The sequence below is a fragment of the Calliopsis andreniformis genome, unplaced genomic scaffold (assembly GCF_051401765.1).
Source record: "Calliopsis andreniformis isolate RMS-2024a unplaced genomic scaffold, iyCalAndr_principal scaffold0007, whole genome shotgun sequence".
NCBI classification, from domain to species: domain Eukaryota; kingdom Metazoa; phylum Arthropoda; class Insecta; order Hymenoptera; family Andrenidae; genus Calliopsis; species Calliopsis andreniformis.
Window position 1 is genome coordinate 2,643,787 of NW_027480425.1, and position 72,089 is coordinate 2,715,875.

A 72,089-nucleotide genomic window follows, 5' to 3' on the forward strand; every position below is an offset into this window, starting at 1 on the left:
TATACGATGGAAAAACTGTTGCATTTTTATTGAATTTTATCCTTCTAGCGTTGACTTCTAAGGCCGTAGCTATTCGATGTGGTGGAGCAACGACCTAGAGTGAAGCCTAGGTCGTCCGGAACGTAGAAATGACCATTACTTTCACACTGTTTGCTATTATTCATTTTATACGATGGAAAAGGTGTTGTATTTATATTGTATTTTATGCTTCTGGCGTTGACTTCTAAGACCGTAGCTATCAGATGTGGTGGAGTAACGCCCTAGAGTGACGCCTAGGTTGCCCGGAACGTAGAAATGACCATTACTTTCACACTGGTTGCAATTATTCCTGTTATACGATGGCAAAACTGCTGCATCTTTGTTGTATTTTATGCTTCTGGCGTTGACTTCTAAGTCCCTAACTATTCGATCTGGTGGAGCAACGCCCTAGAGTGAAGCCTAGGTTGCCCGGAACGTAGAAATGACCATCACTTTCACACTGGTTGCAATTATTCCTGTTATACGATGGAAAAGCTCTTGCATATTTAATGTATTTTATGCTTCGGGCGTTGACTTCTAAGGCCGTAGCTATTCGATGTGGTGGAGCAACACCCTACAGTGACGCCTAGGTTGCCTGGAACGTAGAAATGACCATTACTTTCACAATGTTCCCAATTATTCATTTTATACGATGGAAAAACTGTTGTACTTATATTGTATTTTATTCTTATGGCGTTGAAATCAAAGTCCCCAGCTATGCGATCTGGTGGAGCATCGCCCTAGAGTGAAACCTAGGTTGCCCGGAACGTAGAAATTACCATAACTTTCACACCGGTAGCAATTATTCGTTTTATGCGAAAGAAAAACTGTTGTATTAATATTGCATTTTATGCTTCTGGCTTCGACTTCTAAGGTCCTAGCTATTCGATCTGGTGGGCCAACGTCCAAGAGTGAAGCCTATGTTGCCCGGAACGTAGAAATGACCATAACTTTCACACTGGTTGCAATTACTCTTTTTATACAATGGAAAAACTGTTGTACTCATATTGTATTTTATTCTTATGGCGTTGAATTCTAAGTCCCATGCTATGCGATCTGGTGGGGCAACGCCCTAGAGTGAAACCCAGGTTGCGCGGAAAGTAGAAATGACCATAACTTTCATACTTGTTGCAGTTATTCGTTTTATACGATGGAAAAACTGTTGTATTTATATAGTCTTTTATGCTTCTGGCGCTGACTTCTAGGGCACTAACAATCCGATCTGATGGAGCAGCGCCCTAGGGTGAAGCCTATGTTGCCCGGAACGTAGAATTGACCATAACTTTCACACTGGTTGCTATTATTCGTTCTATACGATGGAAAAACTGTTATATTTATATTGTATCTTATGCTTCTGGCGTTGACTTCTTAGGCCCTAACAATTCGATCTGGTGGAACAACGACCTAGAGTGAGGCCTAGGTAGCCCGGAACGTAGAAATGACCATCACTTCCATACTGGTAGCAATTAATCCTTTTATACGATGGAAAAGCAGTTGTATTTTTATTGCATTTTATGCTTCCGGCGTTGACTTCTAAGGCCCTAACTATTCAATCTGTTGGAGCAATGCCCTAGGGTGTAGCCTAGGTTGCCCGTAAAGTAGAACTGACCATAGCTTTCATACTGTTTGCAATTATTCGTTTTATACGATGGAAAAACTGTTATATTTATATTGTATTTTATGCTTCTGGCGTTGACTTCTTAGGCCCTAACTTTTCGATCTGGTGGAACAACGCCCTAGAGTTAAGTCTAGGATGCCCGTAACGTCGAAATGATCGTTACTTTCGCACTGGTTGCAATTAGTCATGCTATACAATGGAAAAGCTGTTGTATTTATACTGTATTTTATGCTTCTGGCGTTGACTTCTAAGGCCGTAGCTATTCGATGTGGTTGGAGCAACGCCGTAGAGTGAAGCCCAGGTTGCCCGGAACGTAGAAATGCCCATAACTTTCACACTGATAGCAATTATTAGTTTTATACGATGGAACAACTGTTCTATTTATTTTCTGTTTCGTGCTTCGGGCGTTGACTTCTTATGCCCTAACTATTCAATATGGTGGAACAACGCCCTAGGGTGAAGCCTAGGTTGCCCGGAACGTAGAAATGACCATAACTATCACTCTGGTTGCAATTATTCGTTCTATACGATGGAAAAACTGTTATATTTATATTGTATCTTATGCTTCTGGCGGTGACTTCTTAGGCCCTAACAATTCGATCTGGTGGAAAAACGACCTAGAGTGAGGCCTAGGTTGCCCGGAACGTAGAACTGACCATAACTTTTACACTGGTAGCAATTATTCGTTTTATACAATGGAAAAACTGTTCTATTTATTTTGTACTTTATGCTTCGGGCGTTGACTTCTAATGCCCTATCTGTTTGATCTGGTGGAGCATCGCCGTAGAGTGAAGCCTAGGTAGCCCGGAACGTAGAAATGTCCATAGCTTTCACACTGTTTGCAATTATTCATTTTATACGATGGCAAAGCTGTTGTATTTATATTGTATTTTATGCTTCTGGCGTTGACTGCTTAGGCCCTAACTATTCGATCAGGTGGAGCGATGCCTCAGAGTTAAGTCTAGGATGCCCGAAACGCCGAAATGATCATTACTTTCACGCTTGTTGCAATTATTCCTGTTATAGGATGGAAAGATTGTTGTATTTTTATTGTATTTTATACTTCAGGCGTTGACTACTTAGGCCCTAACTATTCGATCTTGTGGAGCAACGCCCTAGAGTGAAGCCTAGGTTGCCCGGAACGTAGAAATGACCATTACTTTCACACTGTTTGCAATTATTCATTTTATACGATGGAACAGCTGTTGTATTTATTTTGTATTTTATGCTTCGGGAGTTGACTTCTAAGGCCCTAGCTATTCAATCTGTTGGAGCAAAGCCCTAGGGTGAAGCCTAGGTTGCTCGGAAAGTAGAAATGACCATAACTTTTACACTGGTAGCAATTATTCGTTTTATACAAAGGAAAAACTGTTCTACTTATTTTGTTTTTAGTGCTTCGGGCGTTGCCATCTAAGGCCCGAACTGTTTGATCTGGTGTAGCAACGCCCTAGAGTGAAGCCTAGGTTGCCTGGAACGTAGAAATGACCATCACTTTCACACGGGTTGCAATTATTCCTGTTATAGGATAGAAAGACTGTTGTATTTTTATTGTATTTTATACTTCAGGCGTTGACTTCTGAGGCCGTAGCTATTCGATGTGGTGGAAGAACGCCATACAGTGAAGCCTAGGTTGCCCGGAACGTAGAAATGACCATAACTTTCACACTGGTTGCAATTATTTGTTTTATACGATGGAAAAGCTGTTGTATTTATATCGTATTTTATGCTTCGGGCGCTGACTTCTAAGGCCCTAACTGTTTGATCTGGTGGAGCAACGCCCTAGAGTGAAGCCTAGGTTGCCCGCAACGTAGAAATCACCATAACTTTCACACTGGTTGCTATTATTCGTTTTATACGATGGAAAAGCCGTTATATTTATATTGTATTTTATGCCTCTGGCGTTGACTTCTGAGGCCGTTGCTATTCGATGTGGTGGAAGAACGCCATAGAGTGAAGCCTAGGTAGCCCGGAACGTAGAAATGTCCATATCTTTCACACAGTTTGCAATTAGTCATTTTATACGATGGCAAAGCTGTTTTATTTATATTGTATTTTATGCTTCTGGCGTTGACTTCTTAGGCCCTAACTATTCGATCAGGTGGAGCGATGCCTCAGGGTTAAGTCTAGGATGCCCGAAACGCCGAAATGATCATTACTTTCACGCTTGTTGCAATTATTCCTGTTATAGGATGGAAAGACTGTTGTATTTTTATTGTATTTTATACTTCAGGCGTTGACTTCTGAGGCCGTAGCTATTCGATGTGGTGGAAGAACGCCATACAGTGAAGCCTGGGTTGCCCGGAACGTAGAAATGACCATAACTTTCACACTGGTTGCTATTATTCGTTTTATACGATGGAAAAACTGTTTTATTTATATCGTATTTTATGCTTCTGGCGTTCACTTCTTAGGCCCTAACTATTCGATCTGGTGGTGCAACGCCCTAGGGTGAAGCCTAGGTTGCCCGAAACGTAGAAATGACCATAACTTTTATACTGGCAGCAATTATTCGTTTTATACAATGGAAAAACCGTACTATTTATTTTGTATTTTATGCTTCGGGCGTTGACTTCTAATGCCCTATCTGTTTGATCTGGTGGAGCATCGCCGTAGAGTGAAGCCTAGGTTGCCCGGAACGTAGAAATGACCATAACTTTCACACTGGTTGCTATCATTCGTTTTATACGATGGAAAAGCTGTTGCATTTATATCGTATATTATGCTTCTGGCGTTTACTTCTTAGGCCGTTGCTATTCGCTGTGGTGGAAGAACGCCATAGAGTGAAGCCTAGGTAGCCCGGAACGTAGAAATGTCCATATCTTTCACACTGTTTGCAATTATTCATTTTATACGATGGCAAAGCTGTTGTATTTATATTGTATTTTATGCTTCTGGCGTTGACTTCTTAGGCCCTAACTATTCGATCAGGTGGAGCGATGCCTCAGAGTTAAGTCTAGGATGCCCGAAACGCCGAAATGATCATTACTTTCAGGCCTGTTGCAATTATTCCTGTTATAGGATGGAAAGACTGTTGTATTTTTATTGTATTTTATACTTCAGGCGTTGACTTCTGAGGCCGTAGCTATTCGATGTGGTGGAAGAACGCCATACAGTGAAGCCTAGGTTGCCCGGAACATAGAAATGACCATTACTTTCATACTGTTTGCAATTATTCCTTTTATACGATGGAAAAGCTGTTGTATTTATATCGTATTTTATGTTTCTGGCGTTGACTTCTAAGGACCCAACTATTCGGTCTGGTGGAGCAACGCCCTAGAGTGAAGCCTAGGTTGCTCGGAATGTAGAAATGACCATAACTTTCACACTGATTGCAATTATTCGTTTTATACGATGGAAATGCTGTTTTATTTATATCGTATTTTATGCTTCTGGCGTTCACTTCTTAGGCCCTAACTATTCGATCTGGTGGTACAACGCCCTAGGGTGAAGCCCAGGTTGCCCGGAACGTAGAAATGACCATAACTTTTACACTGGCAGCAATTATTCGTTTTATACAATGGAAAAACCGTTCTATTTATTTTGTATTTTATGCTTCGGGCGTTGACTTCTAATGCCCTATCTGTTTGATCTGGTGGAGCATCGCCGTAGAGTGAAGCCTAGGTAGCCCGGAACGTAGAAATGTCCATAGCTTTCACACTGTTTGCAATTATTCATTTTATACGATGGCAAAGCTGTTGTATTTATATTGTATTTTATGCTTCTGGCGTTGACTTCTTAGGCCCTAACTATTCGATCAGGTGGAGCAACGCCCTAGAGTGAAGCCTAGGTTGCCCGGAACGTAGAAATGACCATTACTTTCACACTGTTTGCAATTATTCATTTTATACGATGGAACAGCTGTTGTATTTATTTTGTATTTTATGCTTCGGGAGTTGACTTCTAAGGCCCTAGCTATTCAATCTGTTGGAGCAAAGCCCTAGGGTGAAGCCTAGGTTGCTCGGAAAGTAGAAATGACCATAAGTTTCATACTGGTTGCAACTATTCGTTTTATACGATGGAAAAACTGTTGTATTTATATTGTATTTTATGCTTCTGGCGTTGACTTCTCAGGCCCTAATTATTCGATCTGGTGGAGCAATGCCTCAGAGTTAAGTCTAGGATACCCGAAACGCCGAAATGATCATTACTTTCACGCTTGTTGCAATTATTCCTGTTATGCGATGAAAAGACTGTTGTATTTTTATTGTATTTTATGCTTCAGGCATGGACATCTGAGGCCGTAGCTATTCGATGTGGTGGAGGAACGCCGTACAGTGAAGCCTAGGTTGCTCGGAATGTAGAAATGACCATAACTTTCACACTGGTTGCAATTATTCGTTTTATACCATGGAAAAACTGTTGCATCTTTATCGTATTTTGTGCGTCTGGCGTTGACTTCTTAGGGCGTAACTATTCGATCTGGTGGAGCAAGGCCCTGGAGTGAAACCTAGGTTGCCCGGAACGTAGAAATGACCACTACTATCACACTGGTTGCAAATTATTCCTGCTATACGATGGAAAAACTGTTGTATTTTTATTGCATTTTATGCTTCGGGCATTGACTTCTAAGGCCCAAACTATTCAATCTATTGGAGCAACGCCCTAGGGTGAAGCCTAGGTTGCCCGGAACGTAGAAATGACCATAACTTTCACACTGGTTGCAATTATTCGTTTTATACGATGGAAAAGCTGTTTTATTTATATCGTATTTTATGCTTCTGGCGTTCACTTCTTAGGCCCTAACTATTCGATCTGGTGGTGCAACGCCCTAGGGTGAAGCCTAGGTTGCCCGAAACGTAGAAATGACCATAACTTTTACACTGGCAGCAATTATTCGTTTTATACAATGGAAAAGCCGTACTATTTATTTTGTATTTTATGCTTCGGGCGTTGACTTCTAATGCCCTATCTGTTTGATCTGGTGGAGCATCGCCGTAGAGTGAAGCCTAGGTTGCCCGGAACGTAGAAATGACCATCACTTTCACACGGGTTGCAATTATTCCTGTTATAGGATAGAAAGACTGTTGTATTTTTATTGTATTTTATACTCAGGCGTTGACTTCTGAGGCCGTAGCTATTCGATGTGGTGGAAGAACGCCATACAGTGAAGCCTAGGTTGCCCGGAACGTAGAAATGACCATAACTTTCACACTGGTTGCAATTATTTGTTTTATACGATGGAAAAGCTGTTGTATTTATATCGTATTTTATGCTTCTGGCGTTCACTTCTTAGGCCCTAACTATTCGATCTGGTGGTGCAACGCCCTAGGGTGAAGCCTAGGTTGCCCGAAACGTAGAAATGACCATAACTTTTACACTGGCAGCAATTATTCGTTTTATACAATGGAAAAGCCGTACTATTTATTTTGTATTTTATGCTTCGGGCGTTGACTTCTAATGCCCTATCTGTTTGATCTGGTGGAGCATCGCCGTAGAGTGAAGCCTAGGTTGCCCGGAACGTAGAAATGACCATCACTTTCACACGGGTTGCAATTATTCCTGTTATAGGATAGAAAGACTGTTGTATTTTTATTGTATTTTATACTCAGGCGTTGACTTCTGAGGCCGTAGCTATTCGATGTGGTGGAAGAACGCCATACAGTGAAGCCTAGGTTGCCCGGAACGTAGAAATGACCATAACTTTCACACTGGTTGCAATTATTTGTTTTATACGATGGAAAAGCTGTTGTATTTATATCGTATTTTATGCTTCGGGCGCTGACTTCTAAGGCCCTAACTGTTTGATCTGGTGGAGCAACGCCCTAGAGTGAAGCCTAGGTTGCCCGGAACGTAGAAATCACCATAACTTTCACACTGGTTGCTATTATTCGTTTTATACGATGGAAAAGCCGTTACCTTTATATTGTATTTTATGCTTCTGGCGTTGACTTCTGAGGCCGTTGCTATTCGATGTGGTGGAAGAACGCCATAGAGTGAAGCCTAGGTAGCCCGGAACGTAGAAATGTCCATATCTTTCACACTGTTTGCAATTAGTCATTTTATACGATGGCAAAGCTGTTGTATTTATATTGTATTTTATGCTTCTGGCGTTGACTTCTTAGGCCCTAACTATTCGATCAGGTGGAGCGATGCCTCAGGGTTAAGTCTAGGATGCCCGAAACGCCGAAATGATCATTACTTTCACGCTTGTTGCAATTATTCCTGTTATAGGATGGAAAGACTGTTGTATTTTTATTGCATTTTATACTTCAGGCGTTGACTTCTGAGGCCGTAGCTATTCGATGTGGTGGAAGAACGCCATACAGTGAAGCCTAGGTTGCCCGGAACGTAGAAATGACCTTAACTTTCACACTGGTTGCTATTATTCGTTTTATACGATGGAAAAGCAGTTTTATTTATATCGCATTTTATGCTTCTGGCGTTCACTTCTTAGGCCCTAACTATTCGATCTGGTGGTACAACGCCCTAGGGTGAAGTCCAGGTTGCCCGGAACGTAGAAATGACCATAACTTTTACACTGGCAGCAATTGTTCGTTTTATACAATGGAAGAACCGTTCTATTTATTTTGTATTTTATGCTTCGGGCGTTGACTTCTAATGCCCTATCTGTTTGATCTGGTGGAGCATCGCCGTAGAGTGAAGCCTAGGTTGCCCGGAACGTAGAAATGACCATAACTTTCAAACTGGTTGCTATTATTCGTTTTATACGATGGAAAAACTGTTATATTTATATCGTATTTAAGCTTCTGGCGTTGACTTCTGAGGCCGTTGCTATTCGATGTGGTGGAAGAACGCCATAGAGTGAAGCCTAGGTAGCCCGGATCGTAGAAATGTCCATATCTTTCACACTGTTTGCAAGTTTTCGTTTTGTACGATTAAAAAACTGTTTTATTTATTTTGTATTTTATGCTTCGGGCGTTGACTTCTAAGGCCCTAACTATTCGATCTGGTGGAGCATCGCCGTAGAGTGAAGCCTAGGTTGCCCGGAACGTAGAAATGACCATAACTTTCACACTGGTTGCTATTATTCGTTTTATACGATGGAAAAACTATTATATTTATATTGTATTTAAGCTTCTGGCGTTGACTTCTGAGGCCGTTGCTATTCGATGTGGTGGAAGAACGCCATAGAGTGAAGCCTAGGCAGCCCGGATCGTAGAAATGTCCATATCTTTCACACTGTTTGCAATTTTTCGTTTTGTACGATTAAGAAACTGTTTTATTTATTTTGTATTTTATGCTTCGGGCGTTGACTTCTAAGGCCCTGACTATTCGATCTGGTGGAGCAACGCCCTAGAGTGCAGCCTAGATTGCACGGAACGTAGAAATGACCATAACTTTCACACTGGTTGCTATCATTCGTTTTAAATGATGGAAAAGCTGTTGTATTTATATCGTATTTTATGATTCTGGCGTTGACTTCTTAGGCCCTAACTATTCGATCTGGTGGTACAACGCCCTAGGGTGAAGCCTAGGTTGCCCGGAACGTAGAAATGACCATAACTTTTACGCTGGCAGCAATTATTCGTTTTATACAATGGAAAAACCGTTCTATTTATTTTGTATTTTATGCTTCGGGCGTTGACTTCTAATGCCCTATCTGTTTGATCTGGTGGAGCATCGCCGTAGAGTGAAGACTAGGTTGCTCGGAACGTAGAAATGACCTTAACTTTCACACTGGTTGCTATTATTCGTTCTATACGATGGAAAAACTGTTATATTTATATTGTATTTAAGCTTCTGGCGTTGACTTCTGAGGCCGTTGCTATTCGATGTGGTGGAAGAACGCCATAGAGTGAAGCCTAGGTAGCCCGGATCGTTGAAATGTCCATATCTTTCACACTGTTTGCAATTTTTCGTTTTGTACGATTAAAAAACTGTTTTGTTTATTTTGTATTTTATGCTTCGGGCGTTGACTTCTAAGGCCCTAACTATTCGATCTGGTGGAGCAACGCCCTAGAGTGCAGCCTAGATTGCGCGGATCGTAGAAATGACCATAACTTTCACACTGGTTGCTATCATTCGTTTTATACGATGGAAAAGCTGTTGTATGTATATCGTGTTTTATGCTTCTGGCGTTGGCTTCTTAGGCCCTAACTATATTCCATCTGGTGGAACAACGCCCTAGAGTAAAGCCCAGGTTGCGCGGAACGTAGAAATGACCATAACTTTCACACTGGTAGCAATTATTCGTTTGATACAATGGAAAAACTGTTCTATTTATTTTGTATTTAATGCTTCGGGCGTTGACTTCTAAGGCCCTAACTATTCGATCAGGAGGAGCCACGCGCTAGAGTGAAGCCTAGGTTGCTCGAAATGTAGAACTGACCATAACTTTTACACTGGTAGCAATTATTGGTTTGATACAATGGAAAAACTGTTCTATTTATTTTGTATTTAATGCTTCGGGCGTTGACTTCTAAGGCCCCAACTGTTTGATCTGGTGGAGCAACGCCCTAGAGTGAAGCCTAGGTTGCCTGGAACGTAGAAATGACCATCACTTTCACATGGGTTGCAATTATTCCTGTTACAGGATAGAAAGACCGTTGTATTTTTATTGTATTTTATACTTCAGGCGTTGACTTCTGAGGCCGTAGCTATTCGATGTGGTGGAAGAACGCCATACAGTGAAGCCTAGGTTGCCCGGAACGTAGAAATGACCATAACTTTCACACTGGTTGCAAGTATTTGTTTTATACGATGGAAATGCTGTTGTATTTATATCGTATTTTATGCTTCTGGCGTTGACTTCTTGGGCCCTAACTATTCCATCTGGTGGAACAACGCCCTAGAGTAGAGCCCAGGTTGCGCGGAACGTAGAAATGACCATAACTTTCACACTGGTAGCAATTATTCGTTTGATACAATGGAAAAACTGTTCTATTTATTTTGTATTTAATGCTTCGGGCGTTGACTTCTAAGGCCCTAACTATTCGATCTGGAGGAGCAACGGCCTAGGGTGAAGCCTAGGTTGCCCGGAACGTAGAAATGACCATAACTATCATACTGGTTGCAATTATTCGTTTTATATGGTGGAAAAACTGTTGTATTTATATTGTATTTTATGCTTCTGGCGTTGACTTCTAAGGCCCTAACGATTCGATCAGGTGGTGCAACGCCCTAGAGTGAAGTCTAGGTTGCTCGAAATGTAGAAATGACCATAACTTTCACACTGGTTGCAATTATTCGTTTTATACGATGGAAAAGCTGTTGTATTTATATCGTATTTTATGCTTCTAGCGTTGACTTCTTAGGCCCTAACTATTCCATCTGGTGGAACAACGCCCTAGGGTGAAGCCTAGGTTGCCCGGAACGTAGAAATGACCATAACTTTCACACTGGTTGCTATTATTCGTTTTATACGATGGAAAAGCTGTTATATTTATATTGTATTTATGCTTCTGGCGTTGGCTTCTGAGGCCGTAGCTATTCGATGTGGTGGAAGAACGCCATACAGTGAAGCCTAGGTTGCCCGGAACGTAGAAATGTCCATATCTTTCACACTGTTTGCAATTTTTCGTTTTATACGATGGAAAAACTCTTTTATTTATTTTGTATTTTATGCTTCAGGCGTTGACTTCTAAGGCCCTAACTATTCGATCTAGTGGAGGAACGCCCTAGAGTGCAGCCTAGGTTGCCCGGAACGTAGAAATGACCATAACTTTTACACAGGTAGCAATTATTCGTTTTATACAATGGAAAAACTGTTCTATTTATTTTGTATTTAATGCTTCGGGCGTTGACTTCTAAGACCCTAACTGTTTGATCTGGTGGAGCAACGCCCTAGAGTGAAGCCTAGGTTGCCTGGAACGTAGAAATGACCATCACTTTCACACGGGTTGCAATTATTCCTGTTATAGGATGGAAAGACTGTTGTATTTTTATTGTATTTTATACTTCAGGCGTTGACTTCTGAGGCCGTATCTATCCGATGTGGTGGAAGAACGCCATACAGTGAAGCCTAGGTTGCCCGGAACGTAGAAATGACCATAACTTTCAGACTGGTTGCAATTATTTGTTTTATACGATGGAAAAGCTGTTGTATTTATAACGTATTTTATGCTTCGGGCGCTGACTTCTAAGGCCTTAACTGTTTGATATGGTGGAGCAACGCACTAGAGTGAAGCCTAGGTTGCCCGGAACGTAGAAATGACCATAACTTTCACACTGGTTGCTATTATTCGTTTTATACGATGGAAAAGCCGTTATATTTATATTGTATTTTATGCTTCTGGCGTTGACTTCTGAGGCCGTTGCTATTCGATGTGGTGGAAGAACGCCATAGAGTGAAGCCTAGGTAGCCCGGAACGTAGAAATGTCCATATCTTTCACACTGTTTGCAATTATTCATTTTATACGATGGCAAAGCTGTTGTATTTATATTGTATTTTATGCTTCTGGCGTTGACTTCTTAGGCCCTAACTATTCGATCAGGTGGAGCGATGCCTCAGAGTTAAGTCTAGGATGCCCGAAAAGCCGAAATGATCATTACTTTCACGCCTGTTGCAATTATTCCTGTTATAGGATGGAAAGACTGTTGTATTTTTATTGTATTTTATACTTCAGGCGTTGACTTCTGAGGCCGTAGCTATTCGATGTGGTGGAAGAACGCCATACAGTGAAGCCTAGGTTGCCCGGAACATAGAAATGACCATTACTTTCATACTGTTTGCAATTATTCCTTTTATACGATGGAAAAGCTGTTGTATTTATATCGTATTTTATGCTTCTGGCGTTGACTCCTAAGGACCCAACTATTCGGTCTGGTGGAGCAACGCCCTAGAATGAAGCCTAGGTTGCTCGGAATGTAGAAATGACCATAACTTTCACACTGGTTGCAATTATTCGTTTTATACCATGGAAAAACTGTTGCATCTTTATCGTATTTTGTTCTTCTGGCGTTGACTTCTTAGGCCGTAACTATTCGATCTGGTGGAGCACCGCCCTGGAGTGAAACCTAGGTTGCCCGGAACGTAGAAATGACCACTACTATCACACTGGTTGCAAATTATTCCTGCTATACGATGGAAAAACTGTTGTATTTTTATTGCATTTTATGCTTCGGGCATTGACTTCTAAGGCCCTAACTATTCAATCTGTTGGAGCAACGCCCTAGGGTGAAGCCTAGGTTGCCCGGAACGTAGAAATGACCATAACTTTCACACTGGTTGCAAATATTCGTTTTATACGATGGAAAAGCTGTTTTACTTATATCGTATTTTATGCTTCTGGCGTTCACTTCTTAGGCCCTAACTATTCGATCTGGTGGTGCAACGCCCTAGGGTGAAGCCTAGGTTGCCCGAAACGTAGAAATGACCATAACTTTTACACTGGCAGCAATTATTCGTTTTATACAATGGAAAAACCGTTCTATTTATTTTGTATTTTATGCTTCGGGCGTTGACTTCTAATGCCCTATCTGTTTGATCTGGTGGAGCATCGCCGTAGAGTGAAGCCTAGGTTGCCCGGAACGTAGAAATGACCATAACTTTCAAACTGGTTTCTATTATTCGTTTTATACGATGGAAAAACTGTTATATTTATATCGTATTTAAGCTTCTGGCGTTGACTTCTGAGGCCGTTGCTATTCGATGTGGTGGAAGAACGCCATAGAGTGAAGCCTAGGTAGCCCGGATCGTAGAAATGTCCATATCTTTCACACTGTTTGCAAGTTTTCCTTTTGTGCGATTAAAAAACTGTTTTATTTATTTTGTATTTTATGCTTCGGGCGTTGACTTCTAAGGCCCTAACTATTCGATCTGGTGGAGCAACGCCCTAGAGTGCAGCCTAGATTGCCCGGAACGTAGAAATGACCATAACTTTCACACTGGTTGCAATTATTCGTTTTATACGATGGAAAAGCTGTTGTATTTATATCGTATTTTATGCTTCTGGCGTTCACTTCTTAGGCCCAAACTGTTCGATCTGGTGGTACAACGCCCTAGGGTGAAGCCTAGGTTGCCCGGAACGTAGAAATGACCATAACTTTTACACTGGCAGCAATTATTCGTTTTATAAAATGGAAAAACCATTCTATTTATTTTGTATTTTATGCTTCGGGCGTTGACTTCTAATGCCCTATCTGTTTGATCTGGTGGAGCATCGCCGTAGAGTGAAGCCTAGGTTGCCCGGAACGTAGAAATGACCATAACTTTCACACTGGTTGCTATTATTCGTTTTATACGATGGAAAAACTGTTATATTTATATTGTATTTAAGCTTCTGGCGTTGACTTCTGAGGCCGTTGCTATTCGATGTGGTGGAAGAACGCCATAGAATGAAGCCTAGGTAGCCCGGATCGTAGAAATGTCCATATCTTTCACACTGTTTGCAATTTTTCGTTTTGTACGATTAAAAAACTGTTTTATTTATTTTGTATTTTATGCTTCGGGCGTTGACTTCTAAGGCCCTAACTATTCGATCTGGTGGAGCAACGCCCTAGAGTGCAGCCTAGATTGCCCGGAACGTAGAAATGACCATAACTTTCACACTGGTTGCTATCATTCGTTTTATACGATGGAAAAGCTGTTGTATTTATATCGTATTTTATGCTTCTGGCGTTGACTTCTTAGGCCCTAACTATTCCATCTGGTGGAACAACGCCCTACAGTAAAGCCCAGGTTGCGCGGATCGTAGAAATGACCTTAACTTTCACACTGGTAGCAATTATTCGTTTGATACAATGGAAAAACTGTTCTATTTATTTTGTATTTAATGCTTCGGGCGTTGACTTCTAAGGCCCTAACTATTCGATCAGGTGGAGCAACTCGCTAGAGTGAAGCCTAGGTTGCTCGAAATGTATAAATGACCATAACTTTCATACTGGTTGCAATTATTCGTTTTATACGATGGAAAAACTCTTTTATTTATTTTGTATTTTATGCTTCAGGCGTTGACTTCTAAGGCCCTAACTATTCGATCTAGTGGAGGAACGCCCTAGAGTGCAGCCTAGGTTGCCCGGAACGTAGAAATGACCATAACTTTTACACAGGTAGCAATTATTCGTTTTATACAATGGAAAAACTGTTCTATTTATTTTGTATTTAATGCTTCGGGCGTTGACTTCTAAGACCCTAACTGTTTGATCTGGTGGAGCAACGCCCTAGAGTGAAGCCTAGGTTGCCTGGAACGTAGAAATGACCATCACTTTCACACGGGTTGCAATTATTCCTGTTATAGGATGGAAAGACTGTTGTATTTTTATTGTATTTTATACTTCAGGCGTTGACTTCTGAGGCCGTATCTATCCGATGTGGTGGAAGAACGCCATACAGTGAAGCCTAGGTTGCCCGGAACGTAGAAATGACCATAACTTTCAGACTGGTTGCAATTATTTGTTTTATACGATGGAAAAGCTGTTGTATTTATAACGTATTTTATGCTTCGGGCGCTGACTTCTAAGGCCTTAACTGTTTGATATGGTGGAGCAACGCACTAGAGTGAAGCCTAGGTTGCCCGGAACGTAGAAATGACCATAACTTTCACACTGGTTGCTATTATTCGTTTTATACGATGGAAAAGCCGTTATATTTATATTGTATTTTATGCTTCTGGCGTTGACTTCTGATGCCGTTGCTATTCGATGTGGTGGAAGAACGCCATAGAGTGAAGCCTAGGTAGCCCGGAACGTAGAAATGTCCATATCTTTCACACTGTTTGCAATTATTCATTTTATACGATGGCAAAGCTGTTGTATTTATATTGTATTTTATGCTTCTGGCGTTGACTTCTTAGGCCCTAACTATTCGATCAGGTGGAGCGATGCCTCAGAGTTAAGTCTAGGATGCCCGAAAAGCCGAAATGATCATTACTTTCACGCCTGTTGCAATTATTCCTGTTATAGGATGGAAAGACTGTTGTATTTTTATTGTATTTTATACTTCAGGCGTTGACTTCTGAGGCCGTAGCTATTCGATGTGGTGGAAGAACGCCATACAGTGAAGCCTAGGTTGCCCGGAACATAGAAATGACCATTACTTTCATACTGTTTGCAATTATTCCTTTTATACGATGGAAAAGCTGTTGTATTTATATCGTATTTTATGCTTCTGGCGTTGACTCCTAAGGACCCAACTATTCGGTCTGGTGGAGCAACGCCCTAGAATGAAGCCTAGGTTGCTCGGAATGTAGAAATGACCATAACTTTCACACTGGTTGCAATTATTCGTTTTATACCATGGAAAAACTGTTGCATCTTTATCGTATTTTGTTCTTCTGGCGTTGACTTCTTAGGCCGTAACTATTCGATCTGGTGGAGCACCGCCCTGGAGTGAAACCTAGGTTGCCCGGAACGTAGAAATGACCACTACTATCACACTGGTTGCAAATTATTCCTGCTATACGATGGAAAAACTGTTGTATTTTTATTGCATTTTATGCTTCGGGCATTGACTTCTAAGGCCCTAACTATTCAATCTGTTGGAGCAACGCCCTAGGGTGAAGCCTAGGTTGCCCGGAACGTAGAAATGACCATAACTTTCACACTGGTTGCAAATATTCGTTTTATACGATGGAAAAGCTGTTTTACTTATATCGTATTTTATGCTTCTGGCGTTCACTTCTTAGGCCCTAACTATTCGATCTGGTGGTGCAACGCCCTAGGGTGAAGCCTAGGTTGCCCGAAACGTAGAAATGACCATAACTTTTACACTGGCAGCAATTATTCGTTTTATACAATGGAAAAACCGTTCTATTTATTTTGTATTTTATGCTTCGGGCGTTGACTTCTAATGCCCTATCTGTTTGATCTGGTGGAGCATCGCCGTAGAGTGAAGCCTAGGTTGCCCGGAACGTAGAAATGACCATAACTTTCAAACTGGTTTCTATTATTCGTTTTATACGATGGAAAAACTGTTATATTTATATCGTATTTAAGCTTCTGGCGTTGACTTCTGAGGCCGTTGCTATTCGATGTGGTGGAAGAACGCCATAGAGTGAAGCCTAGGTAGCCCGGATCGTAGAAATGTCCATATCTTTCACACTGTTTGCAAGTTTTCCTTTTGTGCGATTAAAAAACTGTTTTATTTATTTTGTATTTTATGCTTCGGGCGCTGACTTCTAAGGCCCTAACTATTCGATCTGGTGGAGCAACGCCCTAGAGTGCAGCCTAGATTGCCCGGAACGTAGAAATGACCATAACTTTCACACTGGTTGCAATTATTCGTTTTATACGATGGAAAAGCTGTTGTATTTATATCGTATTTTATGCTTCTGGCGTTCACTTCTTAGGCCCAAACTGTTCGATCTGGTGGTACAACGCCCTAGGGTGAAGCCTAGGTTGCCCGGAACGTAGAAATGACCATAACTTTTACACTGGCAGCAATTATTCGTTTTATAAAATGGAAAAACCATTCTATTTATTTTGTATTTTATGCTTCGGGCGTTGACTTCTAATGCCCTATCTGTTTGATCTGGTGGAGCATCGCCGTAGAGTGAAGCCTAGGTTGCCCGGAACGTAGAAATGACCATAACTTTCACACTGGTTGCTATTATTCGTTTTATACGATGGAAAAACTGTTATATTTATATTGTATTTAAGCTTCTGGCGTTGACTTCTGAGGCCGTTGCTATTCGATGTGGTGGAAGAACGCCATAGAATGAAGCCTAGGTAGCCCGGATCGTAGAAATGTCCATATCTTTCACACTGTTTGCAATTTTTCGTTTTGTACGATTAAAAAACTGTTTTATTTATTTTGTATTTTATGCTTCGGGCGTTGACTTCTAAGGCCCTAACTATTCGATCTGGTGGAGCAACGCCCTAGAGTGCAGCCTAGATTGCCCGGAACGTAGAAATGACCATAACTTTCACACTGGTTGCTATCATTCGTTTTATACGATGGAAAAGCTGTTGTATTTATATCGTATTTTATGCTTCTGGCGTTGACTTCTTAGGCCCTAACTATTCCATCTGGTGGAACAACGCCCTACAGTAAAGCCCAGGTTGCGCGGATCGTAGAAATGACCTTAACTTTCACACTGGTAGCAATTATTCGTTTGATACAATGGAAAAACTGTTCTATTTATTTTGTATTTAATGCTTCGGGCGTTGACTTCTAAGGCCCTAACTATTCGATCAGGTGGAGCAACTCGCTAGAGTGAAGCCTAGGTTGCTCGAAATGTATAAATGACCATAACTTTCATACTGGTTGCAATTATTCGTTTTATATGATGGAAAAACTGTTGTATTTATATTGTATTTTATGCTTCTGGCGTTCACTTCTTAGGCCCTAACTATTCGATCTGGTGGAACAACGGCCTAGGGTGAAGCCTAGGTTGCCCAGAACGTAGAAATGACCATAACTTTTACACTGGTAGCAATTATTCGTTTTATACAATGGAAAAACTGTTTTATTTATTTTGTATTTAATGCTTCGGGCGTTGACTTCTAAGGCCCCAACTGTTTGATCTGGTGGAGCAACGCCCTAGAGTGAAGCCTAGGTTGCCTGGAACGTAGAAATGACCATCACTTTCACACGGGTTGCAATTATTCCTGTTATAGGATAGAAAGACTGTTGTATTTATATTGTATTTTATACTTCAGGCGTTGACTTCTGAGGCCGTAGCTATTCGATGTGGTGGAAGAACGCCATACAGTGAAGCCTAGGTTGCCCGGAACGTAGAAATGACCATAACTTTCACACTGGTTGCTATTATTCGTTTTATACGATGGAAAAACTGTTATATTTATATTGTATTTAAGCTTCTGGCGTTGACTTCTGAGGCCGTTGCTATTCGATGTGGTGGAAGAACGCCATAGAATGAAGCCTAGGTAGCCCGGATCGCAGAAATGTCCATATCTTTCACACTGTTTGCAATTTTTCGTTTTGTACGATTAAAAAACTGTTTTATTTATTTTGTATTTTATGCTTCGGGCGTTGACTTCTAAGGCCCTAACTATTCGATCTGGTGGAGCAACGCCCTAGAGTGCAGCCTAGATTGCCCGGAACGTAGAAATGACCATAACTTTCACACTGGTTGCTATCATTCGTTTTATACGATGGAAAAGCTGTTGTATTTATATCGTATTTTATGCTTCTGGCGTTGACTTCTTAGGCCCTAACTATTCGATCTGGTGGAACAACGCCCTAGAGTGAAGCCTAGGTTGCCTGGAACGTAGAAATGACCATCACTTTCACACGGGTTGCAATTATTCCTGTTATAGGATGGAAAGACTGTTGTATTTTTATTGTATTTTATACTTCAGGCGTTGACTTCTGAGGCCGTATCTATCCGATGTGGTGGAAGAACGCCATACAGTGAAGCCTAGGTTGCCCGGAACGTAGAAATGACCATAACTTTCAGACTGGTTGCAATTATTTGTTTTATACGATGGAAAAGCTGTTGTATTTATAACGTATTTTATGCTTCGGGCGCTGACTTCTAAGGCCTTAACTGTTTGATATGGTGGAGCAACGCCCTAGAGTGAAGCCTAGGTTGCCCGGAACGTAGAAATGACCATAACTTTCACACTGGTTGCTATTATTCGTTTTATACGATGGAAAAGCCGTTATATTTATATTGTATTTTATGCTTCTGGCGTTGACTTCTGAGGCCGTTGCTATTCGATGTGGTGGAAGAACGCCATAGAGTGAAGCCTAGGTAGCCCGGAACGTAGAAATGTCCATATCTTTCACACTGTTTGCAATTATTCATTTTATACGATGGCAAAGCTGTTGTATTTATATTGTATTTTATGCTTCTGGCGTTGACTTCTTAGGCCCTAACTATTCGATCAGGTGGAGCGATGCCTCAGAGTTAAGTCTAGGATGCCCGAAAAGCCGAAATGATCATTACTTTCACGCCTGTTGCAATTATTCCTGTTATAGGATGGAAAGACTGTTGTATTTTTATTGTATTTTACACTTCAGGCGGTGACTTCTGAGGCCGTAGCTATTCGATGTGGTGGAAGAACGCCATACAGTGAAGCCTAGGTTGCCCGGAACATAGAAATGACCATTACTTTCATACTGTTTGCAATTATTCCTTTTATACGATGGAAAAGCTGTTGTATTTATATCGTATTTTATGCTTCTGGCGTTGACTCCTAAGGACCCAACTATTCGGTCTGGTGGAGCAACGCCCTAGAATGAAGCCTAGGTTGCTCGGAATGTAGAAATGACCATAACTTTCACACTGGTTGCAATTATTCGTTTTATACCATGGAAAAACTGTTGCATCTTTATCGTATTTTGTTCTTCTGGCGTTGACTTCTTAGGCCGTAACTATTCGATCTGGTGGAGCACCGCCCTGGAGTGAAACCTAGGTTGCCCGGAACGTAGAAATGACCACTACTATCACACTGGTTGCAAATTATTCCTGCTATACGATGGAAAAACTGTTGTATTTTTATTGCATTTTATGCTTCGGGCATTGACTTCTAAGGCCCTAACTATTCAATCTGTTGGAGCAACGCCCTAGGGTGAAGCCTAGGTTGCCCGGAACGTAGAAATGACCATAACTTTCACACTGGTTGCAAATATTCGTTTTATACGATGGAAAAGCTGTTTTACTTATATCGTATTTTATGCTTCTGGCGTTCACTTCTTAGGCCCTAACTATTCGATCTGGTGGTGCAACGCCCTAGGGTGAAGCCTAGGTTGCCCCAAACGTAGAAATGACCATAACTTTTACACTGGCAGCAATTATTCGTTTTATACAATGGAAAAACCGTTCTATTTATTTTGTATTTTATGCTTCGGGCGTTGACTTCTAATGCCCTATCTGTTTGATCTGGTGGAGCATCGCCGTAGAGTGAAGCCTAGGTTGCCCGGAACGTAGAAATGACCATAACTTTCAAACTGGTTGCTATTATTCGTTTTATACGATGGAAAAACTGTTATATTTATATCGTATTTAAGCTTCTGGCGTTGACTTCTGAGGCCGTTGCTATTCGATGTGGTGGAAGAACGCCATAGAGTGAAGCCTAGGTAGCCCGGATCGTAGAAATGTCCATATCTTTCACACTGTTTGCAAGTTTTCCTTTTGTGCGATTAAAAAACTGTTTTATTTATTTTGTATTTTATGCTTCGGGCGTTGACTTCTAAGGCCCTAACTATTCGATCTGGTGGAGCAATGCCCTAGAGTGCAGTCTAGATTGCCCGGAACGTAGAAATGACCATAACTTTCACACTGGTTGCAATTATTCGTTTTATACGATGGAAAAGCTGTTGTATTTATATCGTATTTTATGCTTCTGGCGTTCACTTCTTAGGCCCAAACTGTTCGATCTGGTGGTACAACGCCCTAGGGTGAAGCCTAGGTTGCCCGGAACGTAGAAATGACCATAACTTTTACACTGGCAGCAATTATTCGTTTTATAAAATGGAAAAACCATTCTATTTATTTTGTATTTTATGCTTCGGGCGTTGAATTCTAATGCCCTATCTGTTTGATCTGGTGGAGCATCGCCGTAGAGTGAAGCCTAGGTTGCCCGGAACGTAGAAATGACCATAACTTTCACACGGGTTGCAATTATTCCTGTTATAGGATGGAAAGACTGTTGTATTTTTTTGTATTTTATACTTCAGGCGTTGACTTCTGAGGCCGTAGCTATCCGATGTGGTGGAAGAACGCCATACAGTGAAGCCTAGGTTGCCCGGAACGTAGAAATGACCATAACTTTCACACTGGTTGCAATTATTCGTTTTATATGATGGAAAAACTGTTGTATTTATATTGTATTTTATGCTTCTGGCGTTCACTTCTTAGGCCCTAACTATTCGATCTGGTGGAACAACGGCCTAGGGTGAAGCCTAGGTTGCCCAGAACGTAGAAATGACCATAACTTTTACACTGGTAGCAATTATTCGTTTTATACAATGGAAAAACTGTTTTATTTATTTTGTATTTAATGCTTCGGGCGTTGACTTCTAAGGCCCCAACTGTTTGATCTGGTGGAGCAACGCCCTAGAGTGAAGCCTAGGTTGCCTGGAACGTAGAAATGACCATCACTTTCACACGGGTTGCAATTATTCCTGTTATAGGATAGAAAGACTGTTGTATTTATATTGTATTTTATACTTCAGGCGTTGACTTCTGAGGCCGTAGCTATTCGATGTGGTGGAAGAACGCCATACAGTGAAGCCTAGGTTGCCCGGAACGTAGAAATGACCATAACTTTCACACTGGTTGCTATTATTCGTTTTATACGATGGAAAAACTGTTATATTTATATTGTATTTAAGCTTCTGGCGTTGACTTCTGAGGCCGTTGCTATTCGATGTGGTGGAAGAACGCCATAGAATGAAGCCTAGGTAGCCCGGATCGCAGAAATGTCCATATCTTTCACACTGTTTGCAATTTTTCGTTTTGTACGATTAAAAAACTGTTTTATTTATTTTGTATTTTATGCTTCGGGCGTTGACTTCTAAGGCCCTAACTATTCGATCTGGTGGAGCAACGCCCTAGAGTGCAGCCTAGATTGCCCGGAACGTAGAAATGACCATAACTTTCACACTGGTTGCTATCATTCGTTTTATACGATGGAAAAGCTGTTGTATTTATATCGTATTTTATGCTTCTGGCGTTGACTTCTTAGGCCCTAACTATTCGATCTGGTGGAACAACGCCCTAGAGTGAAGCCTAGGTTGCCTGGAACGTAGAAATGACCATCACTTTCACACGGGTTGCAATTATTCCTGTTATAGGATGGAAAGACTGTTGTATTTTTATTGTATTTTATACTTCAGGCGTTGACTTCTGAGGCCGTATCTATCCGATGTGGTGGAAGAACGCCATACAGTGAAGCCTAGGTTGCCCGGAACGTAGAAATGACCATAACTTTCAGACTGGTTGCAATTATTTGTTTTATACGATGGAAAAGCTGTTGTATTTATAACGTATTTTATGCTTCGGGCGCTGACTTCTAAGGCCTTAACTGTTTGATATGGTGGAGCAACGCCCTAGAGTGAAGCCTAGGTTGCCCGGAACGTAGAAATGACCATAACTTTCACACTGGTTGCTATTATTCGTTTTATACGATGGAAAAGCCGTTATATTTATATTGTATTTTATGCTTCTGGCGTTGACTTCTGAGGCCGTTGCTATTCGATGTGGTGGAAGAACGCCATAGAGTGAAGCCTAGGTAGCCCGGAACGTAGAAATGTCCATATCTTTCACACTGTTTGCAATTATTCATTTTATACGATGGCAAAGCTGTTGTATTTATATTGTATTTTATGCTTCTGGCGTTGACTTCTTAGGCCCTAACTATTCGATCAGGTGGAGCGATGCCTCAGAGTTAAGTCTAGGATGCCCGAAAAGCCGAAATGATCATTACTTTCACGCCTGTTGCAATTATTCCTGTTATAGGATGGAAAGACTGTTGTATTTTTATTGTATTTTACACTTCAGGCGGTGACTTCTGAGGCCGTAGCTATTCGATGTGGTGGAAGAACGCCATACAGTGAAGCCTAGGTTGCCCGGAACATAGAAATGACCATTACTTTCATACTGTTTGCAATTATTCCTTTTATACGATGGAAAAGCTGTTGTATTTATATCGTATTTTATGCTTCTGGCGTTGACTCCTAAGGACCCAACTATTCGGTCTGGTGGAGCAACGCCCTAGAATGAAGCCTAGGTTGCTCGGAATGTAGAAATGACCATAACTTTCACACTGGTTGCAATTATTCGTTTTATACCATGGAAAAACTGTTGCATCTTTATCGTATTTTGTTCTTCTGGCGTTGACTTCTTAGGCCGTAACTATTCGATCTGGTGGAGCACCGCCCTGGAGTGAAACCTAGGTTGCCCGGAACGTAGAAATGACCACTACTATCACACTGGTTGCAAATTATTCCTGCTATACGATGGAAAAACTGTTGTATTTTTATTGCATTTTATGCTTCGGGCATTGACTTCTAAGGCCCTAACTATTCAATCTGTTGGAGCAACGCCCTAGGGTGAAGCCTAGGTTGCCCGGAACGTAGAAATGACCATAACTTTCACACTGGTTGCAAATATTCGTTTTATACGATGGAAAAGCTGTTTTACTTATATCGTATTTTATGCTTCTGGCGTTCACTTCTTAGGCCCTAACTATTCGATCTGGTGGTGCAACGCCCTAGGGTGAAGCCTAGGTTGCCCCAAACGTAGAAATGACCATAACTTTTACACTGGCAGCAATTATTCGTTTTATACAATGGAAAAACCGTTCTATTTATTTTGTATTTTATGCTTCGGGCGTTGACTTCTAATGCCCTATCTGTTTGATCTGGTGGAGCATCGCCGTAGAGTGAAGCCTAGGTTGCCCGGAACGTAGAAATGACCATAACTTTCAAACTGGTTGCTATTATTCGTTTTATACGATGGAAAAACTGTTATATTTATATCGTATTTAAGCTTCTGGCGTTGACTTCTGAGGCCGTTGCTATTCGATGTGGTGGAAGAACGCCATAGAGTGAAGCCTAGGTAGCCCGGATCGTAGAAATGTCCATATCTTTCACACTGTTTGCAAGTTTTCCTTTTGTGCGATTAAAAAACTGTTTTATTTATTTTGTATTTTATGCTTCGGGCGTTGACTTCTAAGGCCCTAACTATTCGATCTGGTGGAGCAATGCCCTAGAGTGCAGTCTAGATTGCCCGGAACGTAGAAATGACCATAACTTTCACACTGGTTGCAATTATTCGTTTTATACGATGGAAAAGCTGTTGTATTTATATCGTATTTTATGCTTCTGGCGTTCACTTCTTAGGCCCAAACTGTTCGATCTGGTGGTACAACGCCCTAGGGTGAAGCCTAGGTTGCCCGGAACGTAGAAATGACCATAACTTTTACACTGGCAGCAATTATTCGTTTTATAAAATGGAAAAACCATTCTATTTATTTTGTATTTTATGCTTCGGGCGTTGAATTCTAATGCCCTATCTGTTTGATCTGGTGGAGCATCGCCGTAGAGTGAAGCCTAGGTTGCCCGGAACGTAGAAATGACCATAACTTTCACACGGGTTGCAATTATTCCTGTTATAGGATGGAAAGACTGTTGTATTTTTTTGTATTTTATACTTCAGGCGTTGACTTCTGAGGCCGTAGCTATCCGATGTGGTGGAAGAACGCCATACAGTGAAGCCTAGGTTGCCCGGAACGTAGAAATGACCATAACTTTCACACTGGCTGCAATTATTTGTTTTATACGATGGAAAAGCTGCTGTATTTATATCGTATTTTATGCTTCTGGCGTGACTTCTTAGGCCCTAACTATTCCATCTGGTGGAACAACGCCCTAGAGTAAAGCCCAGGTTGCGCGGAACGTAGAAATGAGCATAACTTTCACACTGGTAGCAATTATTCGTTTGATACAATGGAAAAACTGTTCTATTTATTTTGTATTTAATGCTTCGGGCGTTGACTTCTACGGCCCTAAATATTCGATCAGGTGGAGCAACGCCCTAGAGTGAAGCCTAGGTTGCTCGAAATGTAGAAATGACCACTACTATCACACTGGTTGCATATTATTCCTGCTACACGATGGAAAAACTGCTGTATTTTTATTGCATTTTATGCTTCTTGCGTTCACTTCTTAGGGCCTAACTATTCGATCTGGTGGAACAACGGCCTAGGGTGAAGCCTAGGTTGCCGGGAACGTAGAAATGACCATAACTTTTACACTGGTAGCAATTATTCGTTTTATACAATGGAAAAACTGTTCTATTTATTTTGTATTTTATGCTTCGGGCGTTGACTTCTAATGCCCTAACTATTCGGTATGGCGGAGCAACGCCCTAGAGTGAAGCCTAGGTGGCCCGGAACGTAGAAATGACCATAACTCTCACACTGGTTGCTATCATTCGTTTTATACGGTGGAAGAACTGTTATATTTATATTGTATTTTATGCTTCGGGCGTTGACTGCTTAGGCCCTAACAGTTCGATCTGGTAGAGCAACGCCCTAGAGTGAAGCCTAGGTTGCCCGGTACGTGGAAATGACCATAAGTTTCACACTGGTAGCAATTATTCGTTTTATACGATGGAAAAACTGTTTTATTCATTTTGTATTTTATGCTTCGGGCGTTGACTTCTAAGGCCCTAATTATTCCATCTGGTGGAGCAACGCCCTAGAGTGCAGCCTAGGTGGCCCGGAACGTAGAAATGACCATAACTTTTACACTGGTAGCAATTATTCGTTTTATACAATGGAAAAACTGTTCTATTTATTTTGTATTTAATGCTTCGGGCGTTGACTTCTAAGGCCCCAACTGTTTGACCTGGTGGAGCAACGCCCTAGAGTGAAGCCTAGGTTGCCTGGAACGTAGAAATGACCATCACCTTCACACGGGTTGCAATCATTCCTGTTATAGGATGGAAATACTGTTGTATGTTTATTGTATTTTATACTTCAGGCGTTGACTTCTGAGGCCGAAGCTATTCGATGCAGTGGAAGAACGCCATACAGTGAAGCCTAGGTTGCCCGGAACGTAGAAATGACCATAAGTTTCATACTGGTTGCAATTATTCGTTTTATACGATGGAAAAACTGTTGTACTTATATTGTATTTTAAGCTTCTGGCGTTCACTTCTTAGGCCCTAACTATTCGATCTGGCGGTACAACGCCCTAGGGTGAAGCCTAGGTTGCCCGGAACGTAGAAATGACCATAACTTTTACACTGCTAGCATTTATTCGTTTTATACAATGGAAAAACTGTTTTATTCATTTTGTATTTTATGCTTCGGGCGTTGACTTCTAATGCCCTAACTATTCGATATGGCGGAGCAACGCCCTAGAGTGAAGCCTAGGTGGCCCGGAACGTAGAAATGACCATAACTCTCACACTGGTTGCTATCACTCGTTTTATACGATGGAAGAACTGTTATATTTATATTGTATTTTATGCTTCGGGCGTTGACTGCTTAGGCCCTAACAGTTCGATCTGGTAGAGCAACGCCCTAGAGTGAAGCCTAGGTTGCCCGGTACGTAGAAATGACCATAAGTTTCACACTGGTAGCAATTATTCGTTTTATACGATGGAAAAACTGTTTTATTCATTTTGTATTTTATGCTTCGGGCGTTGACTTCTAAGGCCCTAATTATTCCATCTGGTGGAGCAACGCCCTAGAGTGCAGCCTAGGTGGCCCGGAACGTAGAAATGACCATAACTTTTACACTGGTAGCAATTATTCGTTTTATACAATGGAAAAACTGTTCTATTTATTTTGTATTTAATGCTTCGGGCGTTGACTTCTAAGGCCCTAACTGTTTGATCTGGAGGAGCAACGCCCTAGAGTGAAGCCTAGGTTGCCTGGAACGTAGAAATGACCATCCCTTTCACACGGGTTGCAATTATTCCTGTTATAGGGTGGAAAGACTGTTGTATTTTTTTGTATTTTATACTTCAGGCGTTGACTTCTGAGGCCGTAGCTATCCGATGTGGTGGAAGAACGCCATACAGTGAAGCCTAGGTTGCCCGGAACGTAGAAATGACCATAACTTTCACACTGGCTGCAATTATTTGTTTTATACGATGGAAAAGCTGTTGTATTTATATCGTATTTTATGCTTCTGGCGTGACTTCTTAGGCCCTAACTATTCCATCTGGTGGAACAACGCCCTAGAGTAAAGCCCAGGTTGCGCGGAACGTAGAAATGAGCATAACTTTCACACTGGTAGCAATTATTCGTTTGATACAATGGAAAAACTGTTCTATTTATTTTGTATTTAATGCTTCGGGCGTTGACTTCTACGGCCCTAAATATTCGATCAGGTGGAGGAACGCCCTAGAGTGAAGCCTAGGTTGCTCGAAATGTAGAAATGACCACTACTATCACACTGGTTGCATATTATTCCTGCTACACGATGGAAAAACTGCTGTATTTTTATTGCATTTTATGCTTCTTGCGTTCACTTCTTAGGGCCTAACTATTCGATCTGGTGGAACAACGGCCTAGGATGAAGCCTAGGTTGCCGGGAACGTAGAAATGACCATAACTTTTACACTGGTAGCAATTATTCGTTTTATACAATGGAAAAACTGTTCTATTTATTTTGTATTTTATGCTTCGGGCGTTGACTTCTAATGCCCTAACTATTCGGTATGGCGGAGCAACGCCCTAGAGTGAAGCCTAGGTGGCCCGGAACGTAGAAATGACCATAACTCTCACACTGGTTGCTATCATTCGTTTTATACGGTGGAAGAACTGTTATATTTATATTGTATTTTATGCTTCGGGCGTTGACTGCTTAGGCCCTAACAGTTCGATCTGGTAGAGCAACGCCCTAGAGTGAAGCCTAGGTTGCCCGGTACGTGGAAATGACCATAAGTTTCACACTGGTAGCAATTATTCGTTTTATACGATGGAAAAACTGTTTTATTCATTTTGTATTTTATGCTTCGGGCGTTGACTTCTAAGGCCCTAATTATTCCATCTGGTGGAGCAACGCCCTAGAGTGCAGCCTAGGTGGCCCGGAACGTAGAAATGACCATAACTTTTACACTGGTAGCAATTATTCGTTTTATACAATGGAAAAACTGTTCTATTTATTTTGTATTTAATGCTTCGGGCGTTGACTTCTAAGGCCCCAACTGTTTGACCTGGTGGAGCAACGCCCTAGAGTGAAGCCTAGGTTGCCTGGAACGTAGAAATGACCATCACCTTCACACGGGTTGCAATCATTCCTGTTATAGGATGGAAATACTGTTGTATGTTTATTGTATTTTATACTTCAGGCGTTGACTTCTGAGGCCGAAGCTATTCGATGCAGTGGAAGAACGCCATACAGTGAAGCCTAGGTTGCCCGGAACGTAGAAATGACCATAAGTTTCATACTGGTTGCAATTATTCGTTTTATACGATGGAAAAACTGTTGTATTTATATTGTATTTTAAGCTTCTGGCGTTCACTTCTTAGGCCCTAACTATTCGATCTGGCGGTACAACGCCCTAGGGTGAAGCCTAGGTTGCCCGGAACGTAGAAATGACCATAACTTTTACACTGCTAGCATTTATTCGTTTTATACAATGGAAAAACTGTTTTATTCATTTTGTATTTTATGCTTCGGGCGTTGACTTCTAATGCCCTAACTATTCGATATGGCGGAGCAACGCCCCAGAGTGAAGCCTAGGTGGCCCGGAACGTAGAAATGACCATAACTCTCACACTGGTTGCTATCACTCGTTTTATACGATGGAAGAACTGTTATATTTATATTGTATTTTATGCTTCGGGCGTTGACTGCTTAGGCCCTAACAGTTCGATCTGGTAGAGCAACGCCCTAGAGTGAAGCCTAGGTTGCCCGGTACGTAGAAATGACCATAAGTTTCACACTGGTAGCAATTATTCGTTTTATACGATGGAAAAACTGTTTTATTCATTTTGTATTTTATGCTTCGGGCGTTGACTTCTAAGGCCCTAATTATTCCATCTGGTGGAGCAACGCCCTAGAGTGCAGCCTAGGTGGCCCGGAACGTTGAAATGACCATCACTTTCACAATGTTTGCCATTATTCGTTTTATAGGATGGAAAAGCTGTTGTATTTATATCGTATTTTATGCTTCTGGCTTTGACTTCTTAGGCCCTAACTATTTGATCTGGTGGAGCACGGCCCTAGAGTGAAGCCTAGGTTGCCCGGAACGTTGAAATGACCATCACTTTCACAATGTTTGCAATTGTTCCTTTTATACGATGGAAAAGCTGTTGTATTTATATCGTATTTTATGCTTCAGGCGTTGACTTCTACGGCCGTAGCTATTCGACGTGGCGGAGTAACGCCCTAGAGTGAAACCTGGGTTACCCGGATCGTAGAAATGACCATCACTTTCACACTGGTTGCAATTATTCCTGTTATACGATGGTAAACCTGTTGTATTTTTATTGTATTGTATGCTTCAGGCGGTGACTTCTAAGGCCCTAACTATTCGATCTGGTGTAGCAGCGCACTAGGGTGAAGCCTAGGTTGCCCGGAACGTAGAAATGACCATAACTTTCACACTGGTTGCCATTATTCGTTTTATAGGATGGAAAAGCTGTTGTATTTATATCGTATTTTATGCTTCTGGCGTTGACTTCTAGGCCCCAACTATTCCATCTGGTGGAACAACGCCCTACGGTGAAGCCTAGGTTGCCCGGAACGTAGAAATGATCATAACTTTCACACTGGTAGCAATTATTCGTTTTATACGATGGAAAAGCTGTAGTATTTATATCGTATTTTATGCTTCTGGCTTTGACTTCTTAGGCCCTAACTATTCCATCTGGTGGAACAACGCCCTGTGGTGAAGCCTAGGTTGCCCGGAACGTAGAAATGACCATAACTTTCACACTGTTTGCAGTTATTCCTGTTATCCGATGGAAAAACTGTTGCATCTTTATTGTATTTTATGCTTCTGGCGTTGACTTCTAAGGCCCTAACTATTCGATCAGGTGGAGCAACGCCCTATAGTGAAGCCTAGATTGCCTGGAACGTAAAAATGACCTTTACCTTCACACTGGTTGCAATTACTCCTGTTATACGATGGAAAAGCTGTTGTATTTATATTGTATTTTATGCTTCTGTCGTTGACTTCTAAGGCCGTAGCTATTAGTTGTGGTGGAGCTACGCCCTAGAATGAAACCTAGGTTACCCGGAACGTAGAAATGACCAGTACTTTCACACTGTTTGCAGTTATTCCTGTTATTCGATGGAAAAACTGTTGCATCTTTATTGTATTTAATGCTTCTGGCGTTGACTTGTAAGGCCGTAACTATTAGATGTGGTGGAGCAACGCCGTAGAGTTACGCCCAGGTTGCCCGGAACCCAGAAGTGTCCATTACTTTCACACTGGTTGCTATTATTCGTTTTATACGATGGAAAAACTGTTATACTTATATTGTATTTTATGCTTCTGGCGTTGACTTCTTGGGCTCTAACTATTCGATCTGGTGGAACAACGCCCTAGAGTGAAGTCTAGGTTGCCCGGAACGTAGGACATATCATTACATTCACACTGGCTGCAATTACTCCTGTTATACGATGGAAAAACTGTTGTACTTTTATTGTATTTTATGCTTCTGGCGTTTAATTCTAAGTCCCTAGCTATTCGATCTGGTGGAGCAACACCCTACAGTGAAGCCTAGGTTGCGCGGAACGTATATATTACCATAACCTACACACAGGTTGCAATTATTCGTTTTATACGATGGAAAGACTGTTCGACTTGTTTTGTAGTTTATGCTTCTGGCGCTGACTTCTACGGCCCTAACTCTTCGATCTGGTTTAGCAACGGCCTGGAGTGAAGCCCAGGTTGCCCGGAGCGTAGGACATACCTTTACCTTCACACTGGTTGCAATTATTCCTGTTATACGATGGAAAAGCTGTTGTATTTATATCGTATTTTATGCTTCAAGCGTAGACTTCTGAGGTCCTAGCTACTCGAGCTGGTGGAGCAACGCCCTAGAGTGAAACCTAGGTTGCCCGGAACGTAGAAATAACCATTACTTTCACACTGGTTGCAATTATTCCTGTTATACAATGGAAAAACTGTTGTATTTTTATTGTATTTTGTGCTTCTGTCGTTTAATTCTAAGTCCCTAGCTATTCGATATGGTGGAGCACCGCCCTAGAGTGAAGCCTAGGTTGCCCGGAACGTTGAAATGACCATCACTTTCACAATGTTTGCAATTATTCCTTTTATACGATGGAAAAGCTGTTGTATTTATATCGTATTTTATGCTTCAGGCGTTGACTTCTACGGCCGTAGCTATTCGACGTGGCGGAGTAACGCCCTAGAGTGAAACCTGGGTTACCCGGATCGTAGAAATGACCATCACTTTCACACTGGTTGCAATTATTCCTGTTATACGATGGTAAACCTGTTGTATTTTTATTGTATTGTATGCTTCAGGCGGTGACTTCTAAGGCCCTAACTATTCGATCTGGTGTAGCAGCGCACTAGGGTGAAGCCTAGGCTGCCCGGAACGTAGAAATGACCATAACTTTCACACTGGTTGCCATTATTCGTTTTATAGGATGGAAAAGCTGTTGTATTTAAATCGTATTTTATGCTTCTGGCGTTGACTTCTTAGGCCCCAACTATTCCATCTGGTGGAACAACGCCCTACGGTGAAGCCTAGGTTGCCCGGAACGTAGAAATGATCATAACTTTCACACTGGTAGCAATTATTCGTTTTATACGATGGAAAAGCTGTAGTATTTATATCGTATTTTATGCTTCTGGCTTTGACTTCTTAGGCCCTAACTATTCCATCTGGTGGAACAACGCCCTGTGGTGAAGCCTAGGTTGCCCGGAACGTAGAAATGACCATAACTTTCACACTGGTAGCAATTATTCGTTTTATACATGGAAAAACTGTTCTATTTATTTCGTATTTTATGCTTCTGGCGTTGACTTCTAAGGCCCTACCTATTCGATCTGGCGGAGCAACACCCTGCAGTGAAGCCTAGGTTGCTCGGAACGTAGAAATGACCATTACTTTCACAATGTTTGCAATTATACATTTTATACGATGGTAAACTGTTGTACTTATATTGCATTTTATTCTTTTGGCGTTGACTTCTTAGGCCCTAACTATTCGATCTGGTGGAACGACGCCCTAGAGTGAAACCTAGGCTGCCAGGAACGGAGAAATAACCATTACTTTCACACTGTTTGCAAATATACATTATATACGATGGAAAGGCTGTTGTATTTATATTGTATTTTATGCTTGTGGTGTTGACTTCTTAGGCCCTAGCTATTTAACCTGGTGGAGCACCGCCCTAGAGTGAAGCCTACGTTGCCCGGAACGTAGAACATACCATTACCTTCACGCTGGTTGCAATTATTCCTGTTATACGATGGAACAACTGTTGCATCTTTATTGTATTTTATGCTTCTGGCGTTGACTTCTTAGGCCCTAACTATTCGATCTCGTGGAGCATCGTCCTAGAGTGACGCCTAGGTTGCCCGGAACGTAGAAATGACCATAACTTTCACACTGGTTGCTATTATTCGTTTTATACGATGGAAAAGCTGTTGTATTTATATCGTACTTTATGCTTCTGGCGTTGACTTCTAAGGCCCTCAACTATTCGATCTTTTGGAGCAACGCCCTAGAGTGAAGCCTAGGTTGCCCGGAACGTATATATGACCATAACCTACACACAGGTTGCAATTATTCGTTTTATACGATGGAACGGCTGTTCTATTTATATTGTACTTTATGCTTCTGGCGTTGACTTCTAAGGCCGTAGCTATTAGACGTGGTGGAGCAACGCCCTAGAGTGACGCCTAGGTTGCTCGGAACGTAGAAATGACCATAACTTTCACACTGGCAGCAATTATTCGTTTTATACGATGGAAAAACTGTTATATTTATATTGTATTTTATGCTTCTGGCGTTGACTTCTTAGGCCATAACTATTCCATCTGGTGGAACAGCGCTCTACAGTGAAGTCTAGGTTACCCGGAACGTAGAAATGACAATAACTTTCACACTGGTTGCTATTATTCGTTTTATACAATGGAAAAACTGTTCCATTTATTTTGTATTTTATGCTTCGGGCGATGACTCCTAAGGCCTTAACTATTCGATCTGGTTTAGCAACGCCCTAGAGTAAGGCCTAGGTTTCTCGGAACGTAGGACATACCATTACCTTCACACTGGTTGCATTTATTCCTGTTATACGATGGAAGAAATGTTGCATCTTTATTGTATTTTATGCTTCTGGCGTTGACTTCTAAGGCACTAACTATTCGATCTGGTTGAACGACGCCCTAGGGTGAAGCCTAGGTTGCCCGGAACGTAGAAATGACCATAACATTCACACTGGTTGCAATTATTCGTTTTATACGATGCAAAAGCTGTTATATTTATATTGTATTTTATGCTTCTGGCGTTGACATCTTACGCCCTAACTATTCGATCTGGTGGTACGACGCCCTAGAGTGAAGCCTAGGTTGCCCGGAAAGTAGAAATGACCATAACTTTCATACTTGTTGCAATTATTCGTTTTATACGATGGAAAAACTGTTGTATTCATATCGTATTTTATGTCTCTGGCGTTGACTTCTTAGGCTCTAACTATTGGATCTGGTAGAGCAATGCCATACAGTGAAACGTAGGTTGCCCAGAACGTAGAAATGACCATTACTTTCACACTGGTTGCAATTATTCCTCGTATACGATGGAAAAACTGTTGTATTTTTATTGTATTTTATGCTTCTGGCGTTGAATTCTAAGTCCATAGCTATTCGATCTGGTGGAGCAACGCCCTAGAGTGAAGCCTAGGTTGCCCGGAACGTAGAAATGACCATTACTTTCACACTGTTTGCTATTATTCATTTTATACGCTGGAAAAGGTGTTGTATTTATATTGTATTATATGCTTCTGGCGTTGACTTCTAAGGCCGTAGTTATTAGATGTGGCGGAGTAACTCCCTAGAGTGGCGCCTAGGTTGCCTGGAACGTAGAAATGACCATTACTTTCACAATGTTTCCAATTATTCATTTTATACGATGGAAAAACTGTTGTACTCATATTGTATTTTATTCTTATGGCGTTGAATTCTAAGTCCCTAGCTATGCGATCTGGTGGAGCAACGCCCTAGATTGAAACCGAGGTTGCCCGGAACGTAGAAATTACCATAAGTTTCACACTGATAGCAATTATTCGTTTTATACGATGGAACAACTGTTCTATTTATTTTGTATTTCATGCTTCGTGCGTTGACTTCTAAGGCCCTAACTATTCAATCTGTTGGAACAACGCCCTAGGGTGAAGCCTAGGTTGCCCGGAAAGTAGAAATGACCATAACTTTCATACTTGTTGCAATTATTCGTTTTATACGATGGAAAAACTGTTGTATTTATATTGTATTTTATGCTTCTGGCGCTGACTTCTAGGGCACTAACTATTCGATCTGGTGGAGCAGCGCCCTAGGGTGAAGCCTAGGCTGCCCGGAACGTAGAAATGACCATTACTTTTCCACTGATTTCAATTATTCGCTTTATACGATGGAAAAACTGTTGCACCTTTATTGTATTTTATGCCTCTGGCGTTGACTTCTAAGGCCCTAACTATTCGATCTGGTGGAGCAACGCCCTAGAGTGAAGCCTAGGTTGCCGTGCACGTAGAAATGACCATAACTTTCACACTGGTAGCAATTATTCGTTTTATACAATGGAAAAACTGTTCTATTTATTTTGTAGTTTATGCTCCGGGCGTTGACTTCTAAGGCCCTATCTATTCGATCTGGTGGAGCAACGCTCTAGGGTGAAGCCTAGGTTGCCCGGAAAGTAGAAATGACGTTAACTTTCACACTGGTTGCTATTATTCGTTCTATACGATGGAAAAACTGTTATATTTATATTGTATCTTATGCTTCTGGCGTTGACTTCTTAGACCCTAACAATTCGATCTGGTAGAACAACGGCCTAGAGTGAGGCCTAGGTTGCCCGGAACGTAGAACTGACCATACCTTTTACACTGGTAGCAATTATTCGTTTTATACAATGGAAAAACTGTTCTATTTATTTTGTATTTTATGCTTCGGGCGTTGACTTCTAAGGCCCTAGCTGTTTGATCTGGTGGAGCAACGCCCTAGAGTGAGGCCTAGGTTGCCCGGAACGTAGAACTGACCATACCTTTTACACTGGTAGCAATTATTCGTTTTATACAATGGAAAAACTGTTCTATTTATTTTGTATTTTATGCTTCGGGCGTTGACTTCTAAGGCCCTAGCTGTTTGATCTGGTGGAGCAACGCCCTAGAGTGAAGCCTAGGTTGCCAGGAACCTAGAATTGACCATAACTTTCATACTGGTTGCAATTATTCGTTTTATACGATGGAAAAGCTGTTGTATTTATATTGCATTTTATGCCCCTGGCGTTGACTTCTAAGGCCCTAACTATTCAATCTGTTGGAGCAACGCCCTAGGGCCAAGCCTAGGTTTCCCGGAAAGTAGAAATGACGTTAACTTTCATACTGGTTGCAATTATTCGTTTTATACGATGGAAAAACTGTTGCATCTTTATTGTATTTAATGCTTCTGGCGTTTACTTGTAAGGCCGTAACTATTATATGTGGTGGAGCAACGCCGTAGAGTTACGCCCAGGTTGCCCGGAACCCAGAAGTGTCCATTACTTTCACACTGGTTGCTATTATTCGTTTTATACGATGGAAAAACTGTTATACTTATATTGTATTTTATGCTTCTGGCGTTGACTTCTTGGGCTCTAACTATTCGATCTGGTGGAACAACGCCCTAGAGTGAAGTCTAGGTTGCCCGGAACGTAGGACATATCATTACATTCACACTGGCTGCAATTACTCCTGTTATACGATGGAAAAACTGTTGTACTTTTATTGTATTTTATGCTTCTGGCGTTTAATTCTAAGTCCCTAGCTATTCGATCTGGTGGAGCAACACCTTACAGTGAAGCCTAGGTTGCCCGGAACGTATATATTACCATAACCTACACACAGGTTGCAATTATTCGTTTTATACGATGGAAAGACTGTTCGACTTGTTTTGTAGTTTATGCTTCTGGCGCTGACTTCTACGGCCCTAACTCTTCGATCTGGTTTAGCAACGGCCTGGAGTGAAGCCTAGGTTGCCCGGAGCGTAGGACATACCTTTACCTTCACACTGGTTGCAATTATTCCTGTTATACGATGGAAAAGCTGTTGTATTTATATCGTATTTTATGCTTCAAGCGTAGACTTCTGAGGTCCTAGCTACTCGAGCTGGTGGAGCAACGCCCTAGAGTGAAACCTAGGTTGCCCGGAACGTAGAAATAACCATTACTTTCACACTGGTTGCAATTATTCCTGTTATACAATGGAAAAACTGTTGTATTTTTATTGTATTTTGTGCTTCTGTCGTTTAATTCTAAGTCCCTAGCTATTCGATATGGTGGAGCAATGCCCTAGAGTGAAGCCTAGGTTGCCCGGATCATAGAAATGACCATTACTTTCACACTGGTTATAATTATTCATTTTATACGATGGAAAAGCTGTTGTATTTATATTGTACTTTATGCTTCTGGCGTTGACTTCTAAGGCCGTAGCTATTAGATGTGGTGGAGCAACGTCCTAGAGTGACGGCTAGGTTGCCGGGAACGTAGAAATGACCATTACTTTCACAATGTTTGCAATCATTCATTTTATACGATGGAAAAACTGTTGTACTTATATTGTATTTTATCCATCTGGCGTTGAATTCTAAGTCCCTAGCTGTTAGATCTGGTGGGGCAACGCCCTAGGGTGAAACCTCGGTTACCTGGAACGTAGAAATGACCATTATTTTCACACTGTTTGCAATTATCCTTTTTATACGATGGAAAAGCTGTTCTATTTATTTTGTATTTTATGCTTCGGGCGTTGACTTCTTAGTCCCTAACTATTTGATCTGGTGGAGCACCGCCCTAGAGTGAAGCCTAGGTTGCCCGGAACGTTGAAATGACCATCACTTTCACAATGTTTGCAATTATTCCTTTTATACGATGGAAAAGCTGTTGTATTTATATCGTATTTTATGCTTCAGGCGTTGACTTCTACGGCCGTAGCTATTCGACGTGGCGGAGTAACGCCCTAGAGTGAAACCTGGGTTACCCGGATCGTAGAAATGACCATCACTTTCACACTGGTTGCAATTATTCCTGTTATACGATGGTAAACCTGTTGTATTTTTATTGTATTGTATGCTTCAGGCGGTGACTTCTAAGGCCCTAACTATTCGATCTGTTGTAGCAGCGCACTAGGGTGAAGCCTAGGTTGCCCGGAACGTAGAAATGACCATAACTTTCACACTGGTTGCCATTATTCGTTTTATAGGATGGAAAAGCTGTTGTATTTAAATCGTATTTTATGCTTCTGGCGTTGACTTCTTAGGCCCCAACTATTCCATCTGGTGGAACAACGCCCTACGGTGAAGCCTAGGTTGCCCGGAACGTAGAAATGATCATAACTTTCACACTGGTAGCAATTATTCGTTTTATACGATGGAAAAGCTGTAGTATTTATATCGTATTTTATGCTTCTGGCTTTGACTTCTTAGGCCCTAACTATTCCATCTGGTGGAACAACGCCCTGTGGTGAAGCCTAGGTTGCCCGGAACGTAGAAATGACCATAACTTTCACACTGGTAGCAATTATTCGTTTTATACATGGAAAAACTGTTCTATTTATTTCGTATTTTATGCTTCTGGCGTTGACTTCTAAGGCCCTACCTATTCGATCTGGCGGAGCAACACCCTGCAGTGAAGCCTAGGTTGCTCGGAACGTAGAAATGACCATTACTTTCACAATGTTTGCAATTATACATTTTATACGATGGTAAACTGTTGTACTTATATTGCATTTTATTCTTTTGGCGTTGACTTCTTAGGCCCTAACTATTCGATCTGGTGGAACGACGCCCTAGAGTGAAACCTAGGTTGCCAGGAACGGAGAAATAACCATTACTTTCACACTGTTTGCAAATATACATTATATACGATGGAAAGGCTGTTGTATTTATATTGTATTTTATGCTTGTGGTGTTGACTTCTTAGGCCCTAGCTATTTAACCTGGTGGAGCACCGCCCTAGAGTGAAGCCTACGTTGCCCGGAACGTAGAACATACCATTACCTTCACGCTGGTTGCAATTATTCCTGTTATACGATGGAACAACTGTTGCATCTTTATTGTATTTTATGCTTCTGGCGTTGACTTCTTAGGCCCTAACTATTCGATCTCGTGGAGCATCGTCCTAGAGTGACGCCTAGGTTGCCCGGAACGTAGAAATGACCATAACTTTCACACTGGTTGCTATTATTCGTTTTATACGATGGAAAAGCTGTTGTATTTATATCGTACTTTATGCTTCTGGCGTTGACTTCTAAGGCCCTCAACTATTCGATCTTTTGGAGCAACGCCCTAGAGTGAAGCCTAGGTTGCCCGGAACGTATATATGACCATAACCTACACACAGGTTGCAATTATTCGTTTTATACGATGGAACGGCTGTTCTATTTATATTGTACTTTATGCTTCTGGCGTTGACTTCTAAGGCCGTAGCTATTAGACGTGGTGGAGCAACGCCCTAGAGTGACGCCTAGGTTGCTCGGAACGTAGAAATGACCATAACTTTCACACTGGCAGCAATTATTCGTTTTATACGATGGAAAAACTGTTATATTTATATTGTATTTTATGCTTCTGGCGTTGACTTCTTAGGCCATAACTATTCCATCTGGTGGAACAGCGCTCTACAGTGAAGTCTAGGTTACCCGGAACGTAGAAATGACAATAACTTTCACACTGGTTGCTATTATTCGTTTTATACAATGGAAAAACTGTTCCATTTATTTTGTATTTTATGCTTCGGGCGATGACTCCTAAGGCCTTAACTATTCGATCTGGTTTAGCAACGCCCTAGAGTAAGGCCTAGGTTTCTCGGAACGTAGGACATACCATTACCTTCACACTGGTTGCATTTATTCCTGTTATACGATGGAAGAAATGTTGCATCTTTATTGTATTTTATGCTTCTGGCGTTGACTTCTAAGGCACTAACTATTCGATCTGGTTGAACGACGCCCTAGGGTGAAGCCTAGGTTGCCCGGAACGTAGAAATGACCATAACATTCACACTGGTTGCAATTATTCGTTTTATACGATGCAAAAGCTGTTATATTTATATTGTATTTTATGCTTCTGGCGTTGACATCTTACGCCCTAACTATTCGATCTGGTGGTACGACGCCCTAGAGTGAAGCCTAGGTTGCCCGGAAAGTAGAAATGACCATAACTTTCATACTTGTTGCAATTATTCGTTCTATACGATGGAACAACTGTTCTATTTATTTTGTATTTCATGCTTCGTGCGTTGACTTCTAAGGCCCTAACTATTCAATCTGTTGGAACAACGCCCTAGGGTGAAGCCTAGGTTGCCCGGAAAGTAGAAATGACCATAACTTTCATACTTGTTGCAATTATTCGTTTTATACGATGGAAAAACTGTTGTATTTATATTGTATTTTATGCTTCTGGCGCTGACTTCTAGATCACTAACTATTCGATCTGGTGGAGCAGCGCCCTAGGGTGAAGCCTAGGCTGCCCGGAACGTAGAAATGACCATTACTTTTCCACTGATTTCAATTATTCGCTTTATACGATGGAAAAACTGTTGCACCTTTATTGTATTTTATGCCTCTGGCGTTGACTTCTAAGGCCCTAACTATTCGATCTGGTGGAGCAACGCCCTAGAGTGAAGCCTAGGTTGCCGTGCACGTAGAAATGACCATAACTTTCACACTGGTAGCAATTATTCGTTTTATACAATGGAAAAACTGTTCTATTTATTTTGTAGTTTATGCTCCGGGCGTTGACTTCTAAGGCCCTATCTATTCGATCTGGTGGAGCAACGCTCTAGGGTGAAGCCTAGGTTGCCCGGAAAGTAGAAATGACGTTAACTTTCACACTGGTTGCTATTATTCGTTCTATACGATGGAAAAACTGTTATATTTATATTGTATCTTATGCTTCTGGCGTTGACTTCTTAGGCCCTAACAATTCGATCTGGTAGAACAACGGCCTAGAGTGAGGCCTAGGTTGCCCGGAACGTAGAACTGACCATACCTTTTACACTGGTAGCAATTATTCGTTTTATACAATGGAAAAACTGTTCTATTTATTTTGTATTTTATGCTTCGGGCGTTGACTTCTAAGGCCCTAGCTGTTTGATCTGGTGGAGCAACGCCCTAGAGTGAGGCCTAGGTTGCCCGGAACGTAGAACTGACCATACCTTTTACACTGGTAGCAATTATTCGTTTTATACAATGGAAAAACTGTTCTATTTATTTTGTATTTTATGCTTCGGGCGTTGACTTCTAAGGCCCTAGCTGTTTGATCTGGTGGAGCAACGCCCTAGAGTGAAGCCTAGGTTGCCAGGAACCTAGAATTGACCATAACTTTCATACTGGTTGCAATTATTCGTTTTATACGATGGAAAAACTGTTGTATTTATATTGCATTTTATGCCCCTGGCGTTGACTTCTAAGGCCCTAACTATTCAATCTGTTGGAGCAACGCCCTAGGGCCAAGCCTAGGTTTCCCGGAAAGTAGAAATGACGTTAACTTTCACACTGGTTGCTATTATTCGTTCTATACGATGGAAAAACTGTTATATTTATATTGTATCTTATGCTTCTGGCGTTGACTTCTTAGGCCCTAACAATTCGATCTGGTAGAACAACGGCCTAGAGTGAGGCCTAGGTTGCCCGGAACGTAGAACTGACCATACCTTTTACACTGGTAGCAATTATTCGTTTTATACAATGGAAAAACTGTTCTATTTATTTTGTATTTTATGCTTCGGGCGTTGACTTCTAAGGCCCTAGCTGTTTGATCTGGTGGAGCAACGCCCTAGAGTGAAGCCTAGGTTGCCAGGAACCTAGAATTGACCATAACTTTCACACTGGTTGCTATTATTCGTTCTATACGATGGAAAAACTGTTATATTTATATTGTATCTTATGCTTCTGGCGTTGACTTCTTAGGCCCTAGCAATTCGATCTGGTGGAACAACGTCCGAGAGTGAGGCCTAGGTAGCCCGGAACGTAGAAATGACCATCACTTCCATACTGGTAGCAATTAATCCTTTTATACGATGGAAAAACTGTTGTATTTTTATTGCATTTTATGCTTCCGGCGTTGACTTCTAAGGCCCTAACTATTCAATCTGCTGGAGCAACGCCCTAGGGTGCAGCCTAGGCTGCCCGGAACGTAGAAATGACGTTAACTTTCATACTGGTTGCAATTATTCGTTTTATACGATGGAAAAACTGTTGTATTTATATTGCATTTTATGCCCCTGGCGTTGACTTCTAAGGCCCTAACTATTCAATCTGTTGGAGCAACGCCCTAGGGCCAAGCCTAGGTTTCCCGGAAAGTAGAAATGACGTTAACTTTCATACTGGTTGCAATTATTCGTTTTATACGATGGAAAAACTGTCGTATTTATATTGTATTTTATGCTTCTGGCGTTCACTTCTTAGGCCGTGACTATTCGATCTGGTGGAGCAACGCCCTAGAGTGCAGCCTAGATTGCACGGAACGTAGAAATGACCATAACTTTCACACTGGTTGCTATCATTCGTTTTAAACGATGGAAAAGCTGTTGTATTTATATCGTATTTTATGATTCGGGCGTTGACTTCTTAGGCCCTAACTATTCCATCTGGTGGAACAACGCCCTAGAGTAAAGCCCAGGTTGCGCGGAACGTAGAAATGACCATAACTTTCACACTGGTAGCAATTATTCGTTTTATACAATGGAAAAACTGTTGTATTTATTTTGTATTTAATGCTTCGGGCGTTGACTTCTAAGACCCCAACTGTTTGATCTGGTGGAGCAACGCCATAGAGTGAAGCCTAGGGAGCCCGGAACGTAGAAATGTCCATATCTTTCACACGGGTTGCAATTATTCCTGTTACAGGATGGAAAGACTGTTGTATTTTTATTGTATTTTATACTTCAGGCGTTGACTTCTGAGGCCGTATCTATCCGATGTGGTGGAAGAACGCCATACAGTTAAGCCTAGGTTGCCCGGAACGTAGAAATGACCATAACTTTCACACTGGTTGCAATTATTTGTTTTATACGATGGAAAAGCTGTTGTATTTATATCGTATTTTATGCTTCGGGCGCTGACTTCTAAGGCCCTAACTGTTTGATCTGGTGGAGCAACGCCCTAGAGTGAAGCCTAGGTTGCCCGGATCGTAGACATGACCATAACTTTCACACTGGTTGCTATTATTCGTTTTATACGATGGAAAAGTCGTTATATTTATATTGTATTTTATGCTTGTGGCGTTGACTTCTGAGGCCGTTGCTATTCGATGTGGTGGAAGAACGCCATAGAGTGAAGCCTAGGTAGCCCGGAACGTATAAATGTCCATATCTTTCACACTGTTTGTAATTATTCATTTTATACGATGGCAAAGCTGTTGTATTTATATTGTATTTTATGCTTCTGGCGTTGACTTCTTTGGCCCTAACTATTCGATCAGGTGGAACAACGCCCTAGAGCAAAGCCCAGGTTGCGCGGAACGTAGAAATGACCATAACTTTTACACTGGCAGCAATTGTTCGTTTTATACAATGGAAGAACCGTTCTATTTATTTTGTATTTTATGCTTCGGGCGTTGACTTCTAATGCCCTATCTGTTTGATCTGGTGGAGCATCGCCGTAGAGTGAAGCCTAGGTTGCCCGGAACGTAGAAATGTCCATAACTTTCACACTGGTTGCTATTATTCGTTTTATACGATGGAAAAACTGTTATATTTATATTGTATTTAAGCTTCTGGCGTTGACTTCTGAGGCCGTTGCTATTCGATGTGGTGGAAGAACGCCATAGAGTGAAGCCTAGGTAGCCCGGATCGTAGAAATGTCCATATCTTTCACACTGTTTGCAAGTTTTCGTTTTGTACGATTAAAAAACTGTTTTATTTATTTTGTATTTTATGCTTCGGGCGTTGACTTCTAAGGCCCTAACTATTCGATCTGGTGGAGCAACGCCCTAGAGTGCAGCCTAGATTGCCCGGAACGTAGAAATGACCATAACTTTCACACTGGTTGCAATTATTCGTTTTATATGGTGGAAAAACTGTTGTATTTATATCGTATTTTATGCTTCTGGCGTTGACTTCTTAGGCCCTAACTATTCCATCTGGTGGAACAACGCCCTAGGGTGAAGCCTAGGTTGCCTGGAACGTAGAAATGACCATCACTTTCACACGGGTTGCAATTATTCCTGTTATAGGATGGAAAGACTGTTGTATTTTTATTGTATTTTATACTTCAGGCGTTGACTTCTGAGGCCGTATCTATCCGATGTGGTGGAAGAACGCCATACAGTGAAGCCTAGGTTGCCCGGAACGTAGAAATGACCATAACTTTCACACTGGTTGCAATTATTTGTTTTATACGATGGAAAAGCTGTTGTATTTATATCGTATTTTATGCTTCGGGCGTTGACTTCTAAGGTCCTAACTGTTTGATCTTGTGGAGCAACGCACCAGAGTGAAGCCTAGGTAGCCCGGAACGTAGAAATGACCATAACTTTCACACTGGTTGCTATTATTCGTTTTATACGATGGAAAATCCGTTATATTTATATTGTATTTTATGCTTCTGGCGTTCACTTCTGAGGCCGTTGCTATTCGATGTGGTGGAAGAACGCCATAGAGTGAAGCCTAGGTAGCCCGGAACGTAGAAATGTCCATATCTTTCACACTGTTTGCAATTATTCATTTTATACGATGTCAAAGCTGTTGTATTTATATTGTATTTAATGCTTCTGGCGTTGACTTCTAAGGACCTAACTAGTCGGTCTGGTGGAGCAACGCCCTAGAGTGAAGCCTAGGTTGCTCGGAACGTAGAAATGACCACTACTATCACACTGGTTGCAAATTATTCCTGCTATACGATGGAAAAACTGTTGTATTTTTATTGCATTTTATGCTTCGGGCATTGACTTCTAAGGCCCTAACTATTCAATCTGGTGGAGCATCGCCGTAGAGTGAAGCCTAGGTTGCCCGGAACGTAGAAATGACCATAACTTTCACACTGGTTGCTATTATTCGTTTTATACGATGGAAAAACTGTTATATTTATATTGTATTTGAGCTTCTGGCGTTGACTTCTGAGGCCGTTGCTATTCGATGTGGTGGAAGAACGCCATAGAATGAAGCCTAGGTAGCGCGGATCGTAGAAATGTCCATATCTTTCACACTGTTTGCAATTTTTTGTTTTGTACGATTAAAAAACTGTTTTATTTATTTTGTATTTTATGCTTCGGGCGTTGACTTCTAAGTACCTAACTCTTCGATCTGGTGGAGCAACGCCCTAGAGTGCAGCCTAGATTGCCCGGAACGTAGAAATTACCATAACTTTCACACAGGAAGCATTTATTCGTTTTATACATGGAAAAGCTGTTCTATTTATTTTGTATTTTATGCTTCGGGCGTTGACTTCTAAGGCCCTAACTATTCGATCGGGTGGAGCAACGGCCTAGAGTGAAGCCTAGGTTGCCGGGAACGTAGAAATGACCATAGCTTTCACACTGGTTGCTATTATTCGTTTTATACAATGGAAAAACTGTTCCGTTTATTTTGTATTTTATGATTCTGGCGTTGACTTCTATGGCCCTACCTATTCGATCTGGTGGAACAACGCCCTAGGGTGAAGCCAGGGTTGCCCGGAACGTAGAAATGACCAACTCTTTCACACTGGAAGCAACTATTGGTTTTATACATGGAAAATCTGTTCTATTTATTTTGTATTTTATGCTTCGGGCGTTGACTTCTAAGGCACTAACTATTCGATCTGGTGGAGCAACGCCCTAGAGTGAAGCCTAGGTTGCCCGGAACGTACAAATGACCATTACATTCACACTGGTTGCAATTATTCCTGTTTTACGATGGAAAAACTGTTGCATCTTTATCGTATATTATGCTTCTGGCGTTGACTTCTTAGGCCCTAACTATTCGATCTGGTGGAGCAACGTCCTAGAGTGAAGCCTAGGTTGCCCGGGACGTAGAAATGACCATAACTTTCACACTGGTTGCAATTATTCCTGTTATACGATGGAAAAACTCTTTTATATTTATCGTATTTTTAGCTTCGGGCCTTGACTTCTATGGCCCTACCTATTCGATCTGGTGGAGCAACACCCTACAGTGAAGCCTAGGTTGTCCGGAACGTAGATATGACCATATCCTTCACACAGGTTGCAATTATTCGTTTTATACGATTGAAAGACTGTTGTATTTATTTTGTAGTTTATGCTTCTGGCGTTGAATTCCAAGGCCCTAACACTTCGACCTGGTGGAGCAATGCCTCAGAGTTAAGTCTAGGATGCCCGAAACGTCGAAATGATCATTAATTTCTCACTGGTTGCAACTATTCATGCTATAAGATGGAAAAACTGTTGCATTTTTATTGTCTTTTCTGCTTCTGGCTTTGACTTCTAAGGTCCTAGCTATTCGATCAGGTGAGGCAACGTCCAAGAGGGAAGCCTATGTTGCCCGGAACGTAGAAATGACCATAACTTTCACACTGGGTGCAATTATTCGTCTTATACGATGGAAAAGCTATTGTATTTATATTGTATTTTATGCTTCTGGCGTTGACTTCTTAGGCCCTAACTATTCGATCTTGTGGAGCAATGCCTCAGAGTTAAGTCTAGGATGCCCGAAACGTCGAAATGATCGTTACTTTCACACTGGTTGCAATTATTCATGCTATACGATTGAAGAACTGTTGCATTTTTATTGTATTTTCTGCTTCTGTATTTGAATTCTAAGGTCCTAGCTCTTCGATCTGGTGGGGCAACGCCTCAGAGTTAAGCCTAGGATGCCCGAAACGTCGAAATGGTCATTACTTTCGCACTGGTTGCAATTATTCCTGTTATACGATGGTAAAACTGTTGTATTTTTATTGTATTATGTGCTTCAGGCGATGACTTCTAAGGCCCTAACTATTCGATCTGGTGTAGCAACGCACTAGGGTGAAGACTAGGTTGCCCGGAACGTGGAAATGATCATAACTTTCACACTGTTTGCCATTATTCGTTTTATACGATGGAAAAGCTGATGTATATATATCATATTTTATGCTTCTGCCTTTGACTTCTTAGGTCCCAACTATTCCATCTGGTGGAACGACGCCCTCGGGTGAAGCCTAGGTTGCCCGGAACGTAGAAATGACCATAACTTTCACACAGGAAGCAATTATTCGTTTTATACATGGAAAAGCTGTTCTATTTATTTTGTATTTTATGCTTCGGGCGTTGACTTCTAAGGCCCTAGCTATTCGATCTGGTGGAGCAACGGCCTAGGGTGAAGCCTAGGTTGCCCGGAACGTAGAAATGACCATAACTTTCACACTGGTTGCAATTATTTGTTTTATACGATGGAAAAGCTGTTGTATTTATATCGTATTTTATGCTTCGGGCGCTGACTTCTAAGGCCCTAACTGTTTGATCTGGTGGAGCAACGCCCTAGAGTGAAGCCTAGGTTGCCCGGATCGTAGACATGACCATAACTTTCACACTGGTTGCTATTATTCGTTTTATACGATGGAAAAGTCGTTATATTTATATTGTATTTTATGCTTGTGGCGTTGACTTCTGAGGCCGTTGCTATTCGATGTGGTGGAAGAACGCCATAGAGTGAAGCCTAGGTAGCCCGGAACGTATAAATGTCCATATCTTTCACACTGTTTGTAATTATTCATTTTATACGATGGCAAAGCTGTTGTATTTATATTGTATTTTATGCTTCTGGCGTTGACTTCTTTGGCCCTAACTATTCGATCAGGTGGAACAACGCCCTAGAGCAAAGCCCAGGTTGCGCGGAACGTAGAAATGACCATAACTTTTACACTGGCAGCAATTGTTCGTTTTATACAATGGAAGAACCGTTCTATTTATTTTGTATTTTATGCTTCGGGCGTTGACTTCTAATGCCCTATCTGTTTGATCTGGTGGAGCATCGCCGTAGAGTGAAGCCTAGGTTGCCCGGAACGTAGAAATGTCCATAACTTTCACACTGGTTGCTATTATTCGTTTTATACGATGGAAAAACTGTTATATTTATATTGTATTTAAGCTTCTGGCGTTGACTTCTGAGGCCGTTGCTATTCGATGTGGTGGAAGAACGCCATAGAGTGAAGCCTAGGTAGCCCGGATCGTAGAAATGTCCATATCTTTCACACTGTTTGCAAGTTTTCGTTTTGTACGATTAAAAAACTGTTTTATTTATTTTGTATTTTATGCTTCGGGCGTTGACTTCTAAGGCCCTAACTATTCGATCTGGTGGAGCAACGCCCTAGAGTGCAGCCTAGATTACCCGGAACGTAGAAATGACCATAACTTTCACACTGGTTGCAATTATTCGTTTTATATGGTGGAAAAACTGTTGTATTTATATCGTATTTTATGCTTCTGGCGTTGACTTCTTAGGCCCTAACTATTCCATCTGGTGGAACAACGCCCTAGGGTGAAGCCTAGGTTGCCTGGAACGTAGAAATGACCATCACTTTCACACGGGTTGCAATTATTCCTGTTATAGGATGGAAAGACTGTTGTATTTTTATTGTATTTTATACTTCAGGCGTTGACTTCTGAGGCCGTATCTATCCGATGTGGTGGAAGAACGCCATACAGTGAAGCCTAGGTTGCCCGGAACGTAGAAATGACCATAACTTTCACACTGGTTGCAATTATTTGTTTTATACGATGGAAAAGCTGTTGTATTTATATCGTATTTTATGCTTCGGGCGTTGACTTCTAAGGTCCTAACTGTTTGATCTTGTGGAGCAACGCACCAGAGTGAAGCCTAGGTAGCCCGGAACGTAGAAATGACCATAACTTTCACACTGGTTGCTATTATTCGTTTTATACGATGGAAAATCCGTTATATTTATATTGTATTTTATGCTTCTGGCGTTCACTTCTGAGGCCGTTGCTATTCGATGTGGTGGAAGAACGCCATAGAGTGAAGCCTAGGTAGCCCGGAACGTAGAAATGTCCATATCTTTCACACTGTTTGCAATTATTCATTTTATACGATGTCAAAGCTGTTGTATTTATATTGTATTTAATGCTTCTGGCGTTGACTTCTAAGGACCTAACTAGTCGGTCTGGTGGAGCAACGCCCTAGAGTGAAGCCTAGGTTGCTCGGAACGTAGAAATGACCACTACTATCACACTGGTTGCAAATTATTCCTGCTATACGATGGAAAAACTGTTGTATTTTTATTGCATTTTATGCTTCGGGCATTGACTTCTAAGGCCCTAACTATTCAATCTGGTGGAGCATCGCCGTAGAGTGAAGCCTAGGTTGCCCGGAACGTAGAAATGACCATAACTTTCACACTGGTTGCTATTATTCGTTTTATACGATGGAAAAACTGTTATATTTATATTGTATTTGAGCTTCTGGCGTTGACTTCTGAGGCCGTTGCTATTCGATGTGGTGGAAGAACGCCATAGAATGAAGCCTAGGTAGCGCGGATCGTAGAAATGTCCATATCTTTCACACTGTTTGCAATTTTTTGTTTTGTACGATTAAAAAACTGTTTTATTTATTTTGTATTTTATGCTTCGGGCGTTGACTTCTAAGTACCTAACTCTTCGATCTGGTGGAGCAACGCCCTAGAGTGCAGCCTAGATTGCCCGGAACGTAGAAATTACCATAACTTTCACACAGGAAGCATTTATTCGTTTTATACATGGAAAAGCTGTTCTATTTATTTTGTATTTTATGCTTCGGGCGTTGACTTCTAAGGCCCTAACTATTCGATCGGGTGGAGCAACGGCCTAGAGTGAAGCCTAGGTTGCCGGGAACGTAGAAATGACCATAGCTTTCACACTGGTTGCTATTATTCGTTTTATACAATGGAAAAACTGTTCCGTTTATTTTGTATTTTATGATTCTGGCGTTGACTTCTATGGCCCTACCTATTCGATCTGGTGGAACAACGCCCTAGGGTGAAGCCAGGGTTGCCCGGAACGTAGAAATGACCAACTCTTTCACACTGGAAGCAACTATTGGTTTTATACATGGAAAATCTGTTCTATTTATTTTGTATTTTATGCTTCGGGCGTTGACTTCTAAGGCACTAACTATTCGATCTGGTGGAGCAACGCCCTAGAGTGAAGCCTAGGTTGCCCGGAACGTACAAATGACCATTACATTCACACTGGTTGCAATTATTCCTGTTTTACGATGGAAAAACTGTTGCATCTTTATCGTATATTATGCTTCTGGCGTTGACTTCTTAGGCCCTAACTATTCGATCTGGTGGAGCAACGTCCTAGAGTGAAGCCTAGGTTGCCCGGGACGTAGAAATGACCATAACTTTCACACTGGTTGCAATTATTCCTGTTATACGATGGAAAAACTCTTTTATATTTATCGTATTTTTAGCTTCGGGCCTTGACTTCTATGGCCCTACCTATTCGATCTGGTGGAGCAACACCCTACAGTGAAGCCTAGGTTGTCCGGAACGTAGATATGACCATATCCTTCACACAGGTTGCAATTATTCGTTTTATACGATTGAAAGACTGTTGTATTTATTTTGTAGTTTATGCTTCTGGCGTTGAATTCCAAGGCCGTAACACTTCGACCTGGTGGAGCAATGCCTCAGAGTTAAGTCTAGGATGCCCGAAACGTCGAAATGATCATTAATTTCTCACTGGTTGCAACTATTCATGCTATAAGATGGAAAAACTGTTGCATTTTTATTGTCTTTTCTGCTTCTGGCTTTGACTTCTAAGGTCCTAGCTATTCGATCAGGTGAGGCAACGTCCAAGAGGGAAGCCTATGTTGCCCGGAACGTAGAAATGACCATAACTTTCACACTGGGTGCAATTATTCGTCTTATACGATGGAAAAGCTATTGTATTTATATTGTATTTTATGCTTCTGGCGTTGACTTCTTAGGCCCTAACTATTCGATCTTGTGGAGCAATGCCTCAGAGTTAAGTCTAGGATGCCCGAAACGTCGAAATGATCGTTACTTTCACACTGGTTGCAATTATTCATGCTATACGATTGAAGAACTGTTGCATTTTTATTGTATTTTCTGCTTCTGTATTTGAATTCTAAGGTCCTAGCTCTTCGATCTGGTGGGGCAACGCCTCAGAGTTAAGCCTAGGATGCCCGAAACGTCGAAATGGTCATTACTTTCGCACTGGTTGCAATTATTCCTGTTATACGATGGTAAAACTGTTGTATTTTTATTGTATTATGTGCTTCAGGCGATGACTTCTAAGGCCCTAACTATTCGATCTGGTGTAGCAACGCACTAGGGTGAAGACTAGGTTGCCCGGAACGTGGAAATGATCATAACTTTCACACTGTTTGCCATTATTCGTTTTATACGATGGAAAAGCTGATGTATATATATCATATTTTATGCTTCTGCCTTTGACTTCTTAGGTCCCAACTATTCCATCTGGTGGAACGACGCCCTCGGGTGAAGCCTAGGTTGCCCGGAACGTAGAAATGACCATAACTTTCACACAGGAAGCAATTATTCGTTTTATACATGGAAAAGCTGTTCTATTTATTTTGTATTTTATGCTTCGGGCGTTGACTTCTAAGGCCCTAGCTATTCGATCTGGTGGAGCAACGGCCTAGGGTGAAGCCTAGGTTGCCCGGAACGTAGAAATGACCATAACTTTCACACTGGTTGCCATTATTCGTTTTATACGATGGAAAATCTGTTGTATCTATATCGTATTTTATGCTTCTGGCGTTGACTTCTATGGCCCTACCTATTCTATCTGTGGAACAACGCCCTAGGGTGAAGCCAGGGTTGCCCGGAACGTAGAAATGACCAACTCTTTCACACTGGAAGCAATTATTCGTTTTATACATGGAAAATCTGTTCTATTTATTTTGTATTTTATGCTTCGGGCGTTGACTTCTATGGCCCTACCTATTCGATCTGGTGGAGCAACACCCTACGGTGTAGCCTAGTTTGACCGGAAAGTAGAAATGACCACAACTTTCATACTGGTTGCAATTACTCGTTTTATATGATGGAAAAACTGTTGTATTCATATTGTATTTTATGCTTCTGGCGTTCACTTCTTAGGCCCTAACTATTCGATCTGGTGGAACAGCGCCCTAGGGTGAAGCCTAGGTTGCCTGGAACGTAGAAATGGCCATTACTTTTACACTGGTAGCAATTATTTGTTTTATACAATGGAAAAACTGTTCTATTTATTATGTATTTTATGCTTCGGGCGTTGACTTCTAAGGCCCTAACTGTTTGACCTGGTGGAGCAACGCCCTAGAGTGAAGCCTAGGTTGCCCGGAACGTAGAAATAACCATAACTTTCACACTGGTTGCCATTATTCGTTCTATACGATGGAAAAACTGTTATATTCATATTGTATCTTATGCTTCTGGCGTTGACTTCTTAGGCCCTAACAATTCGATCTGGTGGAACAACGCCCTAGAGTGAAACCTAGGTTGCCTGGAACGTACAAATGACCATCACTTTCATACCGGTTGCAATTATTCGTTTTATATGATGGAAGAACTGTAGTATTTATATTGTATTTTATGCTGCTGGCGTTCACTTCTTAGGCCCTAACTATTCGATCTGGTGGAACAACGGCCTGGGGTGAAGCCTAGGTTGCCGGAACGTAGAAATGACCATAACTTTCACACTGGTTGCTATTATTCGTTTTATACGATGGAAAAACTGTTCTATTTATTTTGTATTTTATGCTTCGGGCGTTGACTTCTAAGGCCCTAACTATTCGATCTGGTGGAACAACGCCCTGGGGTGAAGCCTAGGTTGCCGGAACGTAGAAATGACCATAACTTTCACACTGGTTGCTATTATTCGTTTTATACGATGGAAAAACTGTTTTATTTATATTGTATTTTATGCTTCTGGCGCTGACTTCTAAGGCTCTAACTATTCGATCTGGTGGAGCAACCCCCTAGAGTGAAGCCTAGGTTGCCCGGAACGTAGAAATGACCATCACTTTCAAACTGGTTGCAATTATTCCTGTTATATGATGGAAAAACTGTTGTATTTTTATTGCATTTGATGTTTCGGGCATTGACATTTAAGGTCCTAACTATTCAATCTGTTGGAGCAACGCCCTAGGGTGAAGCCTAGGTTGCGCGGAAAGTAGAAATGACAATAACTATCACACTGGGTGCAATTACACGTTTTATATGATGGAAAGACTGTTGTATTTATATTGTATTTTATGCTTCTGGCGTTCACTTCTTAGGCCCTAACTACTCGATCTGGTGGAACAACGCCCTAGGGTGAAGCCTAGGTTGCCCGGAACGTAGAAATGACCATAACTTTCACACTGGATGCTATCATTCGTTCTATACGATGGAAAAACTGTTATATTTATTATGTATCTTATGCTTCTGGCGTTGACTTCTTAGGCCCTAACAATTCGATCTGGTGGAGCAACGCCCTGGGGTGAAGCCTAGGTTGCTCGGAATGTAGAAATGACCATAACATTCACACTGGTTGAAATTATTCGTTTTATACGATGGAAAAACTGTAGTACTTATATCGTATTTTATGCTTCTGGCGTTGACTTCTTATGCCCTAACTATTCGATCTGGTGGAACAACGCCCTGGGGTGAAGCCTAGGTTCCCGGAACGTAGAAATGACCATAACTTTCACACTGGTTGCTATTATTCGTTTTATACGATGGAAAAACTGTTTTATTTATATTGTATTTTATGCTTCTGGCGCTGACTTCTAAGGCTCTAACTATTCGATCTGGTGGAGCAACGCCCTAGAGTGAAGCCGAGGTTTCCCGGAACGTAGAAATGACCATCACTTTCAAACTGGTTACAATTATTCCTGTTATATGATGGAAAAACTGTTGTATTTTTATTGCATTTTATGCTTCGGGCATTGACTTCTAAGGCCCTAACTATTCATTCTGTTGGAGCAACGCCCTAGGGTGTAGCCTAGTCTGACCGGAAAGTAGAAATGACCACAACTTTCATACTGGTTGCAATTACTCGTTTTATATGATTGAAAAACTGTTGTATTTATTTTGTATTTTATGCTTCTGGCGTTCACTTCTTAGGCCCTAACTATTCGATCTGGTGGAACAGCGCCCTAGGGTGAAGCCTAGGTTGCCTGGAACGTAGAAATGGCTATTACTTTTACACTGGTAGCAATTATTTGTTTTATACAATGGAAAAACTGTTCTATTTATTATGTATTTTATGCTTCGGGCGTTGACTTCTAAGGCCCTAACTGTTTGATCTGGTGGAGCAACGCCCTAGAGTGAAGCCTAGGTTGCCCGGAACGTAGAAATAACCATAACTTTCACACTGGTTGCTATTATTCGTTCTATACGATGGAAAAACTGTTATATTCATATTGTATCTTATGCTTCTGGCGTTGACTTCTTAGGCCCTAACAATTCGATCTGGTGGAACAACGCCCTAGAGTGAAGTCTAGGTTGCCTGGAACGTACAAATGACCATCACTTTTACAAGGGTTGCTATTATTCGTTTTATACGATGGAAAAACTGTTTTATTTATATTGTATTTTATGCTTCTGGCGCTGACTTCTAAGGCCCTAACTATTCGATCTGGTGGAGCAACGCCCTAGAGTGAAGCCTAGGTTGCCCGGAACGTAGAAATGACCATCACTTTCAAACTGGTTGCAATTATTCCTGTTATATGATGGAAAAACTGTTGTATTTTTATTGCATTTGATGTTTCGGGCATTGACTTTTAAGGTCCTAACTATTCAATCTGTTGGAGCAACGCCCTAGGGTGAAGCCTAGGTTGCGTGGAAAGTAGAAATGACAATAACTATCACACTGAGTGCAATTACACGTTTTATATGATGGAAAGACTGTTGTATTTATATTGTATTTTATGCTTCTGGCGTTCACTTCTTAGGCCCTAACTATTCGATCTGGTGGAACAACGCCCTAGGGTGAAGCCTAGGTTGCCCGGAACGTAGAAATGACCATAACTTTCACACTGGATGCTATCATTCGTTCTATACGATGGAAAAACTGTTATATTTATTATGTATCTTATGCTTCTGGCGTTGACTTCTTAGGCCCTAACAATTCGATCTGGTGGAACAACGCCCTGGGGTGAAGCCTAGGTTGCTCGGAATGTAGAAATGACCATAACATTCACACTGGTTGAAATTATTCGTTTTATACGATGGAAAAACTGTTTTATTTATATTGTATTTTATGCTTCTGGCGCTGACTTCTAAGGCTCTAACTATTCGATCTGGTGGAGCAACGCCCTAGAGTGAAGCCTAGGTTGCCCGGAACGTAGAAATGACCATCACTTTCAAACTGGTTGCAATTATTCCTGTTATATGATGGAAAAACTGTTGTATTTTTATTGCATTTGATGTTTCGGGCATTGACTTTTAAGGTCCTAAATATTCAATCTGTTGGAGCAACGCCCTAGGGTGAAGCCTAGGTTGCGCGGAAAGTAGAAATGACAAAAACTATCACACTGGGTGCAATTACACGTTTTATATGATGGAAAAACTGTAGTACTTATATCGTATTTTATGCTTCTGGCGTTGACTTCTTATGCCCTAACTATTCCATCTGGTGGAACAACGCCCTAGGGTGGAGCCTAGGTAGCCCGGAACGTAGAAATGACCATCACTTCCATACTGGTAGCAATTATTCCTTTTATACGATGGAAAAACTGTTTTATTTATATTGTATTTTATGCTACTGGCGCTGACTTCTAAGGCTCTAACTATTCGATGTGGTGGAGCAACGCCCTAGAGTGAAGCCTAGGTTGCCCGGAACGTAGAAATGACGTTAACTTTCGCACTGGTTGCAATTATTCGTTTTATACGATGGAAAAACTGTTGTATTTATATTGTATTTTATGCTTCTGGCGTTGACTTCTAATGCACTAACTATTCGATCTGGCGGAGCAACTCCCTAGAGTGAAGCCGAGGTTTCCCGGAACGTAGAAATGACCATCACTTTCAAACTGGTTGCAATTATTCCTGTTATATGATGGAAAAACTGTTGTATTTTTATTGCATTTTATGCTTCGGGCATTGACTTCTAAGGCCCTAACTATTCATTGTGTTGGAGCAACGCCCTAGGGTGTAGCCTAGTTTTACCGGAAAGTAGAAATGACCACAACTTTCATACTGGTTGCAATTACTCGTTTTATATGATGGAAAAACTGTTGTATTTATATTGTATTTTATGCTTCTGGCGTTCACTTCTTAGGCCCTAACTATTCGATCTGGTGGAACAGCGCCCTAGGGTGAAGCCTAGGTTGCCTGGAACGTAGAAATGGCCATTACTTTTACACTGGTAGCAATTATTTGTTTTATACAATGGAAAAACTGTTCTATTTATTATGTATTTTATGCTTCGGGCGTTGACTTCTAAGGCCCTAACTGCTTGATCTGGTGGAGCAACGCCCTAGAGTGAAGCCTAGGTTGCCCGGAACGTAGAAATAACCATAACTTTCACACTGGTTGCTATTATTCGTTCTATACGATGGAAAAACTGTTATATTCATATTGTATCTTATGCTTCTGGCGTTGACTTCTTAGGCCCTAACAATTCGATCTGGTGGAACAACGCCCTAGAGTGAAGTCTAGGTTGCCTGGAACGTACAAATGACCATCACTTTTACAAGGGTTGCTATTATTCGTTTTATACGATGGAAAAACTGTTTTATTTATATTGTATTTTATGCTTCTGGCGCTGACTTCTAAGGCTCTAACTATTCGATCTGGTGGAGCAACGCCCTAGAGTGAAGCCTAGGTTGCCCGGAACGTAGAAATGACCATCACTTTCAAACTGGTTGCAATTATTCCTGTTATATGATGGAAAAACTGTTGTATTTTTATTGCATTTGATGTTTCGGGCATTGACTTTTAAGGTCCTAACTATTCAATCTGTTGGAGCAACGCCCTAGGGTGAAGCCTAGGTTGCGTGGAAAGTAGAAATGACAATAACTATCACACTGAGTGCAATTACACGTTTTATATGATGGAAAGACTGTTGTATTTATATTGTATTTTATGCTTCTGGCGTTCACTTCTTAGGCTCTAACTATTCGATCTGGTGGAACAACGCCCTAGGGTGAAGCCTAGGTTGCCCGGAACGTAGAAATGACCATAACTTTCACACTGGATGCTATCATTCGTTCTATACGATGGAAAAACTGTTATATTTATTATGTATCTTATGCTTCTGGCGTTGACTTCTTAGGCCCTAACAATTCGATCTGGTGGAACAACGCCCTGGGGTGAAGCCTAGGTTGCTCGGAATGTAGAAATGACCATAACATTCACACTGGTTGAAATTATTCGTTTTATACGATGGAAAAACTGTTTTATTTATATTGTATTTTATGCTTCTGGCGTTGACTTCTTAGGCCCTAACAATTCGATCTGGTGGAACAACGCCCTAGAGTGAAGCCTAGGTTGCCTGGAACGTACAAATGACCATCACCTTTACAAGGGTTGCAATTATTCCTGTTATAGGATGGAAATACTGTTGTATTTCTATTGTATTTTATGCTTCAGGCGTTGACTTCTGAGGCCGCAGCTATTCGATGTGGTGGAAGAACGCCATAGAGTGAAGCCTAGGTTGCCCGGAACGTAGAAATGACCATAACTTTCATACTGGTTGCAATTATTCGTTTTATATGATGGAAGAACTGTAGTATATATATTGTATTTTATGCTGCTGGCGTTCACTTCTTAGGCCCTAACTATTCGATCTGGTGGAACAACGCCCTGGGGTGAAGCCTAGGTTGCCGGAACGTAGAAATGACCATAACTTTCACACTGGTTGCTATTATTCGTTTTATACGATGGAAAAACTGTTCTATTTATTTTGTATTTTATGCTTCGGGCGTTGACTTCTAAGGCCCTAACTATTCGATCTGTTGGAACAACGCCCTGGGGTGAAGCCTAGGTTGCCGGAACGTAGAAATGACCATAACTTTCACACTGGTTGCTATTATTCGTTTTATACGATGGAAAAACTGTTTTATTTATATTGTCTTTTATGCTTCTGGCGCTGACTTCTAAGGCTCTGACTATTCGATCTGGTGGAGCAACGCCCTAGAGTGAAGCCTAGGTTGCCCGGAACGAAAAAATGACCATCACTTTCAAACTGGTTGCAATTATTCCTGTTATATGATGGAAAAACTGTTGTATTTTTATTGCATTTGATGTTTCGGGCATAGACTTTTAAGGTCCTAACTATTCAATCTGTTGGAGCAACGCCCTAGGGTGAAGCCTAGGTTGCGCGGAAAGTAGAAATGACAATAACTATCACACTGGGTGCAATTACACGTTTTATATGATGGAAAGACTGTTGTATTTATATTGTATTTTATGCTTCTGGCGTTCACTTCTTAGGCCCTAACTATTCGATCTGGTGGAACAACGCCCTAGGGTGAAGCCTAGGTTGCCCGGAACGTAGAAATTACCATAACTTTTACACTGGTAGCAATTATTCGTTTTATACAATGGAAAAACTGTTCTGTTTATTTTGTATTTTATGCTTCGGGCGTTGACTTCTAAGTCCCTAACTGTTTGATCTGGTGGAGCAACGCCCTAGAGTGAAGCCTAGGTTGCCCGGAACGTAGAAATGACCATAACTTTCACACTGGACGCTATATTCGTTCTATACGATGGAAAAACTGTTATATTTATTATGTATCTTATGCTTCTGGCGTTGACTTCTTAGGCCCTAACAATTCGATCTGGTGGAACAACGCCCTGGGGTGAAGCCTAGGTTGCTCGGAATGTAGAAATGACCATAACATTCACACTGGTTGAAATTATTCGTTTTATACGATGGAAAAACTGTAGTACTTATATCGTATTTTATGCTTCTGGCGTTGACTTCTTATGCCCTAACTATTCCATCTGGTGGAACAACGCCCTAGGGTGGAGCCTAGGCAGCCCGGAACGTAGAAATGACCATCACTTCCATACTGGTAGCAATTATTCGTTTTATACGATGGAAAAACTGTTTTATTTATATTGTATTTTATGCTTCGGGCGTTGACTGCTAAGGCCCTAACTATTCAATCTGTTGGATCAACGCCCTAGAGTGAAGCCTAGGTTGCTCGGAATGTAGAAATGACCATAACATTCAGGCTGGTTGAAATTATTCGTTTAATACGGTGGAAAAGCTGTTGCATCTTTATTGAATTTTATGATTCTGGCGTTGACTTCTAAGGCCCTAACTATTGGATCTGGTGGAGCAACGCCCTAGAGTGAAGCCTAGGTTGCACGGAACGTAGAAATGACCATCACTTTCAAACTGGTTGCAATTAATCCTTTTATACGATGGAAAAACTGTTGTATTTTTATTGCATTTTATGCTTCCGGCGTTGACTTCTAAGGCCCTAACTATTCAATCTGTTGGAGCAACGCCCAAGGGTGAAGCCTAGGTTGCCCGGAAAGAAGAAATGACGTTAACTTTCATACTGGTTGCAATTATTCGTTTTATATGATGGAAAAACTGTTGTATTTATATTGCATTTTATGCTTCTGGCGTTGACTTCTAATGCAGTAACTATTCGATCTGGCGGAGCAACGCCCTACAGTGAAGCCGAGGTTTCCTGGAACGTAGAAATGACCATCACTTTCAAACTGGTTGCAATTATTCCTGCTATGTGACGGAAAAACTGTTGTACTTTTATTGCATTTTATGCTTCGGGCATTGACTTCTAAGGCCCTAACTATTCAATCTGTTGGAGCAACGGCCTATGGTGTAGCCTAGGTTGCCCGGAACGTAGAAATGACCATCACTTTCAAACTGGTTGCAATTATTCCTGTTATATGATGGAAAAACTGTTGTATTTTTATTGCATTTTATGCTTCGGGCGTTGACTTCTAAGGCCCTAACTATTCAATCTGTTGGAGCAACGCCCTAGGGTGTAGCCTAGTTTGACCGGAAAGTAGAAATGACCACAACTTTCATACTGGTTGCAATTATTCCTGTTATATGATGGAAAAACTGTTGTATTTTTATTGCATTTGATGTTTCGGGCATAGACTTTTAAGGTCCTAACTATTCAATCTGTTGGAGCAACGCCCTAGGGTGAAGCCTAGGTTGCGCGGAAAGTAGAAATGACAATAACTATCACACTGGGTGCAATTACACGTTTTATATGATGGAAAGACTGTTGTATTTATATTGTATTTTATGCTTCTGGCGTTCACTTCTTAGGCCCTAACTATTCGATCTGGTGGAACAACGCCCTAGGGTGAAGCCTAGGTTGCCCGGAACGTAGAAATTACCATAACTTTTACACTGGTAGCAATTATTCGTTTTATACAATGGAAAAACTGTTCTGTTTATTTTGTATTTTATGCTTCGGGCGTTGACTTCTAAGTCCCTAACTGTTTGATCTGGTGGAGCAACGCCCTAGCGTGAAGCCTAGGTTGCCCGGAACGTAGAAATGACCATACCTTTCACACTGGATGCTATATTCGTTCTATACGATGGAAAAACTGTTCTATTTATTTTGTATTTTATGCTTCGGGCGTTGACTTCTAAGGCCCTAACTATTCGATCTGGTGGAACAACGCCCTGGTGTGAAGCCTAGGTTGCCGGAACGTAGAAATGACCATAACCTTCACACTGGTTGCTATTATTCGTTTTATACGATGGAAAAACTGTTGTATTTATATTGTATTATATGCTTCTGGCGTTGACTTTTAATGCACTAACTATTCGATCTGGCGGAGCAACGCCCTAGAGTGAAGCCGAGGTTTCCCGGAACGTAGAAATGACCATCACTTTCAAACTGGTTGCAATTATTCCTGTTATATGATGGAAAAACTGTCGTATTTTTAATGCATTTTATGCTTCGGGCATTGACTTCTAAGGCCCTAACTATTCAATCTCTTGGAGCAACGCCCTAGGGTGTAGCCTAGGTTGCCCGGAAAGTAGAAATGACCATAACTTTCACACTGGTAGCAATTATTCGTTTTATACGATGGAACAACTGTTGTATTTATATTGTATTTTTGCTGCTGGCGTTCACTTCTTAAGCCCTAACTATTCCATCTGGTGGAACAACGCCCTGGGGTGAAGCCTAGGTAGCCGGAACGTAGAAATGACCATCACTTTCAAACTGGTTGCAATTATTCCTGTTATATGATGGAACAACTGTTGCATTTATATTGTATTTTATGCTTCGGGCGTTGACAGCTAAGGCCCTAACTGTTCAATCTGTTGGATCAACGTCCTATAGTGAAGCCTAGGTTGCTCGGGATGTAGAAATGACCATAACATTCACACTGGTTGAAATTATTCGTTTAATACGGTGGAAAAGCTGTTGCATCTTTATTGTATTTTATGATTCTGGCGTTGACTTCTAAGGCCCTAACTATTCAATCTCTCGGAGCACCGCCCCAGAGTGAAGCCGAGGTTTCCCGGAACGTAGAAATGACCATCACTTTCAAACTGGTTATAATTATTCCTGTTATATGATGGTAAAACTGTTGTATTTTTAATGCATTCTATGCTCGGGCATTGACTACTAAGGCCCTTACTATTGAATCTGTTGGAGCAACGCCCTAGGGTGTAGCCTAGGTTGCCCGGAAAGTAGAAATGACCATAACTTTCATACTGGTTGCAATTATTCGATCTATACGATGGAAAAACTGTTGTATTTATATTGTATTTTAAGCTTCTGGCGTTTTCTTCTAAGGCACTAACTATTCGATCTGGTGGAGCAACGCAATAGAGTGAAGCCTAGGTTGCCCGGAACGTAGAAATGACCATCACTTTCAAACTGGTTGCAATTATTCCTGTTATATGATGGAAAAACTGTTGTATTTTTATTGCATTTTATGCTTCGGGCATTGACTTCTAAGGCCCTAACTATTCATTCTGTTGGAGCAACGCCCTAGGGTGTAGCCTAGTTTGACCGGAAAGTAGAAATGACCACAACTTTCATACTGGTTGCAATTACTCGTTTTATATGATGGAAAAACTGTTGTATTTATATTGCATTTTATGCTTCTGGCGTTGACTTCTAATGCACTAACTATTCGATCTGGCGGAGCAACGCCCTACAGTAAAGCCGAGGTTTCCCGGAACGTAGAAATGACCATCACTTTCAAACTGGTTGCAATTATTCCTGCTATGTGACGAAAAAACTGTTGTACTTTTATAGCATTTTATGCTTCGGGCATTGACTTCTAAGGCCCTAACTATTCAATCTGTTGGAGCAACGCCCTATGGTGTAGCCTAGGTTGCCCGGAACGTAGAAATGACCATCACTTTCAAACTGGTTGCAATTATTCCTGTTATAGGATGGAAATACTGTTGTATTTCTATCGTATTTTATGCTTCAGGCGTTGACTTCTGAGGCCGCAGCTATTCGATGTGGTGGAAGAACGCCATAGAGTGAAGCCTAGGTTGCCCGGAACGCAGAAATGACCATCACTTTCACAAGGGTTGCAATTATTCCTGTTATAGGATGGAAATACTGTTGTATTTCTATCGTATTTTATGCTTCAGGCGTTGACTTCTGAGGCCGCAGCTATTCGATGTGGTGGAAGAACGCCATAGAGTGAAGCCTAGGTTGCCCGGAACGCAGAAATGACCATAACTTTCATACTGGTTGCAATTATTCGTTTTATATGATGGAACAACTGTTGTATTTATATTGTATTTTTGCTGCTGGCGTTCACTTCTTAAGCCCTAACTATTCGATCCGGTGGAACAACGCCCTGGGGTGAAGCCTAGGTTGCCGGGACGTAGAAATGACCATAGCTTTTACACTGGTAGCAATTATTCGTTTTATACAATGGAAAAACCGTTCTATTTATTTTGTATTTTATGCTTCGGGCGTTGACTTCTAAGGCCCTAACTATTCAATCTGTTGGAGCAACGCCCTAGGGTGAAGCCTAGGTTGCTCGGAAAGTAGAAATGACCATAAGTTTCATACTGGTTGCAATTATTCGTTTTATACGATGGAAAAACTGTTGTATTTATATTGTATTTTATGCTTCTGGCGTTGACTTCTAAGGCCCTAATTATTCGATTTGGTGGAGCAATACCTCAGAGTTAAGTCTAGGATGCCCGATACGCCGAAATGATCATTACTTTCACGCTTGTTGCAATTATTCCAGTTATACGATGAAAAGATTGTTGTATTATTATTGTATTTTATGCTTCAGGCGTGGACTTCTGAGGCCGTAGCTATTCGATGTGGTGGAAGAACGCCATACAGTGAAGCCTAGGTTGCCCGGAACGTAGAATAGACCATAACTTTCACACTGGTTGCTATTATTCGTTTTATACGATGGAAAAACTGTTATATTTATATTGTATTTTATGCTTCTGGCGTTGACTTCTTAGGCCCTAACTATTCGATCTTGTGGAACAACGCCCTAGAGTGAAGCCTAGGGTGCCTCGAACGTAGAAATGACCATCACTTTCACACGGGTTGCAATCATTCCTGTTATAGAATGGAAAGACTGTTGTATTTTTATTGTATTTTATACTTCAGGCGTTGACTTCTGAGGCCGTAGCTATTCGATGTGGTGGAAGAACGCCATACAGTGAAGCCTAGGTTGCTCGGAACGTAGAAATGACCATAAGTTTCATCCTGGTTGCAATTATTCGGTTTATACGATGGAAAAACTGTTGTATTTATATTGTATTTTATGCTTCTGGCGTTCACTTCTTAGGCCCTAACTATTCGATCTGGTGGAACAGCGCCCTAGGGTGAAGCCTAGGTTGCCCGGAACGTAGAAATTACCATAACTTTTACACTGGTAGCAATTATTCGTTTTATACAATGGAAAAACTGTTCTGTTTATTTTGTATTTTATGCTTCGGGCGTTGACTTCTAAGTCCCTAACTGTTTGATCTGGTGGAGCAACGCCCTAGAGTGAAGCCTAGGTTGCCCGGAACGTAGAAATGACCATAACTTTCACACTGGATGCTATCATTCGTTCTATACGATGGAAAAACTGTTATATTTATTATGTATCTTATGCTTCTGGCGTTGACTTCTTAGGCCCTAACAATTCGATCTGGTGGAGCAACGCCCTGGGGTGAAGCCTAGGTTGCTCGGAATGTAGAAATGACCATAACATTCACACTGGTTGAAATTATTCGTTTTATACGATGGAAAAACTGTAGTACTTATATCGTATTTTATGCTTCTGGCGTTGACTTCTTATGCCCTAACTATTCCATCTGGTGGAACAACGCCCTAGGGTGGAGCCTAGGCAGCCCGGAACGTAGAAATGACCATCACTTTCACACGGGTTGCAATTACTCCTGTTATAGGACGGAAAGACTGTTGTATTTTTATTGTATTTTATGCTTCTGGCGTTGTCTTCTGAGGCCGTTGCTATTCGATGTAGTGGAAGAACGCCATAGAGTGAAGCCTAGGTTGTCCGGAACGTAGAAATGACCATAACCTTCATACTGGATGCAATTATTCGTTCTATACGATGGAAAAACTGTTATATCTATATTGTATTTTATGCTTCTGGCGTTGACTTATAAGGCACTAACTATTCGATCTGGCGGAGCAACGCCCTAGAGTGAAGCCGAGGTTTCCCGGAACGTAGAAATGACCATCACTTTCAAACTGGTTGCAATTATTCCTGTTATATGATGGAAAAACTGTTGTATTTATATTGTATTTTATGCTTCGGGCGTTGACTGCTAAGGCCCTATCTATTCAATCTGTTGGATCAACGCCCTAGAGTGAAGCCTAGGTTGCTCGGAATGTAGAAATGACCATAACATTCAGGCTGGTTGAAATTATTCGTTTAATACGGTGGAAAAGCTGTTGCATCGTTATTGAATTTTATGATTCTGGCGTTGACTTCTAAGGCCCTAACTATTCGATCTGGTGGAGCAACGCCCTAGAGTGAAGCCTAGGTTGCACGGAACGTAGAAATGACCATCACTTTCAAACTGGTTGCAATTAATCCTTTTATACGATGGAAAAACTGTTGTATTTTTATTGCATTTTATGCTTCCGGCGTTGACTTCTAAGGCCCTAACTATTCAATCTGTTGGAGCAACGCCCAAGGGTGAAGCCTAGGTTGCCCGGAAAGAAGAAATGACGTTAACTTTCATACTGGTTGCAATTATTCGTTTTATATGATGGAAAAACTGTTGTATTTATATTGCATTTTATGCTTCTGGCGTTGACTTCTAATGCACTAACTATTCGATCTGGCGGAGCAACGCCCTACAGTAAAGCCGAGGTTTCCCGGAACGTAGAAATGACCATCACTTTCAAACTGGTTGCAATTATTCCTGCTATGTGACGAAAAAACTGCTGTACTTTTATAGCATTTTATGCTTCGGGCATTGACTTCTAAGGCCCTAACTATTCAATCTGTTGGAGCAACGCCCTATGGTGTAGCCTAGGTTGCCCGGAACGTAGAAATGACCATCACTTTCAAACTGGTTGCAATTATTCCTGTTATAGGATGGAAATACTGTTGTATTTCAATCGCATTTTATGCTTCAGGCGTTGACTTCTGAGGCCGCAGCTATTCGATGTGGTGGAAGAACGCCATAGAGTGAAGCCTAGGTTGCCCGGAACGCAGAAATGACCATCACTTTCACAAGGGTTGCAATTATTCCTGTTATAGGATGGAAATACTGTTGTATTTCTATCGTATTTTATGCTTCAGGCGTTGACTTCTGAGGCCGCAGCTATTCGATGTGGTGGAAGAACGCCATAGAGTGAAGCCTAGGTTGCCCGGAACGCAGAAATGACCATAACTTTCATACTGGTTGCAATTATTCGTTTTATATGATGGAACAACTGTTGTATTTATATTGTATTTTTGCTGCTGGCGTTCACTTCTTAAGCCCTAACTATTCGATCTGGTGGAACAACGCCCTGGGGTGAAGCCTAGGTAGCCGGAACGTAGAAATGACCATCACTTTCAAACTGGTTGCAATTATTCCTGTTATATGATGGAACAACTGTTGTATTTATATTGTATTTTATGCTTCGGGCGTTGACAGCTAAGGCCCTAACTGTTCAATCTGTTGGATCAACGTCCTATAGTGAAGCCTAGGTTGCTCGGGATGTAGAAATGACCATAACATTCACACTGGTTGAAATTATTCGTTTAATACGGTGGAAAAGCTGTTGCATCTTTATTGTATTTTATGATTCTGGCGTTGACTTCTAAGGCCCTAACTATTCAATCTCTCGGAGCACCGCCCCAGAGTGAAGCCGAGGTTTCCCGGAACGTAGAAATGACCATCACTTTCAAACTGGTTATAATTATTCCTGTTATATGATGGTAAAACTGTTGTATTTTTAATGCATTCTATGCTCGGGCATTGACTACTAAGGCCCTTACTATTGAATCTGTTGGAGCAACGCCCTAGGGTGTAGCCTAGGTTGCCCGGAAAGTAGAAATGACCATAACTTTCATACTGGTTGCAATTATTCGATCTATACGATGGAAAAACTGTTGTATTTATATTGTATTTTAAGCTTCTGGCGTTTTCTTCTAAGGCACTAACTATTCGATCTGGTGGAGCAACGCAATAGAGTGAAGCCTAGGTTGCCCGGAACGTAGAAATGACCATCACTTTCAAACTGGTTGCAATTATTCCTGTTATATGATGGAAAAACTGTTGTATTTTTATTGCATTTTATGCTTCGGGCATTGACTTCTAAGGCCCTAACTATTCATTCTGTTGGAGCAACGCCCTAGGGTGTAGCCTAGTTTGACCGGAAAGTAGAAATGACCACAACTTTCATACTGGTTGCAATTACTCGTTTTATATGATGGAAAAACTGTTGTATTTATATTGCATTTTATGCTTCTGGCGTTGACTTCTAATGCACTAACTATTCGATCTGGCGGAGCAACGCCCTACAGTAAAGCCGAGGTTTCCCGGAACGTAGAAATGACCATCACTTTCAAACTGGTTGCAATTATTCCTGCTATGTGACGAAAAAACTGTTGTACTTTTATAGCATTTTATGCTTCGGGCATTGACTTCTAAGGCCCTAACTATTCAATCTGTTGGAGCAACGCCCTATGGTGTAGCCTAGGTTGCCCGGAACGTAGAAATGACCATCACTTTCAAACTGGTTGCAATTATTCCTGTTATAGGATGGAAATACTGTTGTATTTCTATCGTATTTTATGCTTCAGGCGTTGACTTCTGAGGCCGCAGCTATTCGATGTGGTGGAAGAACGCCATAGAGTGAAGCCTAGGTTGCCCGGAACGCAGAAATGACCATCACTTTCACAAGGGTTGCAATTATTCCTGTTATAGGATGGAAATACTGTTGTATTTCTATCGTATTTTATGCTTCAGGCGTTGACTTCTGAGGCCGCAGCTATTCGATGTGGTGGAAGAACGCCATAGAGTGAAGCCTAGGTTGCCCGGAACGCAGAAATGACCATAACTTTCATACTGGTTGCAATTATTCGTTTTATATGATGGAACAACTGTTGTATTTATATTGTATTTTTGCTGCTGGCGTTCACTTCTTAAGCCCTAACTATTCGATCCGGTGGAACAACGCCCTGGGGTGAAGCCTAGGTTGCCGGGACGTAGAAATGACCATAGCTTTTACACTGGTAGCAATTATTCGTTTTATACAATGGAAAAACCGTTCTATTTATTTTGTATTTTATGCTTCGGGCGTTGACTTCTAAGGCCCTAACTATTCAATCTGTTGGAGCAACGCCCTAGGGTGAAGCCTAGGTTGCTCGGAAAGTAGAAATGACCATAAGTTTCATACTGGTTGCAATTATTCGTTTTATACGATGGAAAAACTGTTGTATTTATATTGTATTTTATGCTTCTGGCGTTGACTTCTAAGGCCCTAATTATTCGATTTGGTGGAGCAATACCTCAGAGTTAAGTCTAGGATGCCCGATACGCCGAAATGATCATTACTTTCACGCTTGTTGCAATTATTCCAGTTATACGATGAAAAGATTGTTGTATTATTATTGTATTTTATGCTTCAGGCGTGGACTTCTGAGGCCGTAGCTATTCGATGTGGTGGAAGAACGCCATACAGTGAAGCCTAGGTTGCCCGGAACGTAGAATAGACCATAACTTTCACACTGGTTGCTATTATTCGTTTTATACGATGGAAAAACTGTTATATTTATATTGTATTTTATGCTTCTGGCGTTGACTTCTTAGGCCCTAACTATTCGATCTTGTGGAACAACGCCCTAGAGTGAAGCCTAGGGTGCCTCGAACGTAGAAATGACCATCACTTTCACACGGGTTGCAATCATTCCTGTTATAGAATGGAAAGACTGTTGTATTTTTATTGTATTTTATACTTCAGGCGTTGACTTCTGAGGCCGTAGCTATTCGATGTGGTGGAAGAACGCCATACAGTGAAGCCTAGGTTGCTCGGAACGTAGAAATGACCATAAGTTTCATCCTGGTTGCAATTATTCGGTTTATACGATGGAAAAACTGTTGTATTTATATTGTATTTTATGCTTCTGGCGTTCACTTCTTAGGCCCTAACTATTCGATCTGGTGGAACAACGCCCTAGGGTGAAGCCTAGGTTGCCCGGAACGTAGAAATGACCATAAGCTTCATACTGGTTGCAATTATTCGTTTTATACGATGGAAAAACTGTTGTATTTATATTGTATTTTATGATTCTGGCATTCACTTCTGTGGCCCTAACTATTCGATCTGGTGGAACAACACCCTAGGGTGTAGCCTAGGTTGCGCGGAACGTTGAACTGACCATAGCTTTCACACTGGTTGCTATTATACGTTTTATACGATGGAAAAAGTGTTATGTTTATATTGTATTTTATTCTTATGGCGTTGAATTCTAAGTCGCTAGCTATTCGATCTGGTGGAGCAACGTCCTAGAGTGAAACCTAGATTTACCCGGAACGTAGATATGACCAGTACTTTCACACTGTTTGCAGTTATTCCTGTTATACGATGGAAAAACTGTTGCATCATTATTGTATTTTATGCCTCTGGCGTTGACTTCTAAGGCGCTAACTATTCGATCAGGTGGAGCAACGTCCTAGAGTGAAGCCTAGGTTCCTCGCAATGTAGAAATGACCATAACTTTCACACTGGTTGCAATTATTCATTTTATACGATGGAAAAACTGTTGTACTTATATTGTATTTTATTCTTATGGCGTTGAATTCTACGTCCCTAGCTATTCCATCTCGTGGAACAACGCCCTAGGGTAAAGCCCAGGTTGCGCGGAACGTAGAAATGACCATAATTTTCACACTGGTAGCAATTATTCGTTTTATACGATGGAAAAACTGTTTTATTTATTTTGTATTTTATGCTTCGGGCGTTGACTTCTAAGGCCCTTACTATTCGATCTGGTGGAGCAACGCCCTAGAGTGAAGCCTAGGTTGCCCGGAACGTAGAAATGAGCATAACTATCACACTGGTTGCAATTATTCGTTTTATACGATGGAAAAGCTGCCGTATTTATATCGTATTTTATGCTCCCGGCGTTGACTTCTTAGGCCCTAACTATTCCATCTGGTGGAACAACGGCCTAGGGTGACGCCTAGGTTGCCTGGAAAGTAGAAATGACCATAACTTTCACACTGGTAGCAATTATTCGTTTTATACGATGGAAAAACTGTTCTATATATTTTGTATTTTATGCTTCGGGCGTTGACTTCTAAGGCCCTAACTATTCGATCTGGAGGTACAACTCCCTAGGCTGAAGCCTAGGTTGCTCGGAATGTAGAAATGACCATAACTTTCATACTGGTTGCGATTATTCGTTTTATACGATGGAAAAACTGTTGTATTTATACCGTGTTTTATGCTTCTAGCGTTGCCTTCTTAGGCCCTAACTATTCCATGTGGTGAAACAACGCCCTAGGGTGAAGCCGAGGTTGCCCGGAAAGTAGAAATGCCCATAACTTCCACACTGGTAGAAATTATCCTTTTTATACGATTGAAAAACTGTACTATTTATTTTGTATTTTATGCTTCGGGCGTTGACTTCTAAGGCCCTAGCTGTTCGATCTGGTGGAGCAACGCGCTAGAGTGACGCCTAGGTTGCTCGGAATGTAGAAATGTCCATAACTTTCACACTGGTTTCAAATATTCGTTTTATGCGATGGAAAAGCTGTTGTATTTATATTGTATTTCATGCTTCTGGCATTGACTTCTAAGGCCCTAACTATTTGATCTGGTGGAACAACGCTCTAGAGTGATGCCTAGCTTGCTCGGAATGTAGAAATGTCCATAACTTTCACACTGGTTGCAATTATTCGTTTTATACGATGGAAAAGCTGTTGTATTTATATTGTATTTTATGCTTCTGGCGTTGACTTCTTAGGCCCTGACTATTCGATCTGGTGGAGCAACGCCGTAGAGTGAAGCCTATGTTGCCCGCAACGTAGAAATGACCATTACTTTCACACTGTTTGCAATTATTCATTTTATACGATGGAAAAACTGTTATATTTATATTGTATTTTATGCTTCTGGCGTTGACCTCTTAGGCCCTAACTATTCGATCTTGTGGAACAACGCCCTAGAGTGAAGCCTAAGTTGCCTCGAACGTAGAAATGACTATCACTTTCACACGGGTTGCAATTATTCCTGTTATAGAATGGAAAGACTGTTGTATCTTTATTGTATTTTATACTTCAAGCGTTGACTTCTGAGGCCGTAGCTATTCGATGTGGTGGAAGAACGCCATACAGTAAAGCCTAGGTTGAACGGAACGTAGAAATGACCATAAGCTTCATACTGGTTGCAATTATTCGGTTTATACGATGGAAAATCTGTTGTATTTATACTGTATTTTATGCTTCAGGCGTTCACTTCTTAGGCCCTAACTGTTCGATCTGGTGGAACAACGCCCTAGAGTGAAGCCTAGGTTGCCTGGAAAGTAGAAATGACCATAACTTTCACACTGGTAGCAATTATTCGTTTTATACGATGGAAAAACTGTTCTATATATTTTGTATTTTATGCATCGTGCGTTGACTTCTAATGCCCTAACTATTCCATCTGTTGGAGCAACGCCCAACGGTGAAGCCTAGGTTGCCCGGAAAGTAGAAATGACGTTAACATTCACACTGGTTGCTATTATTCGTTTTATACGATGGAAAAACTCTTTTATTTATTTTGTATTTTATGCTTCGGGCGTTGACTTCTAAGGCCCTAACTATTCGATCTGGTGGAGCAACGCCCTAGAGTGAAGCCTAGGTTGCCCGGAACGTAGAAATGACCATAACTTTCACACTGGTTGCTATCATTCGATTTATACGATGGAAAAACTGTTGTATTTACATTGTATTTTATACTTCTGGCGTTGACTTCTTAGGCCCTAACTGTTCGATCTGGTGGAACAACGCCCTAGAGTGAAGCCTAGGTTATCCGGAACTTAGAAATGACCAGTACATTCACACTGGTTGCAGTTATTCCTGTAAAACGATGGAAAAACTGTTGCATCTTTATTGTATTTTATGCTTCTGGCGTTGACTTCTAAGGCCCTAACTATTCGATCTGGTGGAGCAACGCCCTAGGGTGAGGCCTAGGTTGGCCGGAATGTATAAATGTCCATAACTTTCACACCGGTTGCAATTATTCGTTTTATACGATTGAAAAGCTGTTGTATTTATATTGTATTTTATGCTTCTGGCGTTGACTTCTTAGGCCCTAACTATTCCCTCTGGTGGATCAACGCCCTAGAGTGAAACCTACGTTGCCCGGAACGTAGAAATGACCATTCCTTTCACACTGGTTGCAATTATTCCTGTTATACGATGGAAAAACTGTTGTATTTTAATTCTATTTTATGCTTTTCGCGATGAATTCTAAGTCCCTAGCTATTCGATCTGGTGGCGCAACGCCCTAGAGTGACGCCTAGGTTGCTCGGAACATAGAAATGACCATTACTTTCACAATGGTTGCAATTATTCGTTTTATACGATGGAAAAGCTGTTGTATTTATATCGTATTTTATGCTTCTGGCGTTGACTTCTTATGACCTAACTATTCGATCTGGTGGAGCAACGCCCTGGAGTGAAACCTAGGATGCCCGGAACATAGGAATGACCATTACTTTCACACTGGTTGCAATTATTCCTGTTATACGATGGAAAAACTGTTGTATTTTTATTGCATTTTATGCTTCGGGCATTGACTTTTAAGGCCCTAACTATTCAATCTGTTGGAGCAACGCCCTAGGGTGAAGCCTAGGTTGCCCGGAACGTAGAAATGAGCATAACTATCACACTGGTTGCAATTATTCGTTTTATACGATGGAAAAGCTGCCGTATTTATATCGTATTTTATGCTTCCGGCGTTGACTTCTTAGGCCCTAACTATTCCATCTGGTGGAACAACGGCCTAGGGTGACGCCTAGGTTGCCTGGAAAGTAGAAATGACCATAACTTTCACACTGGTAGCAATTATTCGTTTTATACGATGGAAAAACTGTTCTATATATTTTGTATTTTATGCTTCGGGCGTTGACTTCTAAGGCCCTAACTATTCGATCTGGAGGTACAACTCCCTAGGGTGAAGCCTAGGTTGCTCGGAATGTAGAAATGACCATAACTTTCATACTGGTTGCGATTATTCGTTTTATACGATGGAAAAACTGTTGTATTTATACCGTGTTTTATGCTTCTAGCGTTGCCTTCTTAGGCCCTAACTATTCCATGTGGTGAAACAACGCCCTAGGGTGAAGCCGAGGTTGCCCGGAAAGTAGAAATGCCCATAACTTCCACACTGGTAGAAATTATCCTTTTTATACGATTGAAAAACTGTACTATTTATTTTGTATTTTATGCTTCAGGCGTTGACTTCTAAGGCCCTAGCTGTTCGATCTGGTGGAGCAACGCGCTAGAGTGACGCCTAGGTTGCTCGGAATGTAGAAATGTCCATAACTTTCACACTGGTTTCAAATATTCGTTTTATGCGATGGAAAAGCTGTTGTATTTATATTGTATTTCATGCTTCTGGCGTTGACTTCTAAGGCCCTAACTATTTGATCTGGTG